This window comes from Syngnathus floridae, unplaced genomic scaffold (assembly GCF_059516105.1).
Source record: "Syngnathus floridae isolate MCC-2025c unplaced genomic scaffold, RoL_Sflo_1.0 HiC_scaffold_56, whole genome shotgun sequence".
Lineage (NCBI taxonomy): Eukaryota > Metazoa > Chordata > Actinopteri > Syngnathiformes > Syngnathidae > Syngnathus > Syngnathus floridae.
This window is the reverse complement of record NW_028284085.1, coordinates 39,918-103,327: the sequence shown is the minus strand read 5'-3', so window position 1 is coordinate 103,327 and position 63,410 is coordinate 39,918. Positions and strand designations below refer to the sequence as shown.

At 46.9% G+C, this 63,410-nt stretch overlaps 3 long non-coding RNA genes across 3 annotated transcripts; all 3 read left to right on the top strand.

Moving 5' to 3' along the window:
* The first annotated feature begins 5,402 nt into the window (after window positions 1–5,402).
* LOC148378243 (uncharacterized) lies at window positions 5,403–6,679 on the top strand. Its single transcript, XR_015856065.1, has 3 exons — window positions 5,403–5,566; window positions 5,679–5,755; window positions 6,223–6,679. It is a non-coding gene; the product is annotated as an uncharacterized LOC148378243 (long non-coding RNA).
* Window positions 6,680–25,126: 18,447 nt separating this feature from the next.
* Window positions 25,127–26,441, top strand: LOC148378242 (uncharacterized). Its single transcript, XR_015856059.1, has 3 exons — window positions 25,127–25,290; window positions 25,403–25,479; window positions 25,947–26,441. It is a non-coding gene; the product is annotated as an uncharacterized LOC148378242 (long non-coding RNA).
* Window positions 26,442–45,279: 18,838 nt separating this feature from the next.
* Window positions 45,280–46,637, top strand: LOC148378241 (uncharacterized). Its single transcript, XR_015856063.1, has 3 exons — window positions 45,280–45,443; window positions 45,556–45,632; window positions 46,100–46,637. It is a non-coding gene; the product is annotated as an uncharacterized LOC148378241 (long non-coding RNA).
* The last annotated feature ends 16,773 nt before the right edge of the window (window positions 46,638–63,410 follow it).

Here is a 63,410-nt window from a genome sequence, read left to right as displayed (position 1 = left end):
GAACAACACAACGATACTGCACTGAACAACACGATACCGCACTGAGAAACACGATACCGCACTGAACAACACGATACCGCACTGAACAACACCATGCCGCACTGAACACCATGCCACACTGAACAACACCATCCCGCACTGAACAACACCATGCCGCACTAAACAACACCATGCCGCACTGAACAACACCATGCCTCACTGAACGACACCATGCCGCACTGAAAGACACCATGCCGCACTGAACGACACCATGCCGCACTGAAAGACACCATGCCGCACTGAACAACACCATCCTGCACTGAACAACACCATCCCGCACTGAACAACACCATGCCGCACTGAACAACATTATGCCGCACTGAACAACATTATGCCGCACTGAACATTATGCCGCACTGAACAACACCATGCCGCACTGAACAACACCATGCCGCACTGAACAACATTATGCCGCACTGAACAACACCATGCCGCACTGAACAACACCATGCCGCACTGAACAACACCATGCCGCACTGAACAACATTATGCCGCACTGAACAACACCATGCCGCACTGAACAACACCATGCCGCACTGAACAACGCCATCCTGCACTGAACAACACCATCCCGCACTGAACAACACCATGCCGCACTGAACAACATTATGGCGCACTGAACAACATTATGCCGCACTGAACAACACCATGCCGCACTGAACAACACCATGCCGCACTGAACAACACCATGCCGCAATGAACAACACCATCCCGCACTGAACAACACCATGCCGCACTGAGCAACACCATGCCGCACTGAACAACACCATCCTGCACTGAACAACACCATGCCGCACTGAACAACACCATTCCGCACTGAACAACACCATGCCGCACTGAACAACATTACGCTGCACTGAACAACACCATGCCGCACTGAACAACACCATGCCGCACTGAACAACACCATGCCGCATTGAACAACACCATGCCGCATTGAACAACACCATGCCGCACTGAACAACACCATCCTGCACTGAACAACACCATGCCGCATTGAACAACACCATGCCGCACTGAACAACACCATCCTGCACTGAACAACACCATCCCGCACTGAACAACACCATCCCGCATTGAACAACACCATCCTGCACTGAACAACACCATGCCGCACTGAACAACACCATGCCGCACTGAACAACACCATTCCGCACTGAACAACACCATGCCGCACTGAACAACACCATCCTGCACTGAACAACACCATCCCGCACTGAACAACACCATGCCGCATTGAACAACACCATCCTGCACTGAACAACACCATCCTGCACTGAACAACACCATGCCGCACTGAACAACACCATGCCGCACTAAACAACACCATGCCGCACTGAACAACACCATGCCGCACTGAACAACATTATGCCGCACTGAACAACATTATGTCGCACTGAACAACACCATGCCGCACTGAACAACACCATGCCGCACTGAACAACATTATGCCGCACTGAAAAACACCATGCCGCACTGAACAACACCATCCCGCACTGAACAACACCATGCCGCATTGAACAACACCATGCCGCACTGAACAACACCATGCTGCACTGAACAACATTATGCTGCACTGAACAACACGATCCTGCATTGAACAACACCATGCCCCACTGAACAACACCATCCTGCACTGAACAACACCATCCTGCACTGAACAACACCACCCCGCACTGAACAACACGATCCCGCATTGAACACCATCCCGCACTGAACAACACCATGCCGCACTGAACAACACCATTCCGCACTGAACAACACCATGCCGCACTGAACAACACCATGCCGCAATGAACAACACCATGCCGCACTGAACAACACCATGCCGCACTGAACAACATTATGCCGCACTGAACAACACCATGCCGCACTGAACAACACCATCCCGCACTGAACAACACCATGCCGCATTGAACAACACCATGCCGCACTGAACAACACCATCCTGCACTGAACAACACCATCCCGCACTAAACAACACCATGCCGCACTGAACAACATTATGGCGCACTGGACAACATTATGCCGCACTGAACAACACCATGCCGCACTGAACAACACCATGCCGCACTGAACAACACCATGCCGCACTGAACAACACCATGCCGCACTGAACAACATTATGCCGCACTGAACAACACCATGCCGCACTGAACAACACCATGCCGCACTGAACAACACGATCCCGCATTGAACAACACCATCCTGCACTGAACAACACCATGCCGCACTGAACAACACCATGCCGCACTGAACAACACCATTCCGCACTGAACAACACCATGCCGCACTGAACGACACCATCCTGCACTGAACGACACCATCCCGCACTGAACAACACCATGCCGCATTAAACAACACCATGCCGCACTGAACAACACCATCCTGCACTGAACAACACCATGCCGCACTGAACAACACCATGCCGCACTGAACAACACCATGCCGCACTGAACAACACCATGCCGCACTGAACAACATTATGCCGCACTAAACATTATGTCGCACTGAACAACACCATGCCGCACTGAACAACACCATGCTGCACTGAACAACATTATGCCGCACTGAACAACACGATCCCGCATTGAACAACACCATCCCGCAGTGAACAACACCATGCCGCATTGAACAACACCATGCCGCACTGAACAACACCATGCTGCACTGAACAACATTATGCTGCACTGAACAACACGATCCTGCATTGAACAACACCATGCCGCACTGAACAACACCATCCTGCACTGAACAACACCATGCCGCACTGAACAACACCATGCCGCACTGAACAACATTATGCCGCACTGAAAAACACCATGCCGCACTGAACAAAACCATCCCGCACTGAACAACACCATGCCGCATTGAACAACACCATGCCGCACTGAACAACACCATGCTGCACTGAACAACATTATGCTGCACTGAACAACACGATCCTGCATTGAACAACACCATGCCGCACTGAACAACACCATCCTGCACTGAACAACACCATCCTGCACTGAACAACACCACCCCGCACTGAACAACACGATCCCGCATTGAACAACACCATCCCGCACTGAACAACACCATGCCGCACTGAACAACACCATTCCGCACTGAACAACACCATGCCGCACTGAACAACACCATGCCGCACTGAACAACACCATGCCGCACTGAACAACACCATGCCGCACTGAACAACATTATGCCGCACTGAACAACACCATGCCGCACTGAACAACACCATCCCGCACTGAACAACACCATGCCGCATTGAACAACATTATGCCGCACTGAACAACACCATCCCGCACTGAACAACACCATCCCGCACTAAACAACACCATGCCGCACTGAACAACATTATGGCGCACTGGACAACATTATGCCGCACTGAACAACACCATGCCGCACTGAACAACACCATGCCGCACTGAACAACACCATGCCGCACTGAACAACACCATGCCGCACTGAACAACATTATGCCGCACTGAACAACACCATGCCGCACTGAACAACACCATGCCGCACTGAACAACACGATCCCGCATTGAACAACACCATCCTGCACTGAACAACACCATGCCGCACTGAACAACACCATGCCGCACTGAACAACACCATTCCGCACTGAACAACACCATGCCGCACTGAACAACACCATCCTGCACTGAACAACACCATCCCGCACTGAACAACACCATGCCGCATTGAACAACACCATGCCGCACTGAACAACACCATCCTGCACTGAACAACACCATGCCGCACTGAACAACACCATGCCGCACTGAACAACACCATGCCGCACTGAACAACATTATGCCGCACTGAACAACATTATGCCGCACTAAACAACATTATGTCGCACTGAACAACACCATGCCGCACTGAACAACACCATGCTGCACTGAACAACATTATGCCGCACTGAACAACACGATCCCGCATTGAACAACACCATCCCGCAGTGAACAACACCATGCCGCATTGAACAACACCATGCCGCACTGAACAACACCATGCTGCACTGAACAACATTATGCTGCACTGAACAACACGATCCTGCATTGAACAACACCATGCCGCACTGAACAACACCATCCTGCACTGAACAACACCTTTCCACACTGAACAACACCATGCCGCACTGAACAACATTATGCCGCACTGAACAACACCATGCCGCACTGAACAACACCATGCCGCACTGAACAACACCATGCCGCACTGAACAACACCATGCCGCAATGAACAACACCATCCCGCACTGAACAACACCATGCCGCATTGAACAACACCATGCCGCACTGAACAACACCATCCCGCACTGAACAACACCACCCCGCACTGAACAACACGATCCCGCATTGAACAACACCATCCCGGACTGAACAACACCATGCCGCACTGAACAACACCATTCCGCACTGAACAACACCATGCCGCACTGAACAACACCATGCCGCACTGAACAACACCATGCCGCACTGAACAACATTATGCCGCACTGAACAACACCATGCCGCACTGAACAACACCATCCCGCACTGAACAACACCATGCCGCATTGAACAACACCATGCCGCACTGAACAACACCATCCTGCACTGAACAACACCATCCCGCACTGAACAACACCATGCCGCACTGAACAACATTATGGCGCACTGAACAACATTATGCCGCACTGAACAACACCATGCCGCACTGAACAACACCATGCCGCACTGAACAACACCATGCCGCACTGAACAACATTATGCCGCACTGAACAACATTATGCCGCACTGAACAACACCATGCCGCACTGAACAACACCATGCCGCACTGAACAACACCATGCCGCACTGAACAACACGACGTCGCACTGAACAACACGACGCCGCACAGAACAACACGACGCCGCACAGAATAACACAATACCGCACAGAACAACACAATACCGCACAAACAGTTTTAGATAATATTACGTCGCAGTCATGTGACGCGGACATGACGTCAATAGGCGGAACTCACGGCAAAATTATAATCCGTGGGCGTGGCTTGCAACAGGAAGTAGGAAAGCGGCAGTTCTGGCAAACAAGACACAGCTGTTAGTAACACGATGACTAACAAGGCAAATATTTTTGTTTTCAGCTTGCAACTTGACCGTCTAGAGCGTACAAGGTAATTACAACTGTTTTTTTTTAGCCCTGAAAAGCAAGGGAGTGTGGCGTTTGGGAGGAATGTCGAACTCGGCGTCTGCTTCCAGCCACAGACGCCAAATTTCGACGATTATTTCGACTGGTCAACGGTTGTAAATTATTGCGTTGACTAAAAACTTTATTTAACTCTACTCTTAACTTTGCCGTTTCAGATATGCGGGTATTACACCGCGGAAATGACGTCAATAGGCTGAACTCTCGCCAAAATTCAAATCTGTGGGCGCAATGGCCTTGAGCGAGACACCGGATACAAACACGACGATTATCAACAGAAATATCTTTATTTTCCGCTTGCAAGTGGACCGTCTAGAGCGTACACGGTAAGTACAACTCATTGTGTTTAAAAAGATTTACGTTTGTGTAGTTTGCGTTGCGTTGTATCTGTGAATGTTGGTTGAGGCTAAATGTTAATGTTTAATTTCATTCCTTTAGGTTCCACGGTGTTTGTTGGCTGTATGTTTTCCACTGCAAGAAGAGGCTCGTATCATTGACCAGCAGGAGCTACAATGGTGAGTACCCCTTTCGTCTTCCATTTATGTTAAACACTTCCTATTTCATGTCTAACAGTACTCGATTTAACAAATAACCATAAATAAATACAGTGTGGGCAGTCACGTTAACATATGTGATTATCCTGCCTAATATGTTTATCACAAATATGTCACTAATCACTAATATGTTTATTTGTTTATCACAACACCTTTGGACCTTCAGCAATCGATTATTTACCTTCATCTACATAGAGACAGAACGATGGTGTCTTAAACATCTCATTCATTTCACCAAATAACTTCACGCAGGTGGATAACGGCCGTCTCGGTCACGCTATGTTGCGTGATGCAGTTTTGAAGAACCAAATGCATTTATTCAATGAATAAGTCAAGCTAGTTCTATGTTTATGATGTTGTAAGTTACGGTACCGATTGAAGTTGAGTTCGAAGCCAGTGGAAAACAGCGCTGCGTTTGTGCTCTCCAGGTACAAATGTTGTGATCTCTGACTGACGACCGGGCGAGACTCGAGTAAGAGATGTCCAAACGAGCTCCGGCAGGGCGGGCCAAGGCGGAGCGAACGGACGCCCTTCAGGCCGCCAATGACGAGCTGAGAACCAAACTGATGGACGTCCAGTTAGAACTTCAGCAGGAGAAGAACAAGGTGAAAACCTCAACAGACAGACACTGCCTGCCTCCCTGCCTGCCTCCCTGCCTGCCTCCCTGCCTGCCTCCCTCCCTCCCAGTTTTCCCGATGTAGATTAGACATGCGTGTGCCATGACTGTGTCAGCCTACATCAACAAATGCACCGAGGACGTCAGCACCACTAAGAATATCATCACCCGGGGCAACCAACGACCCTGGATGACTGAGGAGGTACGTCAAACGCTACGAGCGCGGAACTCTGCCTTCAAGTCTGGCGACAAGGAGACACTGAGGACAGCGAGAGCCAACTTGAACCGTGCCATCAGGATAGCGAAGCGAGACCGCAGTCGAAAATTTCAGGATCGTTTCCACGACGTCAAAAACATCAGGAGTATGTGGCAAGGCATACGGGCGATTACAGACTACAACTCACCCTCCCCCCCCCCGGTGGGTGTAGTTGATGCTGACTTTCTAAATGGTCTAAATAACTTCTTTGGGAGGTTCGAGGCACTAAACGGCACTCCAGCAGTTAAAACTGTCCCCCATCAGGAAGAGGAGGTACTCTGCCTTGACTCCGCCGATGTGTTGAAGACCCTGAGGAGAGTCAACCCCTGTAAGGCCCCTGGCCCCGACAACATTCCTGGGCGTGTGTTCAGGGAATGTGCAAGTCATCTGGCTGGGGTCATCACAGACATTTTTAACACCTCGCTGGGCCAAGCCACAGTGCCGGCGTGCTTTAAGACTGCCTCCATCATTCCGGTGCCGAAGAAACCTCAAATCACCTCATTTAATGATTACCGGCCTGTTGCACTGACTCCGGTTATGATGAAGTGCTTCGAAAGGCTGCTTAAAGGTCACATCGTTTCCAGACTCCCCCTATTATTTGACCCGTTCCAGTTTGCCGACCGGCAAAACCGCTCCACTCAGGACGCCATCTCCTCCGTTCTTCACCTGAGCCTGGCTCACCTGGAGGAGAAGAACACCCATGTGCGGAGGCTGTTCCTGGACTTCAGCTCAGCGTTTAACACCATCATCCCACAGCATCTGGTAGGAAAATTGGAACACCTGGGCTTCAACACCCCCCTTCGCAACTGGCTGCTAGACTTCCTCACCAACAGACCTCAGTCAGTCCGGGTCGGACAGAACACCTCTGATGTCATCACCCTCAGCACAGGCTCCCTTCAGGGCTGCGTCCTGAGCCCCCTGCTGTGCACCCTGATGACACACGACTGCGTCCTCAGGTTCACCACCAATCACATCGTGAAGTCAGCAGACGACACAACGGTGGTGGGGCTCATCAGAGACAACAACGACCTGGACTACAGAGAGGAGGTGGAGCAGCTGGTGGGCTGGTGCAGAGAAAACAGCCTGATCCTGAATGAGGAGAAGATGAAGGAGATCATCGTCGACTTCAGGAAAAAACAGCCTCACCACGCTCCACTGATCATCAACAGCTCAGCTGTGGAGGTGGTCAGCACCACCAAATTCCTGGGGGTCCACATCACAGAAGACCTCACCTGGACTATGAACACTACGGCACTGGTCAAGAGGGCACAGAAGCGCTTGTACTTCCTGCGGAGGATGAGGAGAGCCCACCTGCCCCCACCCATCATGAGGACGTTCTACAGGAGCACCATAGAGAGCATTCTGACAAGCTGTCTCTCTGTGTGGTGTGGAGGCTGCACCGCCTCCGATTGGAAGAACGTGAGGAGAGTGGTGAGGACAGCAGAGAGGATCATAGGGGCTCCTCTTCCCTCCATTCAGGACATTTCATCTCAGCGCTGCATGTCCCGTGCCCGTAACATCATCAATGACCCATCACACCCCCACCATGGACTGTTCTCCCTGCTGCCCTCTGGGAAGAGGTTTGCAGCATCCGCTGCAGGTCCACCAGGTTCTGCAACAGCTTTTTCCCTGCTGTCATCAGACTGTTGAACACTAGAACTGTTGAGCTCTAAACTGAACTCTGCATCACACATTCACAGAACTGTACTTTATGACACTACGGACCTCTATCTTGCACTATCTCGCACTACCAACTTTACTGAACTTGTATAAACCCTTTAAATAGAAGTTTAATACATGGTTTAGCATTCCTCTGCACACTCTTGAATACTGTTTTGCCTACTTGCACTATTGCATAATTATCACTGCTGCACTTTATACTTATTTCTAATATATATATATATATATATATATAGTATATATGTATATATATATATTTTCATAGGATATGTTACTTCTATTCAACTGCAATATCACTACTTTGTTGTAAGACGTATGCAACGGAATTTCGTTTTGTATGCACCATGTGCAGACAAGATGACAATAAAGTTTGTCTAAGTCTAAGTCATGTCAGGTCAGCTGTCTGGAGAGAGAGAGAAGTCAGGACCTGCGGGCGGAGCACCACCGTGCCACCGCCGCCATGACGGAACTCAAAAGCAAACTCCATGAGGAGAAGCAGAAAGAGTTAGCCATTACCAGGGAGACATTACTGCGGCAGCATGAAATGGAGCTGATGAGAGTGATCAAAATCAAAGATGGAGAGATCCAGCGACTGAATGCCTTGGTCCTCAGCCTGAGGGACGGCTCCATGGACAAGGTGATCCGCTCTATCCGTGTCTGACTATCCGCACGCCACGTCGGGCTTCGATGCGGCCGCTACCGTATTGTGTAGCTTGTCCCCAGTAAGCGTCGCGGCGCTCCGTTGCGGTCTCAACGGCCCGGTGTGGCGCAATGTCTGCTCAGGTGAGGAGGGGGGGCGCTTTGCTGGCGGAGGTGGAGGAGACGCGGCGGTGTCGGGAGACCGAGCGGTGTCGCCTCCACCAGGAGCGCGGAAGAAGCCCTGGCAGCGGCCCAGCAGGCCTGGCAGTCCCGAGCGGCCGAGCTCCGATCGGCTCATCACCAGCATCGGGAGGAGCTGAGCCGAACCAAGAGAGACTGCGAGAGGGAGATCCGCCGACTGGTAGGACTGATCAGATGCGCGGTGCGTGGCTATGTTCCCAATTTCGTTGTATACCTGCAGTGCAATGACACCTAAGGCATTCTATTCTATTCTATTTCACAAGAAGAAAATGTCCGGTTGCTCGCTTCGCTTTTGTCACAGCAAAGGTGTTCTAGTCGATTCCAGAAAAAAATTGGCCGGTTGCTCTCTTTGTTTTTGTCACAATTCTGGCAAATGAGTTTGCCCGCCTGCCTGAGCGCTCCCCGTTTGTACATCCAGACGGATGAGATCAAGCTGAAAGACAGAGCGGTTAGTGTTTTGGATGAAGCCCTGGGGCCGGCCACGTCCACCGCCTTCAGCTGCAGACTCAGGCTGCCGAGCAGCAGATCGCTGCCCTGAGGGATTCCCAAAGGGCGGGCCTAAACTACCCTGGAAGTGGGGTCAACGCCGCTACTAGCAATCCTCTTCATTGCGTAAGCCACCTCATCACACACTTGCAGTACGCATGACTTAGTTCGTTGCTGGAGGAAGGTAGCACAAAAACAGTTTTGAACTTTGAACGAGTGCTTGTGTGTGTGTGTTGCGGGGCGTTTTCAGTCTCAGGAGGATCGGGACACGCGACGGTTTCATCTGAAAATCGCTGAGCTCAGCGCAGTCATCAGGAAACTGGAGGATCGAAACGCCCTGCTTTCTGAAGAGCGCAATGAACTGGTAATTTATTGACGGCACGCTTGAAGGTTTGCGCTACGTTTGATGCGCGCCATCCAGCGAGGCACCCATTGCGCTTGCTTATTAGTTGAGCGGCGCGGCGAGTCGGTTGCCTGGTAGATGTCTTTTATTGGGAGCCAAAGCCACGATTCCGTTCAAACCGATGCAAAAGGAATGGATACGTTCTGGCCCGCGTGTTGTGCGTCTTTCACATCCCGCACTTCATGCTTGCAGCTAAAGCGACTGAGAGAAACAGAAAGCCAGTTTCTGCCACTCCTGTACAAAAACAAACGCCTGAGCAGGAAGAATGAAGAACTCTCGCTGGTGCTGTGTCGCCTTGAAAACAAAGTGCGCTTTGTCACCCAGGAGAACGAGGAGATGGCAAGCTTGGTAAGTCGACGCGGACAACGGCGGCGTGCCAACAGAGTCCACTGCATTTGTGTTCCACAGAGAAGGCCTAGTTCGCTCAATGACCTGGACCGCGGTTGCGGCCAGCAGGACGGTGAAATGGAGTTCCTTCAAGTTGTGGAGCAGCGGCACATCATCGACGACTTGTCCAAGGTCTTCAGGCAGGCGACTCGGTGCACGTACGGCAGCGCCGCGCTCGCTCGCTGTCGCCAGGAAACCTTTTCCGTCCAAAGCTTGGCCGGCGGCCGCCATCCAAAAAATTGGCCCCTTAAATTCCGACCTTTCAAGCAGGAGCATTGTGCGCACGCGTTTGAACACGCTTTAGACTTGTTTTGCCGTTTTCAGCAGCTCAAAGCTCCCGTTTTGTCAGCGCCTTTGCCACTCGCTGTGCGCTGAAAACGACGGACTTGCCCGGCTGCTCAGCCCGTCAACCATGAGCCGCGAGCGCGACGTCATTGTCCGTAGGCAGCTAGTGGCAAAATGCACCCTGTTAGAGTTGCGCTCGCTCCAACTTATTTTGCAAGAACCACACGGGAGACAAGTAAGTTCTTTTGGACACCTGCAGGTGGAGAGTCCATCCGTTGTACGAATGAAGTCTGACTCTCGGCTCCTGCACGAGCATTTTAATTAAGAGAAACAGGGTGGGTGTAAGAGTGGATTGAATAGAGGAAGCCCTTGACCTCTAGTCAAAACATAGCAAGGGGTGTTTTACGACTTTGTGTAGGAAGGGATAAGCGATAGGGATAAATAAGGGATAAATAATATTATTTATTACAGGTCGCAGTCAAAGTCAAAGCAACACAATGATACGATAAAGATAATCTGGAAAACCCTGACACACCCTGTAGTTGTCACTTTTGGAAAAGACGAGCGTCCCTCCAATCATCGCCGGTGACGTGTTTTTCAGGCTCTGGAGACAGGAGCTCATGTCAGAAATGTCATTGTGAGTCGCGTTTGTTTCTGCGCCGGAGCCGTTCGTTCCCTTTGCATCCAAAGAATCTCAAAGGCGGATTATTTGTGTCGACAGGAGAGAGATTTGCTGCTACGATACCGACGTCGAGAATCTCTGAGGAGGAACAAAGCGTGAGGTCCTGCAAGGTGAGTCTGTTTGTTTGCGGCTGCTTGGTGTTGCGCAAGATGAAATGGCCTTTTTCTCGCTATCGTTCCTCTCGTCGATTCATCGTGAGGTGTCGCTTCAGTTTGTTCAGAGAGATGTTTGCTTCCGCGCCCGCAGGTCATCGAAACATTTTACGGCTACGACGAAGACGTGTTGGTGGACTCGGACGGATCGTCCTTGTCTTTTCACACCGACAGAACCCCCGACACGGAACCCGAAGAGGTAGCCCGCCATTTCTGCCAGCGTATTGGCACCAAACATTCCTCTTCAGCCTGGAATCGGACTCGTCTTTGCGTCGCGGGTGCTTTGTCGCCGGTCTGACTGATTCTGGTACTAGTGCTGTGTTGCATTGGTGTGTGCATGAAGAGGCGGAGCTTCGCTACCGCCAGCTGACGCAAGAATATCAAGCGCTGCAACGAGCCTACGCTCTGCTAGCCCAGACCAGCGAAAGGGGACTACGACGCCGAGAAGGAGATCAAGGTGGCGCCCCTTCCCGCAACCCCCGGCCGGGTCGCAGCCTCCCCGTTCTCACCCAGCCTCGGGTGTTCTCTGGTCTGAAAGGAGGAGGAGGAGCCTCCCTCCTCCTCCTTTCAGACCAGAGAAAAGCTGATGGTAGAAATGGGTCACTATCAAAGCAGAGTAGCAGATCTGGAGTCAGCGCTGAAGCAACAAGGACAGGTAAGCTCATCAATGAGCACACCTTTTTCTCAGACAAAATAGCTACATTCTTCAGTCACTCATCCGTCTGGCATTACTGGACCAACCCCCCCCCCCCCCCCCCCGAACGTGGCTGGGAAAATGCGGAGAAAAGCAAATGTCATTTTCCAGTCAACCAAAGAATTTGTGGATGAAAATGACACAACATTCCAAAGCTGTCCACGCGTTTGTCTCTTCTAGAATGTCAAGTGGGTGGAGGAGAAGCAGCTGCTGCGTCAGAGCAATCAGCAGTTGGCCGAAAAGGTGACGGAAAGAAAGGCGCTGGGCGGAGTCGCTTGGCGTCACACCTGTCGGGAAGCCCCGCAGATGAGGTCTGACTGTCTTTTCAGGTCAGGCGGATGGAGGCGGAAGAAGCGCGTCTGAAAGAGCACATCCAGGATATCCGAGACCAAAACGAACTGCTTGAGTTCCGCATCCTGGAGCTGGAGGTGGGAAGACTCGCACAAGCGTGTTGAGGCCAGAGATGTGACGGACGGACGGACGGACGGACGGACGGATGCATGCCTCTGCCTTTCAGGAGAGGGAGTGGCGCTCCCCCGTCTTGAAGTTTCTGCAAGTCCGTTTCCCAGACGGCCTCAGCCCTTTGCAGATCTACTGCGAGGCCGAGGGCGTGAGCGTACGTAAGGCGTCCCTCGCAACCCTAACCTTAACCCGAGGTCCCAGAACACCTTACATTGCTCCTTGCGCCTTTCCCCCGGACATCGTCATCAGTGATCTGATGAAGAAGCTGGACATCCTGGGCTATAACGCCGTAAGTGTATGTCGAACTCCTTATGTTCGCACTCCACGAGACTCGGCGGCTCAAATGTGACTTTTGGAAGGCTTTGCGCTGAAAGAAGCTTGTTGACGCTGTGCCTTTGGGCTCTTGCAGAATCTCACCAACGAGGAGCAGGTGGTCGTGATTCACGCCAGGACCCTTCTCACCCTAGCCGAGAAGGTAACGCGCACGTCCACGCACGCTCTCGCATTCTGCTTATGTGACAGCAGCCTTTCCTCAGTGGTTAGAATACATCAAAGTGACCAAGTCAGCACTTCAACAGAAGATGTTGGACATTGAAAGTGAGAAGGTAGACAGACACGCGACATCAGCCAAGGGGAACTCCGGCAATGTGCCCCAACAATTCTGACCTTGAGCTGTGCTAGGATATGTTCTGCAAGCAGAAGGGCTACCTGGATGAAGAGTTGGACTTCAGGAAGTGTTCCATGGACCAGGCTCATAAGGTAAGCCGCCCTCAAATCTCCCGCCGGACCACTGATGGACGAGGATTGCGGCCCAGAGGATCCTGGAGCTGGAGGCCATGTTGTACGAGGCGCTACCGCAGCGGGACTGCCCCGCCACGGACGGCGAAAAAGCCAGCCACGCTGGCGTGAATGACGTGCTGACGGCGGATCAGAGAGAAGAGCTTAGGAGCGCCGTGGACCAATGGAAGCGAGCCCTGATGTGCGAGTTGAGGGAGCGCGACGCTTGCATCCTCCAAGAGAGAATGGATCTGCTGCACAGCGCGCAACAGGTAAGGGCCCAAAGCCAGCCCGGCACTTACTTGCACGCTTACTGGCTTTTGAATGCCACTTTCCATTTGTCCGTCCTAGAGGAACAAAGAGCTGAAAGAATTCATCGAAGCTCAGAAGAGACAAATCAAACAATTGGAGGAGAAGTTTCTGTTTCTCTTTCTATTCTTCTCCTTGGCCTTCATTCTGTGGCCCTAACACCAGCTGGTGAGTGAGCTCCAGCGGCACCGCACTCGACACCTCCGATACACTGCCAGCCGGTCTCAGACGTTGGCAGACGCTCCGATGCCAACGTATACCCCCCGCCACGGTGACAGAGGCACCGCGTCACACCGGCGCTCATCCAATCAGAAGGCAGGAAAAGCAAATTCACATGCAGGGCACTTTTGAACCAGAAGAGAGCGCCACAAAAAACGGTTGTTGCCCCAAACGCGCACTAAAAAGGGTCAGAATAACAAGAGTCCCACTGGCCAGCCGGGGCCACCCGTCCAGCTGTTTCTTCAGGGGGGAAAAAAATTGGAGTCACCGGTGAGTACATTTTGCATTTAGCTCTGCTTTTCTGCTTCTGTCTTCAAGTGTGTGGCATCCTGCGATCAAAGAGTCAGCCAACCCCAAAGCGGTTGACCTCAACGTCCCACCACCATGCCTACCAGAGCAGGTGACGTGATGCTTTGGACATCCTTCCGTCTCAGATGCCCAAAAGTACTCTTTGCCACATCTGCGGCAATACGGTGTCTTTTCAAAGGTGCAAATAAATCCAGCGTGGGCGGAACACGCACGTCTTCGGTTTTTCCCGCTTTGTTTGTGTGACAGCTGTTGTGAAAATTTTATACAAATAAAGTTGTATAGTACAGGTTTGGCCAAGCCGCAACTCCCGAACCGCATGCGGCTCTTTTATGTTCATATCAACATTTGTGTGTGTGTGTGTGTGTGTGGGGGGGGGGGGGGGGGGTTGTGCGTGTTGGCTTCACTTGAGTTCAATTTGGTATTTTGGTCAAAAGCGCATGTGGTGAAATTCCACAAAGTAGGATGGGCAAACACATTTCTTTAAACTATGAGTGTCAATTGGGCTCTCGAAATGGCAGGGAAAAGATGCACAGCAAAACGAAAATACGTAGATGAACACAGGACGTTTTAATCAGAGTGGGAAAGTTTCTATTTTTTGTTGAACGTGATGGCAAACCATTCTGCCTGATATGTCAGACCTCAGCGCATTTCAAAGATTCAAATCTTCAGCGCCATGCACTTCAGCTCACTCCATGCTAACATTGATCAGGCGTCGAACCCGCATCATCATGCTTAAGAGGTGGCCATGCTAACCAGTGCGCCATTATGTCAACGCATAATAACTAAGTCTACTGGTCAAAACAGCGGTTACTATATGACGTCGCTACGTCGTGGTCACGTGACGCAGACAAGACGTCAATGGACGTGGGCAGAGTTAACTTGTTTAAAAGGGAGTAGGCAGAAGAAATATTTAATTTATTTAAATCTATTTTGAGTGCACACCATTATGCCAATGCATAACAACTGTAAATCTACTAAACAAAACAGCGGTTGCTATATGACATCTGCCACGTCGTGGTCACGTGACATACGTGACGTCGATGGGCGTAACTTTCGCCGGAATTCAAATCCGCGGGGAGAGTTAACTTGTTTAAAAGAGAGTGGGCAGAAGAATTATTTAATTTATTTAAATCTATTTGGTGTGTGCGCCATTATGTCAATGCATAACAACTGTAAGTCTACTAAACAAAACAGCGGTTGCTATTTGACGTCTGCCACGTCGTGGTCACGTGACGCGGACGTGACGTCGACGCCTACTTTACATCCCACCGATCACAGGACTCCTCGGCTGCATAACCGTGCCCCCTTCCCAACCAATCGGATTTGCTATACGCGAAAACGACGCCAATGGAAAGAGCTTCCGCCCAAATTTAAATCCGTGGGCGTGGCTCGCAGCAGGAAGTAGGAAAATGGCGGCGATGTTGACAAAGACACAGCGGATGGTAACATACGACTAACAAGAGAAATATTTTTATTTTCTGCTTGCAACTGGACCGTCCAGAGCGAACACGGTAAGTACAACTCATCGTTTTTAAAAAGAAGTACTTTTGTTGCCCTGAAAAGCGAGTGAGCGTGGCGTTTGTGGGGGACGTCGAATTTCGACGATTCTTTCTGGTCAACGGTTGTAAATGATTGTGTTGATTAAAAAAGAAAACTTGATGTAACTCTACTTTTAACTGCCGTTTCAGATAGATTTGGAATTGCATCACATCCAATTTTGCCTAGAGCGTACACGGTAAGTAACACTCGTTGTGTTTAAGGAGATTTACGTTTGTAATAGCAGAAGTGTAGCCGCGTTGCGTTGTACGTGTGAATGTTGGTCCGGGCGAAATGTTAATGTTTAATTTCATTCCTTTAGGTTCCACGGTGTTTGTTGGCTGCAAGTTTTCCACTGCAAGAAGAGGCTCATATCATTGACCAGGAGCGAGCTACAATGGTGAGTAGCCATAACATTTATGTTAAACACTTCCTATTTCATGTCTAACAGTACTTGATTTAACAAATAACCATAAATAAATACAGTGTGGGCACTGAAGTTAACATATGTGATTATACTGCCTAATCTGTCACCGAGTAGATTGTTGCAAAGTAATATAAGATCCAAAGTTGTAATTCAGAATAGTTTTCAAAAGAAGGCCATTAGAATTATATACAAGTCTGATTACCCTGAACAAGCTATTAATTAAATCACAAATACTTCAATTCAAAGATTTGGTAGATTATCAGACAAATAATGTCTAACAGTAATTGATTTAACACATCACGATAAGTAGATTGAGTGTGGGCACTCTCAAGTTAACATATGTGATTATACTGCCTAATCTGTTACAGAGTATGTTGTTGCCAAGTAATGTAGAATAGATCCAAAGTAGTAATCCAGAATAGTTTTGAAGAGGCCATTAGAATGATAAACAAATCTGATTACCTTGAACATAATAACAAGCTAAGTGTTTAATATGTCCTATGAAGTCAAAATTGGGCACCATCATGTGGTGAAATTTGGAATTGCATCACATCCAATTTTGCCTGGGAACAAACAGATTACATAAATCTTAGTTTTGAATAAGCCACTCCTTCTCAAACAAGTAAACTCTGCCCATTTTGCGCAGTAGATGTTCTGTTAATATCTAGTATTTATACAAAGTCATAATTTAAATTGCTTTCAACCTTCATTCATCGGTTCAACCAACATTACTCGCTCTTATTACCAACTTGTATTGATTTAACTAAGCGTTTAATACTTCCTATCAGGTCTCAAATCGAGATTTGGCAAAATACAATTTCAGCAAATCCAATTTTGCCAGGGAACAAAAATAGATTAAATAAACTAAATAAGTCCTCTTCCCATTAAATAAATCAGAAAAGTCTGTCTTGTAACCAGTCCTCTTCAAACAAGTAAAGTCTGCCCATTTTGTGCCGTAGATTTTGTGTCTATGCCTAGTATTTAAACAAAATCATAATTTAAACGACTTCTTTCCTTCATTCACTTTGGAAATTTGGAATTGCAGCAAATCGAATTTTGGCAGGGAACAAAAATAGATCAATTAAACTAAATAAGTCTTCTTCCCATTAAATAAATTAAAAAAGTCTGTCTTGTAACCAGTCCTTTTCAAACAAGTAAAGTCTGCCCATTTTGTGCCGTCGATTTTGTGTTAATGCCTAGTATTTATACAAAATCATAATTTAAAGGACTTCATTCCTTCATTCACTTTGGAAATTTGGAATTGCAGCACATCAAATTTTGCCTGGGAAGAAAAGTAGATTAAATAAATTTAATAAGTCTTACTACTTCCCATTAAATAAATTAAATACGTCTTACTTGTTCCCACTCTTTTTCAAAACAGTAGTTTAAAACGAGGGCCCTTCACTCAATCTTTAACCTCAACCCCGCACGTTGTGTTGTATCTGTGAATGTTGGTTGTGGCCAAATGATAGTTTTCTTTCATTCGTTTAGGTTCCAAGAAAACTTGATGTAACTCTACTTTTAACTGCCGTTTCAGATAAGCGGGTATTACGTCGCAGTCAAATGCCGCGGATATGACGTAATTGCCCGAACCTCCGCCAAAATTCAAATCTGTTGGCGCGATGGCCGTGAGCCACTGAGCAGCGACGATTATCAACAGAAATATCTTTATTTTCTGCTTGCAACTGGACCGTCTAGAGCGTACACGGTAAGTAACACTCATTGTGTTTAAGGAGATTTACGTTTGTAATAGCAGAAGTGTAGCCGCGTTGCGTTGTACGTGTGAAAATTGGTCGAGGCGAAATGTTAATGTTTAATTTCATTCCTTTAGGTTCCACGGTGTTTGTTGGCTGCAAGTTTTCCACTGCAAGAAGAGGCTCGTATCATTGACCAGGAGCGAGCTACAATGGTGAGTAGCCATAACATTTATGTTAAACACTTCCTATTTCATGTCTAACAGTACTTGATTTAACAAATAACCATAAATAAATACAGTGTGGGCACTGAAGTTAACATATGTGATTATACTGCCTAATCTGTCACGGAGTAGATTGTTGCAAAGTAATATAAGATCCAAAGTTGTAATTCAGAATAGTTTTCAAAAGAAGGCCATTAGAATTATATACAAGTCTGATTACCCTGAACAAGCTATTAATTAAATCACAAATTCTTCAATTCAAAGATTTGGTAGATTATCAGACAAATAATGTCTAACAGTAATTGATTTAACACATCACGATAAGTAGATTGAGTGTGGGCACTCTCAAGTTAACATATGTGATTATACTGCCTAATCTGTTACAGAGTATGTTGTTGCCAAGTAATGTAGAATAGATCCAAAGTAGTAATCCAGAATAGTTTTGAAGAGGCCATTAGAATGATAAACAAATCTGATTACCTTGAACATAATAACAAGCTAAGTGTTTAATATGTCCTATGAAGTCAAAATTGGGCACCATCATGTGGTGAAATTTGGAATTGCATCACATCCAATTTTGCCTGGGAACAAACAGATTACATAAATCTTAGTTTTGAATAAGCCACTCCTTCTCAAACAAGTAAACTCTGCCCATTTTGCGCAGTAGATGTTCTGTTAATATCTAGTATTTATACAAAGTCATAATTTAAATTGCTTTCAACCTTCATTCATCGGTTCAACCAACATTACTCGCTCTTATTACCAACTTGTATTGATTTAACTAAGCGTTTAATACTTCCTATCAGGTCTCAAATCGAGATTTGGCAAAATACAATTTCAGCAAATCCAATTTTGCCAGGGAACAAAAATAGATTAAATAAACTAAATAAGTCCTCTTCCCATTAAATAAATCAGAAAAGTCTGTCTTGTAACCAGTCCTCTTCAAACAAGTAAAGTCTGCCCATTTTGTGCCGTAGATTTTGTGTCTATGCCTAGTATTTAAACAAAATCATAATTTAAACGACTTCTTTCCTTCATTCACTTTGGAAATTTGGAATTGCAGCAAATCGAATTTTGGCAGGGAACAAAAATAGATCAATTAAACTAAATAAGTCTTCTTCCCATTAAATAAATTAAAAAAGTCTGTCTTGTAACCAGTCCTTTTCAAACAAGTAAAGTCTGCCCATTTTGTGCCGTCGATTTTGTGTTAATGCCTAGTATTTATACAAAATCATAATTTAAAGGACTTCATTCCTTCATTCACTTTGGAAATTTGGAATTGCAGCACATCAAATTTTGCCTGGGAAGAAAAGTAGATTACATAAATTTAATAAGTCTTACTACTTCCCATTAAATAAATTAAATACGTCTTACTTGTTCCCACTCCTTTTCAAAACAGTAGTTTAAAACGAGGGCCCTTCACTCAATCTTTAACCCCAACCCCGCACGTTGTGTTGTATCTGTGAATGTTGGTTGTGGCCAAATGATAGTTTTCTTTCATTCGTTTAGGTTCCAAGAAAACTTGATGTAACTCTACTTTTAACTGCCGTTTCAGATAAGCGGGTATTACGTCGCAGTCATGTGCCGTGGATATGACGTAATTGCCCGAACCTCCGCCAAAATTCAAATCTGTTGGCGCGATGGCCGTGAGCCACTGAGCAGCGACGATTATCAACAGAAATATCTTTATTTTCTGCTTGCAACTGGACCGTCTAGAGCGTACACGGTAAGTAACACTCATTGTGTTTAAGGAGATTTACGTTTGTAATAGCAGAAGTGTAGCCGCGTTGCGTTGTACGTGTGAAAATTGGTCGAGGCGAAATGTTACTGTTTAATTTCATTCCTTTAGGTTCCACGGTGTTTGTTGGCTGCAAGTTTTCCACTGCAAGAAGAGGCTCGTATCATTGACCAGGAGCGAGCTACAATGGTGAGTAGCCATAACATTTATGTTAAACACTTCCTATTTCATGTCTAACAGTACTTGATTTAACAAATAACCATAAATAAATACAGTGTGGGCACTGAAGTTAACATATGTGATTATACTGCCTAATCTGTCACGGAGTAGATTGTTGCAAAGTAATATAAGATCCAAAGTTGTAATTCAGAATAGTTTTCAAAAGAAGGCCATTAGAATTATATACAAGTCTGATTACCCTTAACATAACAACAAGCTATTAATTAAATCACAAATTCTTCAATTCAAAGATTTGGTAGATTATCAGACAAATAATGTCTAACAGTAATTGATTTAACACATCACGATAAGTAGATTGAGTGTGGGCACTCTCAAGTTAACAGATATGATTATACTGCCTAATCTGTTACAGAGTATGTTGTTGCCAAGTAATGTAGAATAGATCCAAAGTAGTAATCCAGAATAGTTTTGAAGAGACCATTAGAATAATAAACAAATCTGATTACCTTGAACATAATAACAAGCTAAGTGTTTAATATGTCCTATGAAGTCAAAATTGGGCACCATCATGTGGTGAAATTTGGAATTGCATCACATCCAATTTTGCCTGGGAACAAACAGATTAAATAAATCTTAGTTTTGAATAAGCCACTCCTTCTCAAACAAGTAAACTCTGCCCATTTCGCGCAGTAGATGTTCTGTTAATATCTAGTATTTATACAAAGTCATAATTTAAATTGCTTTCAACCTTCATTCATCGGTTCAACCAACATTACTCGCTCTTATTACCAACTTGTATTGATTTAACTAAGCGTTTAATACTTCCTATCAGGTCTCAAGGCAAGATTTGGCAAAATACAATTTCAGCAAATCCAATTTTGCCAGGGAACAAAAATAGATTAAATAAACTAAATAAGTCTTCTTCCCATTAAATAAATCAGAAAAGTCTGTCTTGTAACCAGTCCTCTTCAAACAAGTAAAGTCTGCCCATTTTGTGCCGTAGATTTTGTGTCTATGCCTAGTATTTAAACAAAATCATAATTTAAACGACTTCTTTCCTTCATTCACTTTGGAAATTTGGAATTGCAGCAAATCGAATTTTGCCAGGGAACAAAAATAGATCAATTAAACTAAATAAGTCTTCTTCCCATTAAATAAATTAAAAAAGTCTGTCTTGTAACCAGTCCTTTTCAAACAAGTAAAGTCTGCCCATTTTGTGCCGTCGATTTTGTGTTAATGCCTAGTATTTATACAAAATCATAATTTAAAGGACTTCATTCCTTCATTCACTTTGGAAATTTGGAATTGCAGCACATCAAATTTTGCCTGGGAAGAAAAGTAGATTAAATAAATTTAATAAGTCTTACTACTTCCCATTAAATAAATTAAATACGTCTTACTTGTTCCCACTCCTTTACAAAAAAGTAGTTTAAAACGAGGTCCCTTCACTCAACCTTTAACCCTATTTATTCACCTTCTAGGCTAAGTGTTAAAGGCTAAGTGTTAAAGGCTAAGTGTTAAAGGCTAAGTGTTAGAGGCTAAGTGCCAGAGGCTAGGCGCCAGAGGCGAGTTTTTGTGGGCTGAAGTTTTAGTGGGGTTAGTGTGAATACAATCCAAAAGAATACAACAGAATACAATACAATAGAATATAATACATAGATTAAATTCAATAGCTCTTACTACTTCCCATTAAATAAATTAAATACGTCTTACTTGTTCCCAATCCTTTTCAAAAAAGTAGTTTAAAACGAGGGCCCTTCACTCAACCTTTAACCTCAACCCCGCACGTCACATTGTGTTGTATCTGTGAATGTTGGTTGTGGCCAAATGATAGTTTTCTTTCATTCGTTTAGGTTCCACGGTGTTTGTTGGCTATGTTTTCCACTGTCAGAAGGATGAAAATACAAAGTACAACGCTTGGACGTGGGCGAAGACGTCACCGGTGAGTCCTTCCTTCCTATTTATTTACCTTCTAGATGCTAGAGGCTAAGTGTTAGAGGCTAAGTGTTAGAGGCTAAGTGTTAAACACAATACGAACAACACAACGATACTGCACTGAACAACACGATACCGCACTGAGAAACACGATACCGCACTGAACAACACGATACCGCACTGAACAACACCATGCCGCACTGAACACCATGCCACACTGAACAACACCATCCCGCACTGAACAACACCATGCCGCACTAAACAACACCATGCCGCACTGAACAACACCATGCCTCACTGAACGACACCATGCCGCACTGAAAGACACCATGCCGCACTGAACGACACCATGCCGCACTGAAAGACACCATCCCGCACTGAACACCATGCCGCACTGAACAACACCATCCTGCACTGAACAACACCATCCCGCACTGAACAACACCATGCCGCACTGAACAACATTATGCCGCACTGAACATTATGCCGCACTGAACAACACCATGCCGCACTGAACAACACCATGCCGCACTGAACAACATTATGCCGCACTGAACAACACCATGCCGCACTGAACAACACCATGCCGCACTGAACAACACCATGCCGCACTGAACAACATTATGCCGCACTGAACAACACCATGCCGCACTGAACAACACCATCCTGCACTGAACAACACCATTCCGCATTGAACACCATGCCGCACTGAACAACACCATCCCGCACTGAACAACACCATCCCGCACTGAACAACACCATGCCGCACTGAACAACATTATGCCGCACTGAACAACATTATGCCGCACTGAACAACACCATGCCGCACTGAACAACACCATGCCGCACTGAACAACACCATGCCGCACTGAACAACATTATAACGCACTGAACAACACCATCCCGCACTGAACAACACCATGCCGCACTAAACAACATTATGCCGCACTGAACAACATTATGCCGAAATGAACAACACCATGCCGCACTGAACAACACCATGCCGCACTGAACAACACCATCCTGCACTGAACAACACCATCCCGCACTGAACAACACCATGCCGCACTGAACAACACCATGCCGCACTGAACAACACCATGCCGCAATGAACAACACCATCCCGCACTGAACAACATTATGCCGCACTGAACAACATTATGCCGCACTGAACAACACCATGCCGCACTGAACAACACCATGCCGCACTGAACAACGCCATCCTGCACTGAACAACACCATCCCGCACTGAACAACACCATGCCGCACTGAACAACATTATGGCGCACTGAACAACATTATGCCGCACTGAACAACACCATGCCGCACTGAACAACACCATGCCGCACTGAACAACACCATGCCGCAATGAACAACACCATCCCGCACTGAACAACACCATGCCGCACTGAGCAACACCATGCCGCACTGAACAACACCATCCTGCACTGAACAACACCATGCCGCACTGAACAACACCATTCCGCACTGAACAACACCATGCCGCACTGAACAACATTACGCTGCACTGAACAACACCATGCCGCACTGAACAACACCATGCCGCACTGAACAACACCATGCCGCATTGAACAACACCATGCCGCATTGAACAACACCATGCCGCACTGAACAACACCATCCTGCACTGAACAACACCATGCCGCATTGAACAACACCATGCCGCACTGAACAACACCATCCTGCACTGAACAACACCATCCTGCACTGAACAACACCATGCCGCACTGAACAACACCATGCCACACTGAACAACACCATGCCGCACTGAACAACACCATGCCGCACTGAACAACATTATGCCGCACTGAACAACATTATGTCGCACTGAACAACACCATGCCGCACTGAACAACACCATGCCGCACTGAACAACATTATGCCGCACTGAAAAACACCATGCCGCACTGAACAACACCATCCCGCACTGAACAACACCATGCCGCATTGAACAACACCATGCCGCACTGAACAACACCATCCCGCACTGAACAACACCACCCCGCACTGAACAACACGATCCCGCATTGAACAACACCATCCCGGACTGAACAACACCATGCCGCACTGAACAACACCATTCCGCACTGAACAACACCATGCCGCACTGAACAACACCATGCCGCACTGAACAACACCATGCCGCACTGAACAACATTATGCCGCACTGAACAACACCATGCCGCACTGAACAACACCATCCCGCACTGAACAACACCATGCCGCATTGAACAACACCATGCCGCACTGAACAACACCATCCTGCACTGAACAACACCATCCCGCACTGAACAACACCATGCCGCACTGAACAACATTATGGCGCACTGAACAACATTATGCCGCACTGAACAACACCATGCCGCACTGAACAACACCATGCCGCACTGAACAACACCATGCCGCACTGAACAACATTATGCCGCACTGAACAACATTATGCCGCACTGAACAACAGCATGCCGCACTGAACAACACCATGCCGCACTGAACAACACCATGCCGCACTGAACAACACGACGTCGCACTGAACAACACGACGCCGCACAGAACAACACGACGCCGCACAGAATAACACAATACCGCACAGAACAACACAATACCGCACAAACAGTTTTAGATAATATTACGTCGCAGTCATGTGACGCGGACATGACGTCAATAGGCGGAACTCACGGCAAAATTATAATCCGTGGGCGTGGCTTGCAACAGGAAGTAGGAAAGCGGCAGTTCTGGCAAACAAGACACAGCTGTTAGTAACACGATGACTAACAAGGCAAATATTTTTGTTTTCAGCTTGCAACTTGACCGTCTAGAGCGTACAAGGTAATTACAACTGTTTGTTTTTAGCCCTGAAAAGCAAGGGAGTGTGGCGTTTGGGAGGAATGTCGAACTCGGCGTCTGCTTCCAGCCACAGACGCCAAATTTCGACGATTATTTCGACTGGTCAACGGTTGTAAATTATTGCGTTGACTAAAAACTTTATTTAACTCTACTCTTAACTTTGCCGTTTCAGATATGCGGGTATTACACCGCGGAAATGACGTCAATAGGCTGAACTCTCGCCAAAATTCAAATCTGTGGGCGCAATGGCCTTGAGCGAGACACCGGATACAAACACGACGATTATCAACAGAAATATCTTTATTTTCCGCTTGCAAGTGGACCGTCTAGAGCGTACACGGTAAGTACAACTCATTGTGTTTAAAAAGATTTACGTTTGTGTAGTTTGCGTTGCGTTGTATCTGTGAATGTTGGTTGAGGCTAAATGTTAATGTTTAATTTCATTCCTTTAGGTTCCACGGTGTTTGTTGGCTGTATGTTTTCCACTGCAAGAAGAGGCTCGTATCATTGACCAGCAGGAGCTACAATGGTGAGTACCCCTTTCGTCTTCCATTTATGTTAAACACTTCCTATTTCATGTCTAACAGTACTCGATTTAACAAATAACCATAAATAAATACAGTGTGGGCAGTCACGTTAACATATGTGATTATCCTGCCTAATATGTTTATCACAAATATGTCACTAATCACTAATATGTTTATTTGTTTATCACAACACCTTTGGACCTTCAGCAATCGATTATTTACCTTCATCTACATAGAGACAGAACGATGGTGTCTTAAACATCTCATTCATTTCACCAAATAACTTCACGCAGGTGGATAACGGCCGTCTCGGTCACGCTATGTTGCGTGATGCAGTTTTGAAGAACCAAATGCATTTATTCAATGAATAAGTCAAGCTAGTTCTATGTTTATGATGTTGTAAGTTACGGTACCGATTGAAGTTGAGTTCGAAGCCAGTGGAAAACAGCGCTGCGTTTGTGCTCTCCAGGTACAAATGTTGTGATCTCTGACTGACGACCGGGCGAGACTCGAGTAAGAGATGTCCAAACGAGCTCCGGCAGGGCGGGCCAAGGCGGAGCGAACGGACGCCCTTCAGGCCGCCAATGACGAGCTGAGAACCAAACTGATGGACGTCCAGTTAGAACTTCAGCAGGAGAAGAACAAGGTGAAAACCTCAACAGACAGACACTGCCTGCCTCCCTGCCTGCCTCCCTGCCTGCCTCCCTGCCTGCCTCCCTCCCTCCCAGTTTTCCCGATGTAGATTAGACATGCGTGTGCCATGACTGTGTCAGCCTACATCAACAAATGCACCGAGGACGTCAGCACCACTAAGAATATCATCACCCGGGGCAACCAACGACCCTGGATGACTGAGGAGGTACGTCAAACGCTACGAGCGCGGAACTCTGCCTTCAAGTCTGGCGACAAGGAGACACTGAGGACAGCGAGAGCCAACTTGAACCGTGCCATCAGGATAGCGAAGCGAGACCGCAGTCGAAAATTTCAGGATCGTTTCCACGACGTCAAAAACATCAGGAGTATGTGGCAAGGCATACGGGCGATTACAGACTACAACTCACCCTCCCCCCCCCCGGTGGGTGTAGTTGATGCTGACTTTCTAAATGGTCTAAATAACTTCTTTGGGAGGTTCGAGGCACTAAACGGCACTCCAGCAGTTAAAACTGTCCCCCATCAGGAAGAGGAGGTACTCTGCCTTGACTCCGCCGATGTGTTGAAGACCCTGAGGAGAGTCAACCCCTGTAAGGCCCCTGGCCCCGACAACATTCCTGGGCGTGTGTTCAGGGAATGTGCAAGTCATCTGGCTGGGGTCATCACAGACATTTTTAACACCTCGCTGGGCCAAGCCACAGTGCCGGCGTGCTTTAAGACTGCCTCCATCATTCCGGTGCCGAAGAAACCTCAAATCACCTCATTTAATGATTACCGGCCTGTTGCACTGACTCCGGTTATGATGAAGTGCTTCGAAAGGCTGCTTAAAGGTCACATCGTTTCCAGACTCCCCCTATTATTTGACCCGTTCCAGTTTGCCGACCGGCAAAACCGCTCCACTCAGGACGCCATCTCCTCCGTTCTTCACCTGAGCCTGGCTCACCTGGAGGAGAAGAACACCCATGTGCGGAGGCTGTTCCTGGACTTCAGCTCAGCGTTTAACACCATCATCCCACAGCATCTGGTAGGAAAATTGGAACACCTGGGCTTCAACACCCCCCTTCGCAACTGGCTGCTAGACTTCCTCACCAACAGACCTCAGTCAGTCCGGGTCGGACAGAACACCTCTGATGTCATCACCCTCAGCACAGGCTCCCTTCAGGGCTGCGTCCTGAGCCCCCTGCTGTGCACCCTGATGACACACGACTGCGTCCTCAGGTTCACCACCAATCACATCGTGAAGTCAGCAGACGACACAACGGTGGTGGGGCTCATCAGAGACAACAACGACCTGGACTACAGAGAGGAGGTGGAGCAGCTGGTGGGCTGGTGCAGAGAAAACAGCCTGATCCTGAATGAGGAGAAGATGAAGGAGATCATCGTCGACTTCAGGAAAAAACAGCCTCACCACGCTCCACTGATCATCAACAGCTCAGCTGTGGAGGTGGTCAGCACCACCAAATTCCTGGGGGTCCACATCACAGAAGACCTCACCTGGACTATGAACACTACGGCACTGGTCAAGAGGGCACAGAAGCGCTTGTACTTCCTGCGGAGGATGAGGAGAGCCCACCTGCCCCCACCCATCATGAGGACGTTCTACAGGAGCACCATAGAGAGCATTCTGACAAGCTGTCTCTCTGTGTGGTGTGGAGGCTGCACCGCCTCCGATTGGAAGAACGTGAGGAGAGTGGTGAGGACAGCAGAGAGGATCATAGGGGCTCCTCTTCCCTCCATTCAGGACATTTCATCTCAGCGCTGCATGTCCCGTGCCCGTAACATCATCAATGACCCATCACACCCCCACCATGGACTGTTCTCCCTGCTGCCCTCTGGGAAGAGGTTTGCAGCATCCGCTGCAGGTCCACCAGGTTCTGCAACAGCTTTTTCCCTGCTGTCATCAGACTGTTGAACACTAGAACTGTTGAGCTCTAAACTGAACTCTGCATCACACATTCACAGAACTGTACTTTATGACACTACGGACCTCTATCTTGCACTATCTCGCACTACCAACTTTACTGAACTTGTATAAACCCTTTAAATAGAAGTTTAATACATGGTTTAGCATTCCTCTGCACACTCTTGAATACTGTTTTGCCTACTTGCACTATTGCATAATTATCACTGCTGCACTTTATACTTATTTTTAATATATATATATATATATATATATAGTATATATGTATATATATATATTTTCATAGGATATGTTACTTCTATTCAACTGCAATATCACTACTTTGTTGTAAGACGTATGCAACGGAATTTCGTTTTGTATGCACCATGTGCAGACAAGATGACAATAAAGTTTGTCTAAGTCTAAGTCATGTCAGGTCAGCTGTCTGGAGAGAGAGAGAAGTCAGGACCTGCGGGCGGAGCACCACCGTGCCACCGCCGCCATGACGGAACTCAAAAGCAAACTCCATGAGGAGAAGCAGAAAGAGTTAGCCATTACCAGGGAGACATTACTGCGGCAGCATGAAATGGAGCTGATGAGAGTGATCAAAATCAAAGATGGAGAGATCCAGCGACTGAATGCCTTGGTCCTCAGCCTGAGGGACGGCTCCATGGACAAGGTGATCCGCTCTATCCGTGTCTGACTATCCGCACGCCACGTCGGGCTTCGATGCGGCCGCTACCGTATTGTGTAGCTTGTCCCCAGTAAGCGTCGCGGCGCTCCGTTGCGGTCTCAACGGCCCGGTGTGGCGCAATGTCTGCTCAGGTGAGGAGGGGGGGCGCTTTGCTGGCGGAGGTGGAGGAGACGCGGCGGTGTCGGGAGACCGAGCGGTGTCGCCTCCACCAGGAGCGCGGAAGAAGCCCTGGCAGCGGCCCAGCAGGCCTGGCAGTCCCGAGCGGCCGAGCTCCGATCGGCTCATCACCAGCATCGGGAGGAGCTGAGCCGAACCAAGAGAGACTGCGAGAGGGAGATCCGCCGACTGGTAGGACTGATCAGATGCGCGGTGCGTGGCTATGTTCCCAATTTCGTTGTATACCTGCAGTGCAATGACACCTAAGGCATTCTATTCTATTCTATTTCACAAGAAGAAAATGTCCGGTTGCTCGCTTCGCTTTTGTCACAGCAAAGGTGTTCTAGTCGATTCCAGAAAAAAATTGGCCGGTTGCTCTCTTTGTTTTTGTCACAATTCTGGCAAATGAGTTTGCCCGCCTGCCTGAGCGCTCCCCGTTTGTACATCCAGACGGATGAGATCAAGCTGAAAGACAGAGCGGTTAGTGTTTTGGATGAAGCCCTGGGGCCGGCCACGTCCACCGCCTTCAGCTGCAGACTCAGGCTGCCGAGCAGCAGATCGCTGCCCTGAGGGATTCCCAAAGGGCGGGCCTAAACTACCCTGGAAGTGGGGTCAACGCCGCTACTAGCAATCCTCTTCATTGCGTAAGCCACCTCATCACACACTTGCAGTACGCATGACTTAGTTCGTTGCTGGAGGAAGGTAGCACAAAAACAGTTTTGAACTTTGAACGAGTGCTTGTGTGTGTGTGTTGCGGGGCGTTTTCAGTCTCAGGAGGATCGGGACACGCGACGGTTTCATCTGAAAATCGCTGAGCTCAGCGCAGTCATCAGGAAACTGGAGGATCGAAACGCCCTGCTTTCTGAAGAGCGCAATGAACTGGTAATTTATTGACGGCACGCTTGAAGGTTTGCGCTACGTTTGATGCGCGCCATCCAGCGAGGCACCCATTGCGCTTGCTTATTAGTTGAGCGGCGCGGCGAGTCGGTTGCCTGGTAGATGTCTTTTATTGGGAGCCAAAGCCACGATTCCGTTCAAACCGATGCAAAAGGAATGGATACGTTCTGGCCCGCGTGTTGTGCGTCTTTCACATCCCGCACTTCATGCTTGCAGCTAAAGCGACTGAGAGAAACAGAAAGCCAGTTTCTGCCACTCCTGTACAAAAACAAACGCCTGAGCAGGAAGAATGAAGAACTCTCGCTGGTGCTGTGTCGCCTTGAAAACAAAGTGCGCTTTGTCACCCAGGAGAACGAGGAGATGGCAAGCTTGGTAAGTCGACGCGGACAACGGCGGCGTGCCAACAGAGTCCACTGCATTTGTGTTCCACAGAGAAGGCCTAGTTCGCTCAATGACCTGGACCGCGGTTGCGGCCAGCAGGACGGTGAAATGGAGTTCCTTCAAGTTGTGGAGCAGCGGCACATCATCGACGACTTGTCCAAGGTCTTCAGGCAGGCGACTCGGTGCACGTACGGCAGCGCCGCGCTCGCTCGCTGTCGCCAGGAAACCTTTTCCGTCCAAAGCTTGGCCGGCGGCCGCCATCCAAAAAATTGGCCCCTTAAATTCCGACCTTTCAAGCAGGAGCATTGTGCGCACGCGTTTGAACACGCTTTAGACTTGTTTTGCCGTTTTCAGCAGCTCAAAGCTCCCGTTTTGTCAGCGCCTTTGCCACTCGCTGTGCGCTGAAAACGACGGACTTGCCCGGCTGCTCAGCCCGTCAACCATGAGCCGCGAGCGCGACGTCATTGTCCGTAGGCAGCTAGTGGCAAAATGCACCCTGTTAGAGTTGCGCTCGCTCCAACTTATTTTGCAAGAACCACACGGGAGACAAGTAAGTTCTTTTGGACACCTGCAGGTGGAGAGTCCATCCGTTGTACGAATGAAGTCTGACTCTCGGCTCCTGCACGAGCATTTTAATTAAGAGAAACAGGGTGGGTGTAAGAGTGGATTGAATAGAGGAAGCCCTTGACCTCTAGTCAAAACATAGCAAGGGGTGTTTTACGACTTTGTGTAGGAAGGGATAAGCGATAGGGATAAATAAGGGATAAATAATATTATTTATTACAGGTCGCAGTCAAAGTCAAAGCAACACAATGATACGATAAAGATAATCTGGAAAACCCTGACACACCCTGTAGTTGTCACTTTTGGAAAAGACGAGCGTCCCTCCAATCATCGCCGGTGACGTGTTTTTCAGGCTCTGGAGACAGGAGCTCATGTCAGAAATGTCATTGTGAGTCGCGTTTGTTTCTGCGCCGGAGCCGTTCGTTCCCTTTGCATCCAAAGAATCTCAAAGGCGGATTATTTGTGTCGACAGGAGAGAGATTTGCTGCTACGATACCGACGTCGAGAATCTCTGAGGAGGAACAAAGCGTGAGGTCCTGCAAGGTGAGTCTGTTTGTTTGCGGCTGCTTGGTGTTGCGCAAGATGAAATGGCCTTTTTCTCGCTATCGTTCCTCTCGTCGATTCATCGTGAGGTGTCGCTTCAGTTTGTTCAGAGAGATGTTTGCTTCCGCGCCCGCAGGTCATCGAAACATTTTACGGCTACGACGAAGACGTGTTGGTGGACTCGGACGGATCGTCCTTGTCTTTTCACACCGACAGAACCCCCGACACGGAACCCGAAGAGGTAGCCCGCCATTTCTGCCAGCGTATTGGCACCAAACATTCCTCTTCAGCCTGGAATCGGACTCGTCTTTGCGTCGCGGGTGCTTTGTCGCCGGTCTGACTGATTCTGGTACTAGTGCTGTGTTGCATTGGTGTGTGCATGAAGAGGCGGAGCTTCGCTACCGCCAGCTGACGCAAGAATATCAAGCGCTGCAACGAGCCTACGCTCTGCTAGCCCAGACCAGCGAAAGGGGACTACGACGCCGAGAAGGAGATCAAGGTGGCGCCCCTTCCCGCAACCCCCGGCCGGGTCGCAGCCTCCCCGTTCTCACCCAGCCTCGGGTGTTCTCTGGTCTGAAAGGAGGAGGAGGAGCCTCCCTCCTCCTCCTTTCAGACCAGAGAAAAGCTGATGGTAGAAATGGGTCACTATCAAAGCAGAGTAGCAGATCTGGAGTCAGCGCTGAAGCAACAAGGACAGGTAAGCTCATCAATGAGCACACCTTTTTCTCAGACAAAATAGCTACATTCTTCAGTCACTCATCCGTCTGGCATTACTGGACCAACCCCCCCCCCCCCCCGAACGTGGCTGGGAAAATGCGGAGAAAAGCAAATGTCATTTTCCAGTCAACCAAAGAATTTGTGGATGAAAATGACACAACATTCCAAAGCTGTCCACGCGTTTGTCTCTTCTAGAATGTCAAGTGGGTGGAGGAGAAGCAGCTGCTGCGTCAGAGCAATCAGCAGTTGGCCGAAAAGGTGACGGAAAGAAAGGCGCTGGGCGGAGTCGCTTGGCGTCACACCTGTCGGGAAGCCCCGCAGATGAGGTCTGACTGTCTTTTCAGGTCAGGCGGATGGAGGCGGAAGAAGCGCGTCTGAAAGAGCACATCCAGGATATCCGAGACCAAAACGAACTGCTTGAGTTCCGCATCCTGGAGCTGGAGGTGGGAAGACTCGCACAAGCGTGTTGAGGCCAGAGATGTGACGGACGGACGGACGGACGGACGGACGGATGCATGCCTCTGCCTTTCAGGAGAGGGAGTGGCGCTCCCCCGTCTTGAAGTTTCTGCAAGTCCGTTTCCCAGACGGCCTCAGCCCTTTGCAGATCTACTGCGAGGCCGAGGGCGTGAGCGTACGTAAGGCGTCCCTCGCAACCCTAACCTTAACCCGAGGTCCCAGAACACCTTACATTGCTCCTTGCGCCTTTCCCCCGGACATCGTCATCAGTGATCTGATGAAGAAGCTGGACATCCTGGGCTATAACGCCGTAAGTGTATGTCGAACTCCTTATGTTCGCACTCCACGAGACTCGGCGGCTCAAATGTGACTTTTGGAAGGCTTTGCGCTGAAAGAAGCTTGTTGACGCTGTGCCTTTGGGCTCTTGCAGAATCTCACCAACGAGGAGCAGGTGGTCGTGATTCACGCCAGGACCCTTCTCACCCTAGCCGAGAAGGTAACGCGCACGTCCACGCACGCTCTCGCATTCTGCTTATGTGACAGCAGCCTTTCCTCAGTGGTTAGAATACATCAAAGTGACCAAGTCAGCACTTCAACAGAAGATGTTGGACATTGAAAGTGAGAAGGTAGACAGACACGCGACATCAGCCAAGGGGAACTCCGGCAATGTGCCCCAACAATTCTGACCTTGAGCTGTGCTAGGATATGTTCTGCAAGCAGAAGGGCTACCTGGATGAAGAGTTGGACTTCAGGAAGTGTTCCATGGACCAGGCTCATAAGGTAAGCCGCCCTCAAATCTCCCGCCGGACCACTGATGGACGAGGATTGCGGCCCAGAGGATCCTGGAGCTGGAGGCCATGTTGTACGAGGCGCTACCGCAGCGGGACTGCCCCGCCACGGACGGCGAAAAAGCCAGCCACGCTGGCGTGAATGACGTGCTGACGGCGGATCAGAGAGAAGAGCTTAGGAGCGCCGTGGACCAATGGAAGCGAGCCCTGATGTGCGAGTTGAGGGAGCGCGACGCTTGCATCCTCCAAGAGAGAATGGATCTGCTGCACAGCGCGCAACAGGTAAGGGCCCAAAGCCAGCCCGGCACTTACTTGCACGCTTACTGGCTTTTGAATGCCACTTTCCATTTGTCCGTCCTAGAGGAACAAAGAGCTGAAAGAATTCATCGAAGCTCAGAAGAGACAAATCAAACAATTGGAGGAGAAGTTTCTGTTTCTCTTTCTATTCTTCTCCTTGGCCTTCATTCTGTGGCCCTAACACCAGCTGGTGAGTGAGCTCCAGCGGCACCGCACTCGACACCTCCGATACACTGCCAGCCGGTCTCAGACGTTGGCAGACGCTCCGATGCCAACGTATACCCCCCGCCACGGTGACAGAGGCACCGCGTCACACCGGCGCTCATCCAATCAGAAGGCAGGAAAAGCAAATTCACATGCAGGGCACTTTTGAACCAGAAGAGAGCGCCACAAAAAACGGTTGTTGCCCCAAACGCGCACTAAAAAGGGTCAGAATAACAAGAGTCCCACTGGCCAGCCGGGGCCACCCGTCCAGCTGTTTCTTCAGGGGGGAAAAAAATTGGAGTCACCGGTGAGTACATTTTGCATTTAGCTCTGCTTTTCTGCTTCTGTCTTCAAGTGTGTGGCATCCTGCGATCAAAGAGTCAGCCAACCCCAAAGCGGTTGACCTCAACGTCCCACCACCATGCCTACCAGAGCAGGTGACGTGATGCTTTGGACATCCTTCCGTCTCAGATGCCCAAAAGTACTCTTTGCCACATCTGCGGCAATACGGTGTCTTTTCAAAGGTGCAAATAAATCCAGCGTGGGCGGAACACGCACGTCTTCGGTTTTTCCCGCTTTGTTTGTGTGACAGCTGTTGTGAAAATTTTATACAAATAAAGTTGTATAGTACAGGTTTGGCCAAGCCGCAACTCCCGAACCGCATGCGGCTCTTTTATGTTCATATCAACATTTGTGTGTGTGTGTGTGTGGGGGGGGGGGGGGGGGGGGGGTTGTGCGTGTTGGCTTCACTTGAGTTCAATTTGGTATTTTGGTCAAAAGCGCATGTGGTGAAATTCCACAAAGTAGGATGGGCAAACACATTTCTTTAAACTATGAGTGTCAATTGGGCTCTCGAAATGGCAGGGAAAAGATGCACAGCAAAACGAAAATACGTAGATGAACACAGGACGTTTTAATCAGAGTGGGAAAGTTTCTATTTTTTGTTGAACGTGATGGCAAACCATTCTGCCTGATATGTCAGACCTCAGCGCATTTCAAAGATTCAAATCTTCAGCGCCATGCACTTCAGCTCACTCCATGCTAACATTGATCAGGCGTCGAACCCGCATCATCATGCTTAAGAGGTGGCCATGCTAACCAGTGCGCCATTATGTCAACGCATAATAACTAAGTCTACTGGTCAAAACAGCGGTTACTATATGACGTCGCTACGTCGTGGTCACGTGACGCAGACAAGACGTCAATGGACGTGGGCAGAGTTAACTTGTTTAAAAGGGAGTAGGCAGAAGAAATATTTAATTTATTTAAATCTATTTTGAGTGCACACCATTATGCCAATGCATAACAACTGTAAATCTACTAAACAAAACAGCGGTTGCTATATGACATCTGCCACGTCGTGGTCACGTGACATACGTGACGTCGATGGGCGTAACTTTCGCCGGAATTCAAATCCGCGGGGAGAGTTAACTTGTTTAAAAGAGAGTGGGCAGAAGAATTATTTAATTTATTTAAATCTATTTGGTGTGTGCGCCATTATGTCAATGCATAACAACTGTAAGTCTACTAAACAAAACAGCGGTTGCTATTTGACGTCTGCCACGTCGTGGTCACGTGACGCGGACGTGACGTCGACGCCTACTTTACATCCCACCGATCACAGGACTCCTCGGCTGCATAACCGTGCCCCCTTCCCAACCAATCGGATTTGCTATACGCGAAAACGACGCCAATGGAAAGAGCTTCCGCCCAAATTTAAATCCGTGGGCGTGGCTCGCAGCAGGAAGTAGGAAAATGGCGGCGATGTTGACAAAGACACAGCGGATGGTAACATACGACTAACAAGAGAAATATTTTTATTTTCTGCTTGCAACTGGACCGTCCAGAGCGTACACGGTAAGTACAACTCATCGTTTTTAAAAAGAAGTACTTTTGTTGCCCTGAAAAGCGAGTGAGCGTGGCGTTTGTGGGGGACGTCGAATTTCGACGATTCTTTCTGGTCAACGGTTGTAAATGATTGTGTTGATTAAAAAAGAAAACTTGATGTAACTCTACTTTTAACTGCCGTTTCAGATAGATTTGGAATTGCATCACATCCAATTTTGCCTAGAGCGTACACGGTAAGTAACACTCGTTGTGTTTAAGGAGATTTACGTTTGTAATAGCAGAAGTGTAGCCGCGTTGCGTTGTACGTGTGAATGTTGGTCCGGGCGAAATGTTAATGTTTAATTTCATTCCTTTAGGTTCCACGGTGTTTGTTGGCTGCAAGTTTTCCACTGCAAGAAGAGGCTCGTATCATTGACCAGGAGCGAGCTACAATGGTGAGTAGCCATAACATTTATGTTAAACACTTCCTATTTCATGTCTAACAGTACTTGATTTAACAAATAACCATAAATAAATACAGTGTGGGCACTGAAGTTAACATATGTGATTATACTGCCTAATCTGTCACGGAGTAGATTGTTGCAAAGTAATATAAGATCCAAAGTTGTAATTCAGAATAGTTTTCAAAAGAAGGCCATTAGAATTATATACAAGTCTGATTACCCTGAACAAGCTATTAATTAAATCACAAATTCTTCAATTCAAAGATTTGGTAGATTATCAGACAAATAATGTCTAACAGTAATTGATTTAACACATCACGATAAGTAGATTGAGTGTGGGCACTCTCAAGTTAACATAAGTGATTATACTGCCTAATCTGTTACAGAGTATGTTGTTGCCAAGTAATGTAGAATAGATCCAAAGTAGTAATCCAGAATAGTTTTGAAGAGGCCATTAGAATGATAAACAAATCTGATTACCTTGAACATAATAACAAGCTAAGTGTTTAATATGTCCTATGAAGTCAAAATTGGGCACCATCATGTGGTGAAATTTGGAATTGCATCACATCCAATTTTGCCTGGGAACAAACAGATTACATAAATCTTAGTTTTGAATAAGCCACTCCTTCTCAAACAAGTAAACTCTGCCCATTTTGCGCAGTAGATGTTCTGTTAATATCTAGTATTTATACAAAGTCATAATTTAAATTGCTTTCAACCTTCATTCATCGGTTCAACCAACATTACTCGCTCTTATTACCAACTTGTATTGATTTAACTAAGCGTTTAATACTTCCTATCAGGTCTCAAATCGAGATTTGGCAAAATACAATTTCAGCAAATCCAATTTTGCCAGGGAACAAAAATAGATTAAATAAACTAAATAAGTCCTCTTCCCATTAAATAAATCAGAAAAGTCTGTCTTGTAACCAGTCCTCTTCAAACAAGTAAAGTCTGCCCATTTTGTGCCGTAGATTTTGTGTCTATGCCTAGTATTTAAACAAAATCATAATTTAAACGACTTCTTTCCTTCATTCACTTTGGAAATTTGGAATTGCAGCAAATCGAATTTTGGCAGGGAACAAAAATAGATCAATTAAACTAAATAAGTCTTCTTCCCATTAAATAAATTAAAAAAGTCTGTCTTGTAACCAGTCCTTTTCAAACAAGTAAAGTCTGCCCATTTTGTGCCGTCGATTTTGTGTTAATGCCTAGTATTTATACAAAATCATAATTTAAAGGACTTCATTCCTTCATTCACTTTGGAAATTTGGAATTGCAGCACATCAAATTTTGCCTGGGAAGAAAAGTAGATTAAATAAATTTAATAAGTCTTACTACTTCCCATTAAATAAATTAAATACGTCTTACTTGTTCCCACTCCTTTTCAAAACAGTAGTTTAAAACGAGGGCCCTTCACTCAATCTTTAACCCCAACCCCGCACGTTGTGTTGTATCTGTGAATGTTGGTTGTGGCCAAATGATAGTTTTCTTTCATTCGTTTAGGTTCCAAGAAAACTTGATGTAACTCTACTTTTAACTGCCGTTTCAGATAAGCGGGTATTACGTCGCAGTCATGTGCCGTGGATATGACGTAATTGCCCGAACCTCCGCCAAAATTCAAATCTGTTGGCGCGATGGCCGTGAGCCACTGAGCAGCGACGATTATCAACAGAAATATCTTTATTTTCTGCTTGCAACTGGACCGTCTAGAGCGTACACGGTAAGTAACACTCATTGTGTTTAAGGAGATTTACGTTTGTAATAGCAGAAGTGTAGCCGCGTTGCGTTGTACGTGTGAAAATTGGTCGAGGCGAAATGTTACTGTTTAATTTCATTCCTTTAGGTTCCACGGTGTTTGTTGGCTGCAAGTTTTCCACTGCAAGAAGAGGCTCGTATCATTGACCAGGAGCGAGCTACAATGGTGAGTAGCCATAACATTTATGTTAAACACTTCCTATTTCATGTCTAACAGTACTTGATTTAACAAATAACCATAAATAAATACAGTGTGGGCACTGAAGTTAACATATGTGATTATACTGCCTAATCTGTCACGGAGTAGATTGTTGCAAAGTAATATAAGATCCAAAGTTGTAATTCAGAATAGTTTTCAAAAGAAGGCCATTAGAATTATATACAAGTCTGATTACCCTTAACATAACAACAAGCTATTAATTAAATCACAAATTCTTCAATTCAAAGATTTGGTAGATTATCAGACAAATAATGTCTAACAGTAATTGATTTAACACATCACGATAAGTAGATTGAGTGTGGGCACTCTCAAGTTAACAGATATGATTATACTGCCTAATCTGTTACAGAGTATGTTGTTGCCAAGTAATGTAGAATAGATCCAAAGTAGTAATCCAGAATAGTTTTGAAGAGGCCATTAGAATAATAAACAAATCTGATTACCTTGAACATAATAACAAGCTAAGTGTTTAATATGTCCTATGAAGTCAAAATTGGGCACCATCATGTGGTGAAATTTGGAATTGCATCACATCCAATTTTGCCTGGGAACAAACAGATTAAATAAATCTTAGTTTTGAATAAGCCACTCCTTCTCAAACAAGTAAACTCTGCCCATTTCGCGCAGTAGATGTTCTGTTAATATCTAGTATTTATACAAAGTCATAATTTAAATTGCTTTCAACCTTCATTCATCGGTTCAACCAACATTACTCGCTCTTATTACCAACTTGTATTGATTTAACTAAGCGTTTAATACTTCCTATCAGGTCTCAAGGCAAGATTTGGCAAAATACAATTTCAGCAAATCCAATTTTGCCAGGGAACAAAAATAGATTAAATAAACTAAATAAGTCTTCTTCCCATTAAATAAATCAGAAAAGTCTGTCTTGTAACCAGTCCTCTTCAAACAAGTAAAGTCTGCCCATTTTGTGCCGTAGATTTTGTGTCTATGCCTAGTATTTAAACAAAATCATAATTTAAACGACTTCTTTCCTTCATTCACTTTGGAAATTTGGAATTGCAGCAAATCGAATTTTGGCAGGGAACAAAAATAGATCAATTAAACTAAATAAGTCTTCTTCCCATTAAATAAATTAAAAAAGTCTGTCTTGTAACCAGTCCTTTTCAAACAAGTAAAGTCTGCCCATTTTGTGCCGTCGATTTTGTGTTAATGCCTAGTATTTATACAAAATCATAATTTAAAGGACTTCATTCCTTCATTCACTTTGGAAATTTGGAATTGCAGCACATCAAATTTTGCCTGGGAAGAAAAGTAGATTAAATAAATTTAATAAGTCTTACTACTTCCCATTAAATAAATTAAATACGTCTTACTTGTTCCCACTCCTTTACAAAAAAGTAGTTTAAAACGAGGTCCCTTCACTCAACCTTTAACCCTATTTATTCACCTTCTAGGCTAAGTGTTAAAGGCTAAGTGTTAAAGGCTAAGTGTTAAAGGCTAAGTGTTAGAGGCTAAGTGCCAGAGGCTAGGCGCCAGAGGCGAGTTTTTGTGGGCTGAAGTTTTAGTGGGGTTAGTGTGAATACAATCCAAAAGAATACAACAGAATACAATACAATAGAATATAATACATAGATTAAATTCAATAGCTCTTACTACTTCCCATTAAATAAATTAAATACGTCTTACTTGTTCCCAATCCTTTTCAAAAAAGTAGTTTAAAACGAGGGCCCTTCACTCAACCTTTAACCTCAACCCCGCACGTCACATTGTGTTGTATCTGTGAATGTTGGTTGTGGCCAAATGATAGTTTTCTTTCATTCGTTTAGGTTCCACGGTGTTTGTTGGCTATGTTTTCCACTGTCAGAAGGATGAAAATACAAAGTACAACGCTTGGACGTGGGCGAAGACGTCACCGGTGAGTCCTTCCTTCCTATTTATTTACCTTCTAGATGCTAGAGGCTAAGTGTTAGAGGCTAAGTGTTAGAGGCTAAGTGTTAAACACAATACGAACAACACAACGATACTGCACTGAACAACACGATACCGCACTGAGAAACACGATACCGCACTGAACAACACGATACCGCACTGAACAACACCATGCCGCACTGAACACCATGCCACACTGAACAACACCATGCCGCACTGAACAACACCATGCCGCAATGAACAACACCATCCCGCACTGAACAACATTATGCCGCACTGAACAACATTATGCCGCACTGAACAACACCATGCCGCACTGAACAACACCATGCCGCACTGAACAACGCCATCCCGCACTGAACAACACCATCCCGCACTGAACAACACCATGCCGCACTGAACAACATTATGGCGCACTGAACAACACTATGCCGCACTGAACAACACCATGCCGCACTGAACAACACCATGCCGCACTGAACAACACCATGCCGCAATGAACAACACCATCCCGCACTGAACAACACCATGCCGCACTGAGCAACACCATGCCGCACTGAACAACACCATCCTGCACTGAACAACACCATGCCGCACTGAACAACACCATTCCGCACTGAACAACACCATGCCGCACTGAACAACATTACGCTGCACTGAACAACACCATGCCGCACTGAACAACACCATGCCGCACTGAACAACATTATGCCGCACTGAACAACACCATGCCGCATTGAACAACACCATGCCGCACTGAACAACACCATCCTGCACTGAACAACACCATGCCGCATTGAACAACACCATGCCGCACTGAACAACACCATGCCGCACTGAACAACACCATGCCGCACTGAACAACACGATCCCGCATTGAACAACACCATCCTGCACTGAACAACACCATGCCGCACTGAACAACACCATGCCGCACTGAACAACACCATTCCGCACTGAACAACACCATGCCGCACTGAACAACACCATCCTGCACTGAACAACACCATCCCGCACTGAACAACACCATGCCGCATTGAACAACACCATCCTGCACTGAACAACACCATCCTGCACTGAACAACACCATGCCGCACTGAACAACACCATGCCGCACTGAACAACACCATGCCGCACTGAACAACACCATGCCGCACTGAACAACATTATGCCGCACTGAACAACATTATGTCGCACTGAACAACACCATGCCGCACTGAACAACACCATGCCGCACTGAACAACATTATGCCGCACTGAAAAACACCATGCCGCACTGAACAACACCATCCCGCAGTGAACAACACCATGCCGCATTGAACAACACCATGCCGCACTGAACAACACCATGCTGCACTGAACAACATTATGCTGCACTGAACAACACGATCCTGCATTGAACAACACCATGCCGCACTGAACAACACCATCCTGCACTGAACAACACCATGCCGCACTGAACAACACCATGCCGCACTGAACAACATTATGCCGCACTGAAAAACACCATGCCGCACTGAACAACACCATCCCGCACTGAACAACACCATGCCGCATTTAACAACACCATGCCGCACTGAACAACACCATGCTGCACTGAACAACATTATGCTGCACTGAACAACACGATCCTGCATTGAACAACACCATGCTGCACTGAACAACACCATCCTGCACTGAACAACACCATCCTGCACTGAACAACACCACCCCGCACTGAACAACACGATCCCGCATTGAACAACACCATCCCGCACTGAACAACACCATGCCGCACTGAACAACACCATTCCGCACTGAACAACACCATGCCGCACTGAACAACACCATGCCGCACTGAACAACACCATGCCGCACTGAACAACACCATGCCGCACTGAACAACATTATGCCGCACTGAACAACACCATGCCGCACTGAACAACACCATCCCGCACTGAACAACACCATGCCGCATTGAACAACACCATGCCGCACTGAACAACACCATCCTGCACTGAACAACACCATCCCGCACTAAACAACACCATGCCGCACTGAACAACATTATGGCGCACTGGACAACATTATGCCGCACTGAACAACACCATGCCGCACTGAACAACACCATGCCGCACTGAACAACACCATGCCGCACTGAACAACACCATGCCGCACTGAACAACATTATGCCGCACTGAACAACACCATGCCGCACTGAACAACACCATGCCGCACTGAACAACACGATCCCGCATTGAACAACACCATCCTGCACTGAACAACACCATGCCGCACTGAACAACACCATGCCGCACTGAACAACACCATTCCGCACTGAACAACACCATGCCGCACTGAACAACACCATCCTGCACTGAACAACACCATCCCGCACTGAACAACACCATGCCGCATTGAACAACACCATGCCGCACTGAACAACACCATCCTGCACTGAACAACACCATGCCGCACTGAACAACACCATGCCGCACTGAACAACACCATGCCGCACTGAACAACACCATGCCGCACTGAACAACATTATGCCGCACTAAACAACATTATGTCGCACTGAACAACACCATGCCGCACTGAACAACACCATGCTGCACTGAACAACATTATGCCGCACTGAACAACACGATCCCGCATTGAACAACACCATCCCGCAGTGAACAACACCATGCCGCATTGAACAACACCATGCCGCACTGAACAACACCATGCTGCACTGAACAACATTATGCTGCACTGAACAACACGATCCTGCATTGAACAACACCATGCCGCACTGAACAACACCATCCTGCACTGAACAACACCATGCCGCACTGAACAACACCATGCCGCACTGAACAACATTATGCCGCACTGAAAAACACCATGCCGCACTGAACAACACCATCCCGCACTGAACAACACCATGCCGCATTTAACAACACCATGCCGCACTGAACAACACCATGCTGCACTGAACAACATTATGCTGCACTGAACAACACGATCCTGCATTGAACAACACCATGCCGCACTGAACAACACCATCCTGCACTGAACAACACCATCCTGCACTGAACAACACCACCCCGCACTGAACAACACGATCCCGCATTGAACAACACCATCCCGCACTGAACAACACCATGCCGCACTGAACAACACCATTCCGCACTGAACAACACCATGCCGCACTGAACAACACCATGCCGCACTGAACAACACCATGCCGCACTGAACAACACCATGCCGCACTGAACAACATTATGCCGCACTGAACAACACCATGCCGCACTGAACAACACCATCCCGCACTGAACAACACCATGCCGCATTGAACAACACCATGCCGCACTGAACAACACCATCCTGCACTGAACAACACCATCCCGCACTAAACAACACCATGCCGCACTGAACAACATTATGGCGCACTGGACAACATTATGCCGCACTGAACAACACCATGCCGCACTGAACAACACCATGCCGCACTGAACAACACCATGCCGCACTGAACAACACCATGCCGCACTGAACAACATTATGCCGCACTGAACAACACCATGCCGCACTGAACAACACCATGCCGCACTGAACAACACGATCCCGCATTGAACAACACCATCCTGCACTGAACAACACCATGCCGCACTGAACAACACCATGCCGCACTGAACAACACCATTCCGCACTGAACAACACCATGCCGCACTGAACAACACCATCCTGCACTGAACAACACCATCCCGCACTGAACAACACCATGCCGCATTGAACAACACCATGCCGCACTGAACAACACCATCCTGCACTGAACAACACCATGCCGCACTGAACAACACCATGCCGCACTGAACAACACCATGCCGCACTGAACAACATTATGCCGCACTGAACAACATTATGCCGCACTAAACAACATTATGTCGCACTGAACAACACCATGCCGCACTGAACAACACCATGCTGCACTGAACAACATTATGCCGCACTGAACAACACGATCCCGCATTGAACAACACCATCCCGCAGTGAACAACACCATGCCGCATTGAACAACACCATGCCGCACTGAACAACACCATGCTGCACTGAACAACATTATGCTGCACTGAACAACACGATCCTGCATTGAACAACACCATGCCGCACTGAACAACACCATCCTGCACTGAACAACACCATGCCGCACTGAACAACATTATGCCGCACTGAACAACACCATGCCGCACTGAACAACACCATGCCGCACTGAACAACACCATGCCGCACTGAACAACACCATGCCGCAATGAACAACACCATCCCGCACTGAACAACACCATGCCGCATTGAACAACACCATGCCGCACTGAACAACACCATCCCGCACTGAACAACACCACCCCGCACTGAACAACACGATCCCGCATTGAACAACACCATCCCGGACTGAACAACACCATGCCGCACTGAACAACACCATTCCGCACTGAACAACACCATGCCGCACTGAACAACACCATGCCGCACTGAACAACACCATGCCGCACTGAACAACATTATGCCGCACTGAACAACACCATGCCGCACTGAACAACACCATCCCGCACTGAACAACACCATGCCGCATTGAACAACACCATGCCGCACTGAACAACACCATCCTGCACTGAACAACACCATCCCGCACTGAACAACACCATGCCGCACTGAACAACATTATGGCGCACTGAACAACATTATGCCGCACTGAACAACACCATGCCGCACTGAACAACACCATGCCGCACTGAACAACACCATGCCGCACTGAACAACATTATGCCGCACTGAACAACATTATGCCGCACTGAACAACACCATGCCGCACTGAACAACACCATGCCGCACTGAACAACACCATGCCGCACTGAACAACACGACGTCGCACTGAACAACACGACGCCGCACAGAACAACACGACGCCGCACAGAATAACACAATACCGCACAGAACAACACAATACCGCACAAACAGTTTTAGATAATATTACGTCGCAGTCATGTGACGCGGACATGACGTCAATAGGCGGAACTCACGGCAAAATTATAATCCGTGGGTGTGGCTTGCAACAGGAAGTAGGAAAGCGGCAGTTCTGGCAAACAAGACACAGCTGTTAGTAACACGATGACTAACAAGGCAAATATTTTTGTTTTCAGCTTGCAACTTGACCGTCTAGAGCGTACAAGGTAATTACAACTGTTTTTTTTTAGCCCTGAAAAGCAAGGGAGTGTGGCGTTTGGGAGGAATGTCGAACTCGGCGTCTGCTTCCAGCCACAGACGCCAAATTTCGACGATTATTTCGACTGGTCAACGGTTGTAAATTATTGCGTTGACTAAAAACTTTATTTAACTCTACTCTTAACTTTGCCGTTTCAGATATGCGGGTATTACACCGCGGAAATGACGTCAATAGGCTGAACTCTCGCCAAAATTCAAATCTGTGGGCGCAATGGCCTTGAGCGAGACACCGGATACAAACACGACGATTATCAACAGAAATATCTTTATTTTCCGCTTGCAAGTGGACCGTCTAGAGCGTACACGGTAAGTACAACTCATTGTGTTTAAAAAGATTTACGTTTGTGTAGTTTGCGTTGCGTTGTATCTGTGAATGTTGGTTGAGGCTAAATGTTAATGTTTAATTTCATTCCTTTAGGTTCCACGGTGTTTGTTGGCTGTATGTTTTCCACTGCAAGAAGAGGCTCGTATCATTGACCAGCAGGAGCTACAATGGTGAGTACCCCTTTCGTCTTCCATTTATGTTAAACACTTCCTATTTCATGTCTAACAGTACTCGATTTAACAAATAACCATAAATAAATACAGTGTAGGCAGTCACGTTAACATATGTGATTATCCTGCCTAATATGTTTATCACAAATATGTCACTAATCACTAATATGTTTATTTGTTTATCACAACACCTTTGGACCTTCAGCAATCGATTATTTACCTTCATCTACATAGAGACAGAACGATGGTGTCTTAAACATCTCATTCATTTCACCAAATAACTTCACGCAGGTGGATAACGGCCGTCTCGGTCACGCTATGTTGCGTGATGCAGTTTTGAAGAACCAAATGCATTTATTCAATGAATAAGTCAAGCTAGTTCTATGTTTATGATGTTGTAAGTTACGGTACCGATTGAAGTTGAGTTCGAAGCCAGTGGAAAACAGCGCTGCGTTTGTGCTCTCCAGGTACAAATGTTGTGATCTCTGACTGATGACCGGGCGAGACTCGAGTAAGAGATGTCCAAACGAGCTCCGGCAGGGCGGGCCAAGGCGGAGCGAACGGACGCCCTTCAGGCCGCCAATGACGAGCTGAGAACCAAACTGATGGACGTCCAGTTAGAACTTCAGCAGGAGAAGAACAAGGTGAAAACCTCAACAGACAGACACTGCCTGCCTCCCTGCCTGCCTCCCTGCCTGCCTCCCTGCCTGCCTCCCTCCCTCCCAGTTTTCCCGATGTAGATTAGACATGCGTGTGCCATGACTGTGTCAGCCTACATCAACAAATGCACCGAGGACGTCAGCACCACTAAGAATATCATCACCCGGGGCAACCAACGACCCTGGATGACTGAGGAGGTACGTCAAACGCTACGAGCGCGGAACTCTGCCTTCAAGTCTGGCGACAAGGAGACACTGAGGACAGCGAGAGCCAACTTGAACCGTGCCATCAGGATAGCGAAGCGAGACCGCAGTCGAAAATTTCAGGATCGTTTCCACGACGTCAAAAACATCAGGAGTATGTGGCAAGGCATACGGGCGATTACAGACTACAACTCACCCTCCCCCCCCCCGGTGGGTGTAGTTGATGCTGACTTTCTAAATGGTCTAAATAACTTCTTTGGGAGGTTCGAGGCACTAAACGGCACTCCAGCAGTTAAAACTGTCCCCCATCAGGAAGAGGAGGTACTCTGCCTTGACTCCGCCGATGTGTTGAAGACCCTGAGGAGAGTCAACCCCTGTAAGGCCCCTGGCCCCGACAACATTCCTGGGCGTGTGTTCAGGGAATGTGCAAGTCATCTGGCTGGGGTCATCACAGACATTTTTAACACCTCGCTGGGCCAAGCCACAGTGCCGGCGTGCTTTAAGACTGCCTCCATCATTCCGGTGCCGGAGAAACCTCAAATCACCTCATTTAATGATTACCGGCCTGTTGCACTGACTCCGGTTATGATGAAGTGCTTCGAAAGGCTGCTTAAAGGTCACATCGTTTCCAGACTCCCCCTATTATTTGACCCGTTCCAGTTTGCCGACCGGCAAAACCGCTCCACTCAGGACGCCATCTCCTCCGTTCTTCACCTGAGCCTGGCTCACCTGGAGGAGAAGAACACCCATGTGCGGAGGCTGTTCCTGGACTTCAGCTCAGCGTTTAACACCATCATCCCACAGCATCTGGTAGGAAAATTGGAACACCTGGGCTTCAACACCCCCCTTCGCAACTGGCTGCTAGACTTCCTCACCAACAGACCTCAGTCAGTCCGGGTCGGACAGAACACCTCTGATGTCATCACCCTCAGCACAGGCTCCCTTCAGGGCTGCGTCCTGAGCCCCTGCTGTGCACCCTGATGACACACGACTGCGTCCTCAGGTTCACCACCAATCACATCGTGAAGTCAGCAGACGACACAACGGTGGTGGGGCTCATCAGAGACAACAACGACCTGGACTACAGAGAGGAGGTGGAGCAGCTGGTGGGCTGGTGCAGAGAAAACAGCCTGATCCTGAATGAGGAGAAGATGAAGGAGATCATCGTCGACTTCAGGAAAAAACAGCCTCACCACGCTCCACTGATCATCAACAGCTCAGCTGTGGAGGTGGTCAGCACCACCAAATTCCTGGGGGTCCACATCACAGAAGACCTCACCTGGACTATGAACACTACGGCACTGGTCAAGAGGGCACAGAAGCGCTTGTACTTCCTGCGGAGGATGAGGAGAGCCCACCTGCCCCCACCCATCATGAGGACGTTCTACAGGAGCACCATAGAGAGCATTCTGACAAGCTGTCTCTCTGTGTGGTGTGGAGGCTGCACCGCCTCCGATTGGAAGAACGTGAGGAGAGTGGTGAGGACAGCAGAGAGGATCATAGGGGCTCCTCTTCCCTCCATTCAGGACATTTCATCTCAGCGCTGCATGTCCCGTGCCCGTAACATCATCAATGACCCATCACACCCCCACCATGGACTGTTCTCCCTGCTGCCCTCTGGGAAGAGGTTTGCAGCATCCGCTGCAGGTCCACCAGGTTCTGCAACAGCTTTTTCCCTGCTGTCATCAGACTGTTGAACACTAGAACTGTTGAGCTCTAAACTGAACTCTGCATCACACATTCACAGAACTGTACTTTATGACACTACGGACCTCTATCTTGCACTATCTCGCACTACCAACTTTACTGAACTTGTATAAACCCTTTAAATAGAAGTTTAATACATGGTTTAGCATTCCTCTGCACACTCTTGAATACTGTTTTGCCTACTTGCACTATTGCATAATTATCACTGCTGCACTTTATACTTATTTTTAATATATATATATATATATATATATATAGTATATATGTATATATATATATTTTCATAGGATATGTTACTTCTATTCAACTGCAATATCACTACTTTGTTGTAAGACGTATGCAACGGAATTTCGTTTTGTATGCACCATGTGCAGACAAGATGACAATAAAGTTTGTCTAAGTCTAAGTCATGTCAGGTCAGCTGTCTGGAGAGAGAGAGAAGTCAGGACCTGCGGGCGGAGCACCACCGTGCCACCGCCGCCATGACGGAACTCAAAAGCAAACTCCATGAGGAGAAGCAGAAAGAGTTAGCCATTACCAGGGAGACATTACTGCGGCAGCATGAAATGGAGCTGATGAGAGTGATCAAAATCAAAGATGGAGAGATCCAGCGACTGAATGCCTTGGTCCTCAGCCTGAGGGACGGCTCCATGGACAAGGTGATCCGCTCTATCCGTGTCTGACTATCCGCACGCCACGTCGGGCTTCGATGCGGCCGCTACCGTATTGTGTAGCTTGTCCCCAGTAAGCGTCGCGGCGCTCCGTTGCGGTCTCAACGGCCCGGTGTGGCGCAATGTCTGCTCAGGTGAGGAGGGGGGGCGCTTTGCTGGCGGAGGTGGAGGAGACGCGGCGGTGTCGGGAGACCGAGCGGTGTCGCCTCCACCAGGAGCGCGGAAGAAGCCCTGGCAGCGGCCCAGCAGGCCTGGCAGTCCCGAGCGGCCGAGCTCCGATCGGCTCATCACCAGCATCGGGAGGAGCTGAGCCGAACCAAGAGAGACTGCGAGAGGGAGATCCGCCGACTGGTAGGACTGATCAGATGCGCGGTGCGTGGCTATGTTCCCAATTTCGTTGTATACCTGCAGTGCAATGACACCTAAGGCATTCTATTCTATTCTATTTCACAAGAAGAAAATGTCCGGTTGCTCGCTTCGCTTTTGTCACAGCAAAGGTGTTCTAGTCGATTCCAGAAAAAAATTGGCCGGTTGCTCTCTTTGTTTTTGTCACAATTCTGGCAAATGAGTTTGCCCGCCTGCCTGAGCGCTCCCCGTTTGTACATCCAGACGGATGAGATCAAGCTGAAAGACAGAGCGGTTAGTGTTTTGGATGAAGCCCTGGGGCCGGCCACGTCCACCGCCTTCAGCTGCAGACTCAGGCTGCCGAGCAGCAGATCGCTGCCCTGAGGGATTCCCAAAGGGCGGGCCTAAACTACCCTGGAAGTGGGGTCAACGCCGCTACTAGCAATCCTCTTCATTGCGTAAGCCACCTCATCACACACTTGCAGTACGCATGACTTAGTTCGTTGCTGGAGGAAGGTAGCACAAAAACAGTTTTGAACTTTGAACGAGTGCTTGTGTGTGTGTGTTGCGGGGCGTTTTCAGTCTCAGGAGGATCGGGACACGCGACGGTTTCATCTGAAAATCGCTGAGCTCAGCGCAGTCATCAGGAAACTGGAGGATCGAAACGCCCTGCTTTCTGAAGAGCGCAATGAACTGGTAATTTATTGACGGCACGCTTGAAGGTTTGCGCTACGTTTGATGCGCGCCATCCAGCGAGGCACCCATTGCGCTTGCTTATTAGTTGAGCGGCGCGGCGAGTCGGTTGCCTGGTAGATGTCTTTTATTGGGAGCCAAAGCCACGATTCCGTTCAAACCGATGCAAAAGGAATGGATACGTTCTGGCCCGCGTGTTGTGCGTCTTTCACATCCCGCACTTCATGCTTGCAGCTAAAGCGACTGAGAGAAACAGAAAGCCAGTTTCTGCCACTCCTGTACAAAAACAAACGCCTGAGCAGGAAGAATGAAGAACTCTCGCTGGTGCTGTGTCGCCTTGAAAACAAAGTGCGCTTTGTCACCCAGGAGAACGAGGAGATGGCAAGCTTGGTAAGTCGACGCGGACAACGGCGGCGTGCCAACAGAGTCCACTGCATTTGTGTTCCACAGAGAAGGCCTAGTTCGCTCAATGACCTGGACCGCGGTTGCGGCCAGCAGGACGGTGAAATGGAGTTCCTTCAAGTTGTGGAGCAGCGGCACATCATCGACGACTTGTCCAAGGTCTTCAGGCAGGCGACTCGGTGCACGTACGGCAGCGCCGCGCTCGCTCGCTGTCGCCAGGAAACCTTTTCCGTCCAAAGCTTGGCCGGCGGCCGCCATCCAAAAAATTGGCCCCTTAAATTCCGACCTTTCAAGCAGGAGCATTGTGCGCACGCGTTTGAACACGCTTTAGACTTGTTTTGCCGTTTTCAGCAGCTCAAAGCTCCCGTTTTGTCAGCGCCTTTGCCACTCGCTGTGCGCTGAAAACGACGGACTTGCCCGGCTGCTCAGCCCGTCAACCATGAGCCGCGAGCGCGACGTCATTGTCCGTAGGCAGCTAGTGGCAAAATGCACCCTGTTAGAGTTGCGCTCGCTCCAACTTATTTTGCAAGAACCACACGGGAGACAAGTAAGTTCTTTTGGACACCTGCAGGTGGAGAGTCCATCCGTTGTACGAATGAAGTCTGACTCTCGGCTCCTGCACGAGCATTTTAATTAAGAGAAACAGGGTGGGTGTAAGAGTGGATTGAATAGAGGAAGCCCTTGACCTCTAGTCAAAACATAGCAAGGGGTGTTTTACGACTTTGTGTAGGAAGGGATAAGCGATAGGGATAAATAAGGGATAAATAATATTATTTATTACAGGTCGCAGTCAAAGTCAAAGCAACACAATGATACGATAAAGATAATCTGGAAAACCCTGACACACCCTGTAGTTGTCACTTTTGGAAAAGACGAGCGTCCCTCCAATCATCGCCGGTGACGTGTTTTTCAGGCTCTGGAGACAGGAGCTCATGTCAGAAATGTCATTGTGAGTCGCGTTTGTTTCTGCGCCGGAGCCGTTCGTTCCCTTTGCATCCAAAGAATCTCAAAGGCGGATTATTTGTGTCGACAGGAGAGAGATTTGCTGCTACGATACCGACGTCGAGAATCTCTGAGGAGGAACAAAGCGTGAGGTCCTGCAAGGTGAGTCTGTTTGTTTGCGGCTGCTTGGTGTTGCGCAAGATGAAATGGCCTTTTTCTCGCTATCGTTCCTCTCGTCGATTCATCGTGAGGTGTCGCTTCAGTTTGTTCAGAGAGATGTTTGCTTCCGCGCCCGCAGGTCATCGAAACATTTTACGGCTACGACGAAGACGTGTTGGTGGACTCGGACGGATCGTCCTTGTCTTTTCACACCGACAGAACCCCCGACACGGAACCCGAAGAGGTAGCCCGCCATTTCTGCCAGCGTATTGGCACCAAACATTCCTCTTCAGCCTGGAATCGGACTCGTCTTTGCGTCGCGGGTGCTTTGTCGCCGGTCTGACTGATTCTGGTACTAGTGCTGTGTTGCATTGGTGTGTGCATGAAGAGGCGGAGCTTCGCTACCGCCAGCTGACGCAAGAATATCAAGCGCTGCAACGAGCCTACGCTCTGCTAGCCCAGACCAGCGAAAGGGGACTACGACGCCGAGAAGGAGATCAAGGTGGCGCCCCTTCCCGCAACCCCCGGCCGGGTCGCAGCCTCCCCGTTCTCACCCAGCCTCGGGTGTTCTCTGGTCTGAAAGGAGGAGGAGGAGCCTCCCTCCTCCTCCTTTCAGACCAGAGAAAAGCTGATGGTAGAAATGGGTCACTATCAAAGCAGAGTAGCAGATCTGGAGTCAGCGCTGAAGCAACAAGGACAGGTAAGCTCATCAATGAGCACACCTTTTTCTCAGACAAAATAGCTACATTCTTCAGTCACTCATCCGTCTGGCATTACTGGACCAACCCCCCCCCCCCCCCGAACGTGGCTGGGAAAATGCGGAGAAAAGCAAATGTCATTTTCCAGTCAACCAAAGAATTTGTGGATGAAAATGACACAACATTCCAAAGCTGTCCACGCGTTTGTCTCTTCTAGAATGTCAAGTGGGTGGAGGAGAAGCAGCTGCTGCGTCAGAGCAATCAGCAGTTGGCCGAAAAGGTGACGGAAAGAAAGGCGCTGGGCGGAGTCGCTTGGCGTCACACCTGTCGGGAAGCCCCGCAGATGAGGTCTGACTGTCTTTTCAGGTCAGGCGGATGGAGGCGGAAGAAGCGCGTCTGAAAGAGCACATCCAGGATATCCGAGACCAAAACGAACTGCTTGAGTTCCGCATCCTGGAGCTGGAGGTGGGAAGACTCGCACAAGCGTGTTGAGGCCAGAGATGTGACGGACGGACGGACGGACGGACGGACGGATGCATGCCTCTGCCTTTCAGGAGAGGGAGTGGCGCTCCCCCGTCTTGAAGTTTCTGCAAGTCCGTTTCCCAGACGGCCTCAGCCCTTTGCAGATCTACTGCGAGGCCGAGGGCGTGAGCGTACGTAAGGCGTCCCTCGCAACCCTAACCTTAACCCGAGGTCCCAGAACACCTTACATTGCTCCTTGCGCCTTTCCCCCGGACATCGTCATCAGTGATCTGATGAAGAAGCTGGACATCCTGGGCTATAACGCCGTAAGTGTATGTCGAACTCCTTATGTTCGCACTCCACGAGACTCGGCGGCTCAAATGTGACTTTTGGAAGGCTTTGCGCTGAAAGAAGCTTGTTGACGCTGTGCCTTTGGGCTCTTGCAGAATCTCACCAACGAGGAGCAGGTGGTCGTGATTCACGCCAGGACCCTTCTCACCCTAGCCGAGAAGGTAACGCGCACGTCCACGCACGCTCTCGCATTCTGCTTATGTGACAGCAGCCTTTCCTCAGTGGTTAGAATACATCAAAGTGACCAAGTCAGCACTTCAACAGAAGATGTTGGACATTGAAAGTGAGAAGGTAGACAGACACGCGACATCAGCCAAGGGGAACTCCGGCAATGTGCCCCAACAATTCTGACCTTGAGCTGTGCTAGGATATGTTCTGCAAGCAGAAGGGCTACCTGGATGAAGAGTTGGACTTCAGGAAGTGTTCCATGGACCAGGCTCATAAGGTAAGCCGCCCTCAAATCTCCCGCCGGACCACTGATGGACGAGGATTGCGGCCCAGAGGATCCTGGAGCTGGAGGCCATGTTGTACGAGGCGCTACCGCAGCGGGACTGCCCCGCCACGGACGGCGAAAAAGCCAGCCACGCTGGCGTGAATGACGTGCTGACGGCGGATCAGAGAGAAGAGCTTAGGAGCGCCGTGGACCAATGGAAGCGAGCCCTGATGTGCGAGTTGAGGGAGCGCGACGCTTGCATCCTCCAAGAGAGAATGGATCTGCTGCACAGCGCGCAACAGGTAAGGGCCCAAAGCCAGCCCGGCACTTACTTGCACGCTTACTGGCTTTTGAATGCCACTTTCCATTTGTCCGTCCTAGAGGAACAAAGAGCTGAAAGAATTCATCGAAGCTCAGAAGAGACAAATCAAACAATTGGAGGAGAAGTTTCTGTTTCTCTTTCTATTCTTCTCCTTGGCCTTCATTCTGTGGCCCTAACACCAGCTGGTGAGTGACCTCCAGCGGCACCGCACTCGACACCTCCGATACACTGCCAGCCGGTCTCAGACGTTGGCAGACGCTCCGATGCCAACGTATACCCCCCGCCACGGTGACAGAGGCACCGCGTCACACCGGCGCTCATCCAATCAGAAGGCAGGAAAACCAAATTCACATGCAGGGCACTTTTGAACCAGAAGAGAGCGCCACAAAAAACGGTTGTTGCCCCAAACGCGCACTAAAAAGGGTCAGAATAACAAGAGTCCCACTGGCCAGCCGGGGCCACCCGTCCAGCTGTTTCTTCAGGGGGGGAAAAAAATTGGAGTCACCGGTGAGTACATTTTGCATTTAGCTCTGCTTTTCTGCTTCTGTCTTCAAGTGTGTGGCATCCTGCGATCAAAGAGTCAGCCAACCCCAAAGCGGTTGACCTCAACGTCCCACCACCATGCCTACCAGAGCAGGTGACGTGATGCTTTGGACATCCTTCCGTCTCAGATGCCCAAAAGTACTCTTTGCCACATCTGCGGCAATACGGTGTCTTTTCAAAGGTGCAAATAAATCCAGCGTGGGCGGAACACGCACGTCTTCGGTTTTTCCCGCTTTGTTTGTGTGACAGCTGTTGTGAAAATTTTATACAAATAAAGTTGTATAGTACAGGTTTGGCCAAGCCGCAACTCCCGAACCGCATGCGGCTCTTTTATGTTCATATCAACATTTGTGTGTGTGTGTGTGTGTGTGGGGGGGGGGTTGTGCGTGTTGGCTTCACTTGAGTTCAATTTGGTATTTTGGTCAAAAGCGCATGTGGTGAAATTCCACAAAGTAGGATGGGCAAACACATTTCTTTAAACTATGAGTGTCAATTGGGCTCTCGAAATGGCAGGGAAAAGATGCACAGCAAAACGAAAATACGTAGATGAACACAGGACGTTTTAATCAGAGTGGGAAAGTTTCTATTTTTTGTTGAACGTGATGGCAAACCATTCTGCCTGATATGTCAGACCTCAGCGCATTTCAAAGATTCAAATCTTCAGCGCCATGCACTTCAGCTCACTCCATGCTAACATTGATCAGGCGTCGAACCCGCATCATCATGCTTAAGAGGTGGCCATGCTAACCAGTGCGCCATTATGTCAACGCATAATAACTAAGTCTACTGGTCAAAACAGCGGTTACTATATGACGTCGCTACGTCGTGGTCACGTGACGCAGACAAGACGTCAATGGACGTGGGCAGAGTTAACTTGTTTAAAAGGGAGTAGGCAGAAGAAATATTTAATTTATTTAAATCTATTTTGAGTGCACACCATTATGCCAATGCATAACAACTGTAAATCTACTAAACAAAACAGCGGTTGCTATATGACATCTGCCACGTCGTGGTCACGTGACATACGTGACGTCGATGGGCGTAACTTTCGCCGGAATTCAAATCCGCGGGGAGAGTTAACTTGTTTAAAAGAGAGTGGGCAGAAGAATTATTTAATTTATTTAAATCTATTTGGTGTGTGCGCCATTATGTCAATGCATAACAACTGTAAGTCTACTAAACAAAACAGCGGTTGCTATTTGACGTCTGCCACGTCGTGGTCACGTGACGCGGACGTGACGTCGACGCCTACTTTACATCCCACCGATCACAGGACTCCTCGGCTGCATAACCGTGCCCCCTTCCCAACCAATCGGATTTGCTATACGCGAAAACGACGCCAATGGAAAGAGCTTCCGCCCAAATTTAAATCCGTGGGCGTGGCTCGCAGCAGGAAGTAGGAAAATGGCGGCGATGTTGACAAAGACACAGCGGATGGTAACATACGACTAACAAGAGAAATATTTTTATTTTCTGCTTGCAACTGGACCGTCCAGAGCGTACACGGTAAGTACAACTCATCGTTTTTAAAAAGAAGTACTTTTGTTGCCCTGAAAAGCGAGTGAGCGTGGCGTTTGTGGGGGACGTCGAATTTCGACGATTCTTTCTGGTCAACGGTTGTAAATGATTGTGTTGATTAAAAAAGAAAACTTGATGTAACTCTACTTTTAACTGCCGTTTCAGATAGATTTGGAATTGCATCACATCCAATTTTGCCTAGAGCGTACACGGTAAGTAACACTCGTTGTGTTTAAGGAGATTTACGTTTGTAATAGCAGAAGTGTAGCCGCGTTGCGTTGTACGTGTGAATGTTGGTCCGGGCGAAATGTTAATGTTTAATTTCATTCCTTTAGGTTCCACGGTGTTTGTTGGCTGCAAGTTTTCCACTGCAAGAAGAGGCTCGTATCATTGACCAGGAGCGAGCTACAATGGTGAGTAGCCATAACATTTATGTTAAACACTTCCTATTTCATGTCTAACAGTACTTGATTTAACAAATAACCATAAATAAATACAGTGTGGGCACTGAAGTTAACATATGTGATTATACTGCCTAATCTGTCACGGAGTAGATTGTTGCAAAGTAATATAAGATCCAAAGTTGTAATTCAGAATAGTTTTCAAAAGAAGGCCATTAGAATTATATACAAGTCTGATTACCCTGAACAAGCTATTAATTAAATCACAAATTCTTCAATTCAAAGATTTGGTAGATTATCAGACAAATAATGTCTAACAGTAATTGATTTAACACATCACGATAAGTAGATTGAGTGTGGGCACTCTCAAGTTAACATAAGTGATTATACTGCCTAATCTGTTACAGAGTATGTTGTTGCCAAGTAATGTAGAATAGATCCAAAGTAGTAATCCAGAATAGTTTTGAAGAGGCCATTAGAATGATAAACAAATCTGATTACCTTGAACATAATAACAAGCTAAGTGTTTAATATGTCCTATGAAGTCAAAATTGGGCACCATCATGTGGTGAAATTTGGAATTGCATCACATCCAATTTTGCCTGGGAACAAACAGATTACATAAATCTTAGTTTTGAATAAGCCACTCCTTCTCAAACAAGTAAACTCTGCCCATTTTGCGCAGTAGATGTTCTGTTAATATCTAGTATTTATACAAAGTCATAATTTAAATTGCTTTCAACCTTCATTCATCGGTTCAACCAACATTACTCGCTCTTATTACCAACTTGTATTGATTTAACTAAGCGTTTAATACTTCCTATCAGGTCTCAAATCGAGATTTGGCAAAATACAATTTCAGCAAATCCAATTTTGCCAGGGAACAAAAATAGATTAAATAAACTAAATAAGTCCTCTTCCCATTAAATAAATCAGAAAAGTCTGTCTTGTAACCAGTCCTCTTCAAACAAGTAAAGTCTGCCCATTTTGTGCCGTAGATTTTGTGTCTATGCCTAGTATTTAAACAAAATCATAATTTAAACGACTTCTTTCCTTCATTCACTTTGGAAATTTGGAATTGCAGCAAATCGAATTTTGGCAGGGAACAAAAATAGATCAATTAAACTAAATAAGTCTTCTTCCCATTAAATAAATTAAAAAAGTCTGTCTTGTAACCAGTCCTTTTCAAACAAGTAAAGTCTGCCCATTTTGTGCCGTCGATTTTGTGTTAATGCCTAGTATTTATACAAAATCATAATTTAAAGGACTTCATTCCTTCATTCACTTTGGAAATTTGGAATTGCAGCACATCAAATTTTGCCTGGGAAGAAAAGTAGATTAAATAAATTTAATAAGTCTTACTACTTCCCATTAAATAAATTAAATACGTCTTACTTGTTCCCACTCCTTTTCAAAACAGTAGTTTAAAACGAGGGCCCTTCACTCAATCTTTAACCTCAACCCCGCACGTTGTGTTGTATCTGTGAATGTTGGTTGTGGCCAAATGATAGTTTTCTTTCATTCGTTTAGGTTCCAAGAAAACTTGATGTAACTCTACTTTTAACTGCCGTTTCAGATAAGCGGGTATTACGTCGCAGTCAAATGCCGCGGATATGACGTAATTGCCCGAACCTCCGCCAAAATTCAAATCTGTTGGCGCGATGGCCGTGAGCCACTGAGCAGCGACGATTATCAACAGAAATATCTTTATTTTCTGCTTGCAACTGGACCGTCTAGAGCGTACACGGTAAGTAACACTCATTGTGTTTAAGGAGATTTACGTTTGTAATAGCAGAAGTGTAGCCGCGTTGCGTTGTACGTGTGAAAATTGGTCGAGGCGAAATGTTAATGTTTAATTTCATTCCTTTAGGTTCCACGGTGTTTGTTGGCTGCAAGTTTTCCACTGCAAGAAGAGGCTCGTATCATTGACCAGGAGCGAGCTACAATGGTGAGTAGCCATAACATTTATGTTAAACACTTCCTATTTCATGTCTAACAGTACTTGATTTAACAAATAACCATAAATAAATACAGTGTGGGCACTGAAGTTAACATATGTGATTATACTGCCTAATCTGTCACGGAGTAGATTGTTGCAAAGTAATATAAGATCCAAAGTTGTAATTCAGAATAGTTTTCAAAAGAAGGCCATTAGAATTATATACAAGTCTGATTACCCTGAACAAGCTATTAATTAAATCACAAATTCTTCAATTCAAAGATTTGGTAGATTATCAGACAAATAATGTCTAACAGTAATTGATTTAACACATCACGATAAGTAGATTGAGTGTGGGCACTCTCAAGTTAACATATGTGATTATACTGCCTAATCTGTTACAGAGTATGTTGTTGCCAAGTAATGTAGAATAGATCCAAAGTAGTAATCCAGAATAGTTTTGAAGAGGCCATTAGAATGATAAACAAATCTGATTACCTTGAACATAATAACAAGCTAAGTGTTTAATATGTCCTATGAAGTCAAAATTGGGCACCATCATGTGGTGAAATCTGGAATTGCATCACATCCAATTTTGCCTGGGAACAAACAGATTACATAAATCTTAGTTTTGAATAAGCCACTCCTTCTCAAACAAGTAAACTCTGCCCATTTTGCGCAGTAGATGTTCTGTTAATATCTAGTATTTATACAAAGTCATAATTTAAATTGCTTTCAACCTTCATTCATCGGTTCAACCAACATTACTCGCTCTTATTACCAACTTGTATTGATTTAACTAAGCGTTTAATACTTCCTATCAGGTCTCAAATCGAGATTTGGCAAAATACAATTTCAGCAAATCCAATTTTGCCAGGGAACAAAAATAGATTAAATAAACTAAATAAGTCCTCTTCCCATTAAATAAATCAGAAAAGTCTGTCTTGTAACCAGTCCTCTTCAAACAAGTAAAGTCTGCCCATTTTGTGCCGTAGATTTTGTGTCTATGCCTAGTATTTAAACAAAATCATAATTTAAACGACTTCTTTCCTTCATTCACTTTGGAAATTTGGAATTGCAGCAAATCGAATTTTGGCAGGGAACAAAAATCGATCAATTAAACTAAATAAGTCTTCTTCCCATTAAATAAATTAAAAAAGTCTGTCTTGTAACCAGTCCTTTTCAAACAAGTAAAGTCTGCCCATTTTGTGCCGTCGATTTTGTGTTAATGCCTAGTATTTATACAAAATCATAATTTAAAGGACTTCATTCCTTCATTCACTTTGGAAATTTGGAATTGCAGCACATCAAATTTTGCCTGGGAAGAAAAGTAGATTAAATAAATTTAATAAGTCTTACTACTTCCCATTAAATAAATTAAATACGTCTTACTTGTTCCCACTCCTTTTCAAAACAGTAGTTTAAAACGAGGGCCCTTCACTCAATCTTTAACCCCAACCCCGCACGTTGTGTTGTATCTGTGAATGTTGGTTGTGGCCAAATGATAGTTTTCTTTCATTCGTTTAGGTTCCAAGAAAACTTGATGTAACTCTACTTTTAACTGCCGTTTCAGATAAGCGGGTATTACGTCGCAGTCATGTGCCGTGGATATGACGTAATTGCCCGAACCTCCGCCAAAATTCAAATCTGTTGGCGCGATGGCCGTGAGCCACTGAGCAGCGACGATTATCAACAGAAATATCTTTATTTTCTGCTTGCAACTGGACCGTCTAGAGCGTACACGGTAAGTAACACTCATTGTGTTTAAGGAGATTTACGTTTGTAATAGCAGAAGTGTAGCCGCGTTGCGTTGTACGTGTGAAAATTGGTCGAGGCGAAATGTTACTGTTTAATTTCATTCCTTTAGGTTCCACGGTGTTTGTTGGCTGCAAGTTTTCCACTGCAAGAAGAGGCTCGTATCATTGACCAGGAGCGAGCTACAATGGTGAGTAGCCATAACATTTATGTTAAACACTTCCTATTTCATGTCTAACAGTACTTGATTTAACAAATAACCATAAATAAATACAGTGTGGGCACTGAAGTTAACATATGTGATTATACTGCCTAATCTGTCACGGAGTAGATTGTTGCAAAGTAATATAAGATCCAAAGTTGTAATTCAGAATAGTTTTCAAAAGAAGGCCATTAGAATTATATACAAGTCTGATTACCCTTAACATAACAACAAGCTATTAATTAAATCACAAATTCTTCAATTCAAAGATTTGGTAGATTATCAGACAAATAATGTCTAACAGTAATTGATTTAACACATCACGATAAGTAGATTGAGTGTGGGCACTCTCAAGTTAACAGATATGATTATACTGCCTAATCTGTGACAGAGTATGTTGTTGCCAAGTAATGTAGAATAGATCCAAAGTAGTAATCCAGAATAGTTTTGAAGAGGCCATTAGAATAATAAACAAATCTGATTACCTTGAACATAATAACAAGCTAAGTGTTTAATATGTCCTATGAAGTCAAAATTGGGCACCATCATGTGGTGAAATTTGGAATTGCATCACATCCAATTTTGCCTGGGAACAAACAGATTAAATAAATCTTAGTTTTGAATAAGCCACTCCTTCTCAAACAAGTAAACTCTGCCCATTTCGCGCAGTAGATGTTCTGTTAATATCTAGTATTTATACAAAGTCATAATTTAAATTGCTTTCAACCTTCATTCATCGGTTCAACCAACATTACTCGCTCTTATTACCAACTTGTATTGATTTAACTAAGCGTTTAATACTTCCTATCAGGTCTCAAGGCAAGATTTGGCAAAATACAATTTCAGCAAATCCAATTTTGCCAGGGAACAAAAATAGATTAAATAAACTAAATAAGTCTTCTTCCCATTAAATAAATCAGAAAAGTCTGTCTTGTAACCAGTCCTCTTCAAACAAGTAAAGTCTGCCCATTTTGTGCCGTAGATTTTGTGTCTATGCCTAGTATTTAAACAAAATCATAATTTAAACGACTTCTTTCCTTCATTCACTTTGGAAATTTGGAATTGCAGCAAATCGAATTTTGCCAGGGAACAAAAATAGATCAATTAAACTAAATAAGTCTTCTTCCCATTAAATAAATTAAAAAAGTCTGTCTTGTAACCAGTCCTTTTCAAACAAGTAAAGTCTGCCCATTTTGTGCCGTCGATTTTGTGTTAATGCCTAGTATTTATACAAAATCATAATTTAAAGGACTTCATTCCTTCATTCACTTTGGAAATTTGGAATTGCAGCACATCAAATTTTGCCTGGGAAGAAAAGTAGATTAAATAAATTTAATAAGTCTTACTACTTCCCATTAAATAAATTAAATACGTCTTACTTGTTCCCACTCCTTTACAAAAAAGTAGTTTAAAACGAGGTCCCTTCACTCAACCTTTAACCCTATTTATTCACCTTCTAGGCTAAGTGTTAAAGGCTAAGTGTTAAAGGCTAAGTGTTAAAGGCTAAGTGTTAGAGGCTAAGTGCCAGAGGCTAGGCGCCAGAGGCGAGTTTTTGTGGGCTGAAGTTTTAGTGGGGTTAGTGTGAATACAATCCAAAAGAATACAACAGAATACAATACAATAGAATATAATACATAGATTAAATTCAATAGCTCTTACTACTTCCCATTAAATAAATTAAATACGTCTTACTTGTTCCCAATCCTTTTCAAAAAAGTAGTTTAAAACGAGGGCCCTTCACTCAACCTTTAACCTCAACCCCGCACGTCACATTGTGTTGTATCTGTGAATGTTGGTTGTGGCCAAATGATAGTTTTCTTTCATTCGTTTAGGTTCCACGGTGTTTGTTGGCTATGTTTTCCACTGTCAGAAGGATGAAAATACAAAGTACAACGCTTGGACGTGGGCGAAGACGTCACCGGTGAGTCCTTCCTTCCTATTTATTTACCTTCTAGATGCTAGAGGCTAAGTGTTAGAGGCTAAGTGTTAGAGGCTAAGTGTTAAACACAATACGAACAACACAACGATACTGCACTGAACAACACGATACCGCACTGAGAAACACGATACCGCACTGAACAACACGATACCGCACTGAACAACACCATGCCGCACTGAACACCATGCCACACTGAACAACACCATCCCGCACTGAACAACACCATGCCGCACTAAACAACACCATGCCTCACTGAACGACACCATGCCGCACTGAAAGACACCATGCCGCACTGAACGACACCATGCCGCACTGAAAGACACCATCCCGCACTGAACACCATGCCGCACTGAACAACACCATCCTGCACTGAACAACACCATCCCGCACTGAACAACACCATGCCGCACTGAACAACATTATGCCGCACTGAACATTATGCCGCACTGAACAACACCATGCCGCACTGAACAACACCATGCCGCACTGAACAACATTATGCCGCACTGAACAACACCATGCCGCACTGAACAACACCATGCCGCACTGAACAACACCATGCCGCACTGAACAACATTATGCCGCACTGAACAACACCATGCCGCACTGAACAACACCATCCTGCACTGAACAACACCATTCCGCATTGAACACCATGCCGCACTGAACAACACCATCCCGCACTGAACAACACCATCCCGCACTGAACAACACCATGCCGCACTGAACAACATTATGCCGCACTGAACAACATTATGCCGCACTGAACAACACCATGCCGCACTGAACAACACCATGCCGCACTGAACAACACCATGCCGCACTGAACAACATTATAACACACTGAACAACACCATCCCGCACTGAACAACACCATGCCGCACTAAACAACATTATGCCGCACTGAACAACATTATGCCGAAATGAACAACACCATGCCGCACTGAACAACACCATGCCGCACTGAACAACACCATCCTGCACTGAACAACACCATCCCGCACTGAACAACACCATGCCGCACTGAACAACACCATGCCGCACTGAACAACACCATGCCGCAATGAACAACACCATCCCGCACTGAACAACATTATGCCGCACTGAACAACATTATGCCGCACTGAACAACACCATGCCGCACTGAACAACACCATGCCGCACTGAACAACACCATCCTGCACTGAACAACACCATCCCGCACTGAACAACACCATGCCGCACTGAACAACATTATGGCGCACTGAACAACATTATGCCGCACTGAACAACACCATGCCGCACTGAACAACACCATGCCGCACTGAACAACACCATGCCGCAATGAACAACACCATGCCGCACTGAACAACACCATGCCGCACTGAGCAACACCATGCCGCACTGAACAACACCATCCTGCACTGAACAACACCATGCCGCACTGAACAACA